The 72089-nt window shown below is 34.3% G+C and overlaps 3 protein-coding genes across 4 annotated transcripts; 1 reads left to right on the forward strand and 2 right to left on the reverse strand.

The window, feature by feature from the left end:
- On the forward strand, positions 12778 to 14791 carry LOC109357638. Its single transcript, XM_019601614.1, has 2 exons — positions 12778 to 13203; positions 13998 to 14791. The coding sequence occupies exons 1-2, from the start codon at positions 12959 to 12961 to the stop codon at positions 14509 to 14511; spliced, it is 759 nt and encodes a 252-aa protein (XP_019457159.1). The 5' UTR covers positions 12778 to 12958; the 3' UTR covers positions 14512 to 14791.
- On the reverse strand, positions 15777 to 44279 carry LOC109358462 (myosin-15-like). 2 transcript variants are annotated; one of them, XM_019602694.1, is made up of 38 exons: positions 44008 to 44279; positions 43755 to 43901; positions 42500 to 42645; positions 42215 to 42374; positions 42032 to 42090; positions 41258 to 41414; positions 40946 to 41095; positions 40699 to 40835; positions 39975 to 40121; positions 39755 to 39856; positions 39387 to 39444; positions 39155 to 39256; positions 38571 to 38608; positions 38369 to 38495; positions 38101 to 38274; positions 37801 to 37932; positions 37109 to 37218; positions 30617 to 30677; positions 30326 to 30503; positions 29731 to 29936; positions 29219 to 29338; positions 29030 to 29128; positions 28016 to 28237; positions 26365 to 26504; positions 26060 to 26171; positions 25821 to 25868; positions 25616 to 25705; positions 21022 to 21192; positions 20741 to 20893; positions 20383 to 20559; positions 19056 to 19193; positions 18208 to 18278; positions 17986 to 18085; positions 17852 to 17908; positions 17699 to 17755; positions 17065 to 17145; positions 16906 to 16988; positions 15777 to 16355 (listed from the first exon to the last, which is right to left on the reverse strand). In XM_019602694.1, the coding sequence occupies exons 1-38, from the start codon at positions 44128 to 44130 to the stop codon at positions 16232 to 16234; spliced, it is 4557 nt and encodes a 1518-aa protein (XP_019458239.1). In that variant the 5' UTR covers positions 44131 to 44279; the 3' UTR covers positions 15777 to 16231. The 2 variants fall into 2 exon arrangements, with proteins under 2 accessions (XP_019458239.1, XP_019458240.1); XM_019602695.1 differs by lacking the exons at positions 43755 to 43901; positions 44008 to 44279 and having other exon boundaries at positions 42215 to 42357; positions 42500 to 42665.
- On the reverse strand, positions 65470 to 66967 carry LOC109358946 (LRR receptor-like serine/threonine-protein kinase ERECTA). The gene is made up of 2 exons (XM_019603457.1): positions 66554 to 66967; positions 65470 to 66078 (listed from the first exon to the last, which is right to left on the reverse strand). The coding sequence occupies exons 1-2, from the start codon at positions 66950 to 66952 to the stop codon at positions 65704 to 65706; spliced, it is 774 nt and encodes a 257-aa protein (XP_019459002.1). The 5' UTR covers positions 66953 to 66967; the 3' UTR covers positions 65470 to 65703.

Here is a 72089-nt window from a genome sequence, read left to right on the forward strand (position 1 = left end):
TTTCAAAAAATGTTTGGCCTGCTTGCACAGAGAAATTAAGTTCGGAAGTCGGTTACAGATGATGAAGGTATTAGGCACATCATATCGCCCGTTATAAAAACGGTACCTAGATCAATTATGTGGATCTTTATTAAAAATATTAATTTTATCATCACATTATTAAACAAAATAAAGAAAGACAAAAACATTTTTTTATTTTTTGTGGTTGATAAGGAAATACTTGCTCCTACGTATCTCTAGCTGCAATAGAGAAATCAAGACCACGTAGTTCTTTTAGAAAATAATTGATTGATGAACATAAGGTAACGCGACAAGGTACTAGGCCTATAATGGGTTACCTCCTATTGCTTTTAAAAATTAATTGAAAAATATTACAACATAAGGTAACACGACAAGACACTAGGCCTATAGTGGGTCACCTCCTATTGCTTTGAAAAATTGATTGAACATATATTACAACATAAGGTAACGCGACAAGACACTAGGCCTATAGTGAGTTATATCATATTGTTTTTAAAAATTATTTAAAAAGAAATTACAACAAGGTAACGCGACAAAGCAAACACTATACCTAGAGTGAGTCACCTCATATTGCTTTAAAATTTATTTGATAAAAAATTACAAAAGGTAACTCAACAAGGCACTATGCATATAATGAGTTACCTCACATTGCTTTTACAGCATAAAGTAACACACCAAAACATTAAGCCTATAATAGGTTACCTCACATTGTTTTTTCAAAAATTGTCGTTCTTTTGCTACATTTTACATATATATACACACATTCTTATTTCAATAAACAAATAATAACTATTATAAAACAAAATAATAAATAAAATAAATAAAGAAATAAAAAGTCACAACAGTAACAAAACGAAAAAAACATTAACTTAATAAATATATAATAATCAAAAGGAAAGGATACAAAATGAGGATTTAGGGGGTAAGGTTTGAAATTAATTTAGGTCTAAATTAATTTGGGGGAAATATAAATTAATTTGGGGTAAGGGTTTTAAAATCAAATTGGGGTTTATGATTAAATCAATTTGGGGCTAAGGGTTTTAAAATTAAATGGGGTTTAGGGTTAAATTAAACTGAGAATTAGATTTCAAAATCAATTTGGGAATTAGGGTAAATATAAAATTAAATTGGGGGATAGGGTTAACGGTAATGTGAGATGTTCAACAATGAAATTAGTTTCAAAACACAAGTACTTACGCGCATTATAATAACAAAAAGGGAGTAAAACAAATGAGAAGAGAAGTACCTCTTTAAGCTTATGGAAAATGAAGCTGATAAAGAAGATGATACCTTTATTTTAGTTTCTCCATTCTCTTCTTATCAAATGTTTTTCTTTCTTTTTAAGAGTGTCTCTTTCCTCCTCTTTTTTTGAATCTGCCTCTCCATTGTAAAAACTAGGATTCCCTCATTGGTATTATGGTTGCCTCCTCCCTCTTTTATTTTTTTCTAAAATCTGAATCTCCCCTCTTAATTGCTAACTTTAGGTTTATAAAGGGAGTGTGATTAGGGTTTCCAATCCTAATCTGGCTGGGCCAAAGATGCCCAACTTCTTTTCAAAATTTTCTCACATTTCCACTTAATTCAAAATTTACTCATAAATTCAATTTATTTTAAAGCCAAATTTTTACCCAAGTCAAAATTAGGTGTTTATAGTTGCTCCTCTTTACTTGCTTTTCATTAGATAAAAGGAGCGACGAATGTTGCTAAAGTTATCATGGTGAGAAGGAAGTAAATATAAAAAAGACCAAATTTTGACTGGGGAATAACATATGGAGGAAAAAGCCTCAAGCTCAAGCACACAACATGAGCTCGAGGTTAGTGGGTACAGAGCTCACAAGTCCAAAGGTTGATCAAAAGGGACTACTGAAGGGTCAAATCACAATCATGTGACCGATGGGGGGTCGTGGTGCAAAAGGTTGAGGACACCACTAAGGGGTCGGAGCACAATCACACGACCACTGAGCGGTCGAGATGCAAAAGAATAAAAGAGACCACTGAGGGGCCGAAACACAATCACGCAACCGCTGAGGGGTCTAGGTGAAAAATGATTAAAGAGACCACTGAGGGGTCGATGCACAATCACGCGATCGCTGAGGGGTCGGGGGTGCAAAAGGATAAAAGAGACCACTGAGGAGTCGAAGCATAATCACACGACTGCTGAAGGGTCGGGGTGCCAAAGGATAAAAGAGACCACTGAGGGGTCGAAGCACAATCACGCGACCGCTGAGGGGTCGGGGTGCAAAAGGATAAAAGAGACGAGTGAGGGGTCGAAGCACAATCGCGCGACCGCTGAGGGGTCGGAGTGCAAAAGGATAAAAGAGACCACTAAGGGGTCGAAGCACAATCACGTGACCGCTGAGGGGTCGAGATGCAAAATGATAAACGAGACCATTGAGGGGTCGAAGCACAATTACGTGACCGCTGAGGGGTCGAGGTGCAAAATGATTAAAGAGACCACTGAGGGGTCGATGCACAATCATGCGACCGTTGAGGGGTCGAGGTGAAAATGGGTAAAAGAGACCACTGAGGGGTCAAAGCACAATCACGCGACCGATGAACGGTTAGGGCGCAAAGGGGAGACCACGGGAACACACAACCGATGAGGAACTATGGGTCAAAAATGAAAGAACACTCGGTGTCAAGACTTTCGGCTGTGCATGCATATGATAGTGCTAATGCAAATGTTGTTTGAGTAATGCAAAAATGTTTGTAATGATACATGCATGATGGGTTACACATATGTGAATGACTTGATTATCATTATGAAGTTTGATTGATATGAAACCATAACGCTTCCCCGATAAACAACAACTTATCGAGTCGATATCGACCTCATTCTCTCTATTTTTTTCTTTTTTTCTTTTTTTCTTTTCATTCTTGGAATCCACTAGGGTCTGTCTTCCTTCTTTACGAAAAAATATATTTGATGTTCCTCGTCGATATACGCCTCGAGACTTAGTTCCAATGAGTTTTGTTCGCCTTATAAAAAAGACCAAATTTTGACTGGGGAATAACATATGGAGGAAAAAGCCTCAAGCTCAAGCACACAACATGAGCTCGAGGTTAGTGGGTACAGAGCTCACAAGTCCAAAGGTTGATCAAAAGGGACTACTGAAGGGTCAAATCACAATCATGTGACCGATGGGGGGTCGTGGTGCAAAAGGTTGAGGACACCACTAAGGGGTCGGAGCACAATCACACGACCACTGAGCGGTCGAGATGCAAAAGAATAAAAGAGACCACTGAGGGGCCGAAACACAATCACGCAACCGCTGAGGGGTCTAGGTGAAAAATGATTAAAGAGACCACTGAGGGGTCGATGCACAATCATGCGACCGTTGAGGGGTCGAGGTGAAAATGGGTAAAAGAGACCACTGAGGGGTCAAAGCACAATCACGCGACCGATGAACGGTTAGGGCGCAAAGGGGAGACCACGGGAACACACAACCGATGAGGAACTATGGGTCAAAAATGAAAGAACACTCGGTGTCAAGACTTTCGGCTGTGCATGCATATGATAGTGCTAATGCAAATGTTGTTTGAGTAATGCAAAAATGTTTGTAATGATACATGCATGATGGGTTGACCGCTGAGGGGTCGAGATGCAAAATGATAAACGAGACCATTGAGGGGTCGAAGCACAATTACGTGACCGCTGAGGGGTCGAGGTGCAAAATGATTAAAGAGACCACTGAGGGGTCGATGCACAATCATGCGACCGTTGAGGGGTCGAGGTGAAAATGGGTAAAAGAGACCACTGAGGGGTCAAAGCACAATCACGCGACCGATGAACGGTTAGGGCGCAAAGGGGAGACCACGGGAACACACAACCGATGAGGAACTATGGGTCAAAAATGAAAGAACACTCGGTGTCAAGACTTTCGGCTGTGCATGCATATGATAGTGCTAATGCAAATGTTGTTTGAGTAATGCAAAAATGTTTGTAATGATACATGCATGATGGGTTACACATATGTGAATGACTTGATTATCATTATGAAGTTTGATTGATATGAAACCATAACGCTTCCCCGATAAACAACAACTTATCGAGTCGATATCGACCTCATTCTCTCTATTTTTTTCTTTTTTTCTTTTTTTCTTTTCATTCTTGGAATCCACTAGGGTCTGTCTTCCTTCTTTACGAAAAAATATATTTGATGTTCCTCGTCGATATACGCCTCGAGACTTAGTTCCAATGAGTTTTGTTCGCCTCGATCACTAGCAAAAGACAATATCATAAGAGTTACATGATTATGCAGTTCGAACATCATATTTATATTATTTCAGACTTATCTAAGTGAACATACACACATAATGTATAGTAGGAAGATGAATACATTTTCTTCTATTGATATTCAATGAGTTTTAACAGGAATATCTAATGATATATGTGTTACGATAGGTATTACAAGTTAGAAAGTTTTGCCCCAATATAAGGTATTTGCTCGTTTATTAATTGACCTTCTGAGGTGGCCGGATAACTGGACCATCGTGCTAGCCTTGTTTGGTACTCCCAAGAATTTCATATTTCATATCATAATGCCAGAAACTTCTTCAATTCCAACTTGATTTGCAGACACATGGAGGATTATGGCTTACCCATATAGTAATAAACTTTCAAGATAATCACCTTTTCATTGCCCTAATTTTTGCTTAGGTTGCCCTTTCAGGTTTTCAATCTAACGAGCTTTTTCATTTTTACTCCAACTTTTGCTTAGGTTTCCTTTTTGGGTTTTCAACCTAACGCGCTTTTTCATTTTTACCCCAACTTTTTCTTAGGTTGCCCTTTCGGGTTTTCAACCTAACATGTTTCTCATTCATACGCTAATTTTTGCTTAGGCTGACCATTTTGGTTTTCAACCTAACTGGCTTTTCTTTTATTTCAAGTTTCTATTTTTAGGCATAGACACTCTTGATTGCGTCAGTATTCATATGTTTGGGTAAAACATTTTCATCCATGTCTTGTAAGACTAGAACAAGTTACAAAATTTTGCAAATTGTTTGCCCAGTATAAGGTAATTGTTCACGTATCAATTATTCTTTTGAGATAGCAGAATAACTGGACCATCGTCCTAACATTGTTTGATTCTTCCCAAAACTTCTTACACATTTCCACATTGCTCAAAACTTTTATGATTCCCACTTGCTACACAAATGTGAGGATGATCTTGATTCGCCCATAGCATGATGGACCCGTAAGAAAAAAATGCATTTTTATTGAGTTAACTTTTGCCTAGGTCGCCCTTTCGGGTTTTCAACCTACCACACTTTTATTGATACCCTAATTCTTGATTAGGTTGCTCTTTAGAATTTTCAACCTAACGGGTTTTTTTCTCCTTTCTCTCTTCTTATCTTCTTTTTTTTTCTCTTTTTGTTTTAGGCATATAACCTCTTAATCGCGTCTATGTTCACAAGTCTGAGTAAAACGTTCTCATCCATGTCTTGCAGGATCAGAGTCACCCTTGAGAGTGCATTCTTGAAAATCTAAGGACCTTCATGGTTTGGGGTCTATTTTCCACGAGAATCTTCTTGATTTTGGAGGATTTTTTTAAGCACGAAGTCCCCAACTTCGAATTCTCTGGGACTAACCTTCTTATCAAAAGCTCTCGTCACTCTACATTGGTATAATTGACCATGGTGGCAAAAGGCCGCCAACCTTTTCTCTTCAATCATGAGCAATTGCTTATACTTGAGGTTAACTCATACCGACTCTTCTTGCTCTTCTTCCATCAAGACTCTTAATAATGGAATCTCTGCTTCTATAGGTGAAAAAACTTCCAACTCGTACACCATTATTGTCTATGATGCCCCACATATTCTTCCATTAGGGATAACTTATGACTCATGGTCGCACCATTGACTAAAACATCAACGTGAGGATGAGGATATCATCTTTCAGACTTGCTTTCTCAATTTCTCTCCTTTTTTGGGTTCCAATACAACATTAGCCACTCATTCTATATATCGAGGCTTTTCTATGAAACATGATTGCCATTGTTTCATTATTTCTTCCTTTACTCCTCGACCATCTTCTCCATCACCAAACTCAATAGGATGATTATTAGGTACCGTAAAAGAATCAATTGATAAATGTTCAAGTACCATATAACTGGACAAAATCTCTACAAAATTGTGATACATGTGTTGATTTGTGAAACGTCATGGAAGAAATGGGACACAAAATATGGATGTTCACAAAGGTATGAAAGAAGGGTAAATATATGAGAGTGAAGATGATAAAAATGGATGAATGGGGAGGAATCCTTAGATAGTCATGCAAATTTACTAAGATATTGTCTCAAGTAACATAAATATAAGTCCAAAGAAAATTCAAAGCGTATGAATTACAACATAATCAAGTAATTATTATGCAACTATGTTAATCATTGGCTCAGATCCTTGTCTTCGTCAGGAAGGATGACATGATTTACGAACGGTTTGTCTTTCAGCACTATTGGAGAGTTGGAAATAAGATTCAATGACAGAACCCTTCTCCTCGTCCCGTCATCTATGGTGACACTTAGATTCCTCCATTTTATGAATTGTTAGCCTTCATTGTTATTCCAGCTCTGGTGTTGGAAATATGACTTTGATTAAAGTTGTTTTTCCAAGGTCGCACAATGATTCCAATTTTAAATTTGTGACTCGCAATGAGTTTGTTAAAAAATTATTTTTGAATTATTGAAACTATTTCCATTATTGAATTGGTGGACATATTTTATTTTTTATTATAAAGTTAGCAAAGTAAGATAACGCGATAAGGCACAAGGCCTACAGTGTGCTAAACATGAATAATCATGACATCTTCATACATAAACATAACCTAACATAATTCGGCATAAGAAATATTGATGTACTTAATCCAAACAAAACAGACAATTGATTAAGTACAAACTTTCTTAATACCCAAGACAACTCCAACCTTGTGAGGGAGTTTGGAGGTCCTGAAGCATATTCAGACACCACTATGTCACGATATTTTCTCCCTTGCCTGAGTGTGTCATGCAGATTGTTTCATCGATTCTAGGTGAGCTTAATTCGTCGGGTCTCTTCTCGAACTCTTCATCACGCCAAAATCAAAATAACGCTAATTATGTCATTTTGATAATTATTATTCTTACGAAATAACATTTTACACGAAAATAAAATTTCCGATCTAAAATGAACTTAATCACTTTCTTCCATCCAATTCAAGGTTAGGTATTTCTTGAATCATCATTTATCATTGAAAGTCTTACAACACAACGACACTTTCTAAAGTAAAGTTTTAACAATTATAACAGAATTATGTCATAATCTGTGGATATACACCAGGTTAGTTCTCAGGAAAGAGAGGTGAGTCGTAAAGACACACTTAAATAACAAGACTTTTTGCTTAGACAGAACTTTTCTAGACATGTATTTCCACTTCATATTTTTCCGGTAATGATAATTATTCATAAAACTTATTTTTTGAAAGTAAAATATTTTTATTAAGATTAACCTTTTTAAGTAAGATTATTAAGCTAGACTTACCATTTTAAAGTAAGTTCACTTAAAGAAAATCAATACTTTTAAATCAAGAATTTTTAAGTCAATCTTACCACTTTAAAGTAAGCTAACTTAACCAAGACCAACACTTTTAAATTATTCTTCTATCTAAGACTACATAACACTTAAGGTTTATAAAGTCAAGACTTTTTAGGTCAATCTCCTCATTTAAAGTATGCTACTAATGGAAACGCAACTAATTTCATGATCATCTCATGACCTCCAAATTTTAGGATAACCTCAAGGGTTAATAGGTGTTGATTTTTACTACTTTACTATCCAAAACTTCATAACACTTTAAGTTTATGAAGTCAAGACTTTAATACATCATCTTTTATCCCAAATCATTAATTTAACTTGGAAATCAAAGAATAACATATGCTAAACAACCTTTTACACATAATACCTTTTAAAAATGATTTTTTTATAACAAAAACTCATAAACATTTTAAACTTTCAAGAATAGACATAAACTTTTCTTAAACACAATAAATGTTCCTTTAATGTACAAATCATCACATTCAAACACATTCAAATACTAACAATAAATTTCAATATTTCTAAAGCAAATAAACTCATCTAACCTTGTCCAAAGATATAGTTTTTCCATCTAAGAACAAGGAAGAAATTTTAAGTTTTACATAAGTCAAAAACTACACAAAGGTTCATATGATTTCCTTATCCTCCCCTTTAGTCACGACTTACAAAATATTTAAGGAAAAAAAGCTTAAACTCAACTTCATGAATAACATACTAAGAGATCATGATTTTCTCATGGTGTATATGGAGAAAAATGGAGAAGAGAAAAAGAGAAAGAATATCTTAACTTTTTAAAAAGGATTAGTGTAAAAATGAGAGGATGAGGTGGGGTATTTATAGGAGAGCCTCACTCCTCTCAAATCTGAAAATAAATGAGAGACAATCTAGCTTTAGGCTAGCTTAGGTGATGTGTCTAATGGTGGTGGAGTGAGGAGATTTGGTGAGTGATTTAGGAGTTTATGGAAGCTTTGACTTTGCTTGTTTGACAAGCTATTGACCCATGATGTGATTAATGCTCTAACTTGATTGATGCGACGTGATTTCACAATTGAAGTCGTGCCCAAGTATTAGCGGGTAACTTCGTCTGGAAATATACGATCTACCGATTTAGGTTTTTTGCCTTAAATGCCGAAACTTGAACTTCAAGGTGAAAAATACCTAAAGATGAGATACGGACAAACTTAGTGTCTATTTTGACTAGAAATAATATTTCGAAGCCAACGAAGAAATCAGAATTCGATTTGAAGTTATGGAACTCAAAAACTGAGCGAAAACTCGATAAAACGACCCGAAATCGTCTCATAAACTTTTATTCTCAAAAAATCTTGAAAAAATAGGGAAAGCAAGAATATTATAATGCAAGACTAAAACTCAACTGACGTTTAGCCTAAAACATTACTGATTAATTTCTATAATTAATTCATTAACAACTAATTACTTAATTAAATGTGCTCGGAAAAACACAATGTTATAGAACCCAACTTAAATTTAGTGGGAAAAACCTGATGTGATTGAGTTCAGGTTTTACTCGAATTTAACTTTCGGGTTCGAGTTCAGTACAGTTGATACTCTGCCTCGAACTCGTTTCGAACCCGATTAATATATGTAAAATTATAAAATTATGTATAAATACATATATAAAACCTATATATAGATAGAAATTTGACATATATAGAACCTATATATATAAATATTAATACATGTTTCAGGTGGGTTCACATCGGGTTCGGGTTGCTAGAAACCCGATGAGTTCAAGATGGTATCATTGTTTTTAACTCTGCTTGATTTAGGTTTGGGTTTTGGATTTTGGGTTCGAGGTTGAGTAAACACAATCCTGATACTAATCCACCTCACTGCCATTTCTAATCAAATTTATGTTTTTTTGTAATTTAGAAAATTAAGATTGGTTAAAGGGTAATACATTAGATATTTAGATGTTTTAATAGCAGGCTTAGCAAGACCCGACTCTATCCTACCTGCTCATCCAATTTGGCCCGATCATGATCATATCCAAATTGGGTGGGGTCTCATCGGTCTAGGACCATAGTCAAGTTAAAAAATTAGACACAATCAATATTTATGGTAATGTAGGAGACAATCACAACCCGACCCAACTCGTCACATGGTCACTCACTCATCATGTTTATATGTGTCTCTATATTCAATTGTACACGTAATAGTAATGATATCTCTTTGGTCCAAAGTATTATCCTTTTTCTAATTTTTCATCAAATAAATTAATAAGATATATATATATATATATCGGTCAATATTTAGGGTCAGGTAGGGGACAAGCATAACCCGGTCCGGACATGTCTCATGGTTACTCATTCATCATGTTTGTATGTGCCTCTAGTCAATTATGTATAGATTAATGACATCTTTTTAGTCAAAAGTATCATTGATTATATTCTTTATTTCACCATTTATACATGATTAACAATTATATATATATATATATATATATATATATATATCATTTCATATGTGAAATTAGATATCCATATTAAAAAATAAAATATTGAGAAGACTTTATCTAATAGATGAATATGTTATATTTAACCAGGTCTAGAATCAGGTTCGAGTTCAAAGGCCAACCTAGTCGACATTTGGGGTCGAGTTAGCTTCAGATCTAAAGACGAGTTCAAAAAATAATTATTCCAACATTTAGGGCGAGGTAAAGGATTAGCCTTACCTGGCCCAATTCGACCTATGCTCACCTCCTGGCCTATGCTCATCTTGAGTTAATAGTTTTACCTTAATTTTTATTAATAGTTTATTTTATGGTTTCTTCAATATCTCGATCTTATTGTCAAGGCAAAACTAGTTCCCTGAGTTTAGCAACTTGCTCTCTCTACTAGTTTTTTCTCCAAAAATTGAATAGTGGTTCTTCTTTAGAATTGTAGTATGTCTCTACCACTACGAGAATACATTTGTGGATTGTTAATTATTTATTGATAAGATATAATGACAGTTTACGTATTAATTTTTTTTGTAACTTATTTAAAATAAAGTGTTATCTATACTTAATTGAATTGGTTAAGCTCCATAATGTGAAATGTGAATATACGTGTTCAAACATGTAAAAATATGCTTCTACCATTTCTTATAAGTTTTATGGTTTTGTTTACTTCATTGCAGAAATTGTTTTGTGAATTGTTGTAGCATATATGGAGGTGCTTTTTATTCGCACATGAATATGTAACGTTGAAATTAATGCGTAACTATATATGTAGCGGCCATTTACACATGTTTGGATATTGTGTCAATCTAGGTAGTTTGTGTTTATGTAACATGATGTTTGCATTGAGGTGATGAATTCTTGTAAAATTGGTGTATCTCTGACTAATACCCTTTTCAATAGAAATGTATGAAAGAAGAGAATTACAACCTATCACTAGAGGTTGTATATGTAGAACCCAAATCTTCTATACCAAAAGTTTTTTATACTTATCAACTATACGTTAGTTTATTGGTGTAAGATCCTATTGGATCTTATTGTCAAAAGGTGGATTTTTGGGAGTGTCATTTGTTGGGAGAAACAGTCACAAACCCTGAAAGTGATTAGTTCTTTATCTAAAAAAGTGAAAGACTAGACTTAATAGTACTAAAAAAAGTTTTATATGTCTCTATACACAAGTACCAACTCAATGGGCTTTTGCCTAGTAATAAATAACACAACTTATTTAATTTCTTATTAATTATCATACTAACACATTTAAGTATTTGACAAAATATCACTAGGTTGATTAGATACTCTATGAATATTTGTATAGTACGTGAATAAATCCGAGAAGCTACATTTCTTAGAAACATTTGTAGGTATTAGTCAGTTTTGCATTGCTTCTGTTTCCACCTTCTTAGGATCCACATATATCCCCTTTTATTCCACGTGCCGAAGAAAAGTTGAAGCTCACACTTGAAAGAACTTCACGTACAACTTAAGGCTTAACTTTTAAGTACTACTACCACCCATAAATGTTGCTCATGCATAACTTTAAACTTTTAAGTACTATTTATTATATTTGTAGTAGTTGTTAGTGCATTGGATAAGCTAACAAACATCACCAAATATTCATAATCTCCATATCTAGTGCAAAATGCCCTCTTAGGCGTACAGAAATATATAGGGAAAAAACTATCTCCAGGTGAAGTTGTTAATTTTACACATGCATTAAAGGATAAAATTGTTATATCATTATATAAGGGAAGAAAATATCACACATTTCTATTTTTTTCATATTTTTTTAATGTATTTGTTTTTCCAAGATTAGAGAGTATATAAGTTTCCAATACCAAGTCAATGAAAACTCAATCCCCTTATAAGTTTCCTAACAAGTGACAATATTTCTAAATTAAAATTGAAAGTAATAAAAACTATGAACTTTATAGTAATAAACTTTTTGTATGTTCCAAAGACTCCCACGCAATATTTATTGAAAACAAAATAAATATATTATATATAAGGAAGATATCTACTTACTTCAAGAGTAAATTAAAAAATTACTACATATCTTAATCATTTATTTTATATAAATCTAATAGTTCAGATCTAATCACTAATTCAAAAATGGAGTTTAGGTTGTAGAGGCAGATTAAGAATTTTTTTACCTAGTCGTTGGTCGTTGCAATGCAGCACTAGATTACAGCTCATTTTTAATAACAGAAACTAAAAGTATTATATATGGATGAGGATAAGACCAGCCACCTATACCTAGTTCCACCCATTACTTTCCATATTAAAAAAATAGAACAAAAAGATACATTATCATGTTCTTAGATACTTTATCCATTACACAAAACAATTATCTATAAAAAACACACATTTATTTTCATACCTAATTGTTTTTCTTGCAATAATAGTGAACAAATTTGGTTCCATAAACCTAATCTCAAGCTTGCATTTTATAAATAGCAAAAAATAGACAAATCACCTAACTCAGCTTAAAATAATCAAGTCTAACATAACTTTTTAGATATAATAATATCAATATAATATATATGTACTAATAGTGTACAAATTTATACACATTCAATACATTATATATCATTCATTTATGACATTTATGATGATGGAAAATAAATGATGAATGATAAAATGACTGTATAAATAATTATACTATCAGTGCATACATATTTTCTCGGGCACTAAAAAATTTATTTTATGACAACAAATATAATGAAAAAATGGAAAGAAATAGTTGTATTTTATGTGTTGTGTTTGTGTCTATCCCATTACCACATTGTCACTTTTGTTTATTGTTCATCCAAATCTCTATCTCCTTCTAAAAACGCTTTTTATCCCTTTCTTTATATCTGTTTTTCTTTCAGTGTTGTGTTTTGTGTTACGTTTTGTTAATTGAATATGATGCTGGAAATGGCGGGGTTCACGCGCGCAGTTTCATCGCGTGAAAAAGATGATGATGTTGTGGTGAAGAAGGTGTTGGAGGAAGAGGAGCAGTGTAGTACGTCGTCGTTTTCATCTATTGGGAAGAATAGTGAGGAAGTATCAATGGGAGAAGATAGTGAAGAAAACGAGGTTGAAAGTTGTTACAAATACAATGGATCCTTGAATGCAATGGAAACCTTGGAAGAGGTTCTTCCTATTAGGTACTCATTATTTATGTGTTTTGTTTTGCATTTTCAACTTTATCTATGTAACGTGTTTTAGATCAAGATCATTTTATATTTTTATGAGATTAGATCTTTCACTTATAGGACTTCGATATTATTATTCTTACTTTTGTCCTTGGTTTAAATTAGATTCATGACTAGTATTATTGCTTCTATTTTGATTGTTTATGTAATTTTTGTTTGTTATTATATGATTAACTGGTTATCGAACTTGGGTGTCAACTGTTGAATGAATACATGATTTTTTTCTTCTTCTTTAAATAATACAATTTTGCCATTGATCACAGGCTACCCATAAGCCATAACCATCTTATTTGATGTGATATATTGCCTGTTGATTGTCGACCAGGATCTGCCGTCCCAAAGTATATCCCAAACCAATTACAATGAAGGAAAAACATAAAAAATAATGAATATTTAATTTTTTTAATTAATATAACATGTTTTCATTGGTTCAGGACATACTTTAGGACAATATATTCTTATCCTTGATTGTCTCCTTGTGTTTGAGAATTTCAGTTATATAATGATCATATAAGATTTTGCCAAAAATAGAATGACATATTTTATGTGTGTATAACTTCTATGTATATTTTTTGTGATGGTTTTAGCAATGATATGATTATGCATGATAGAAATCTCATGAATTTGCTAAAGTTAGTAGCAACATTTTTTCATTTTGTTTTAATTTATGAGTGAAATGTATACTTTCTACTTTTTCCATTTATGGTTTATGTGATGGTTTTTTGTCATATGATATGATTATGCAGGAGAAGCATCTCAAACTTCTACAATGGCAAATCCAAGTCCTTCACAAGCCTAGCTGATGCTGCATTATCTACACAGGTCAGAGACATTGCAAAACCGGAGAACGCTTATACCCGGAGGCGTAGGAACTTGATGGCTTTCAATCATGGTTGGGATAAGAACAGAAATTCTTTCCCGTTTAGAAGCAGTAATGGTGGCATTACTAAAAGAACAGTAAGCACAAGTAGAAGCTCTCTGGCTCTTGCACTTGCAATGAACAACTCTGATAGCAGCAGTAGTTTCACAAGTGAGGATTCAACTTCCAGTCTGAATTCATTGTCACCCCTTCTTCCACCACTTCATCCGCGAAATAAAGTGTTATCTTTTGTTACAAGTCCATCCTCTCCTCTGCAGCAGAATTTCTCCGCTTGGCGATCGTTCTCCGTGGCAGATCTGCAGCAGCATTGTGCCATTGCTGCTGCAACAATAAAGATACCAAACTCTTCCCTTGGAAATGAAACTGCTCGTTCTTCATAGTAAACAAACTTGATGATTGGAAACTGGTTTTAAACTAATAACTCAATTAAACTAATATCTCGCTCTGGTGCTATTTGGTTTAGCAGGCAAGAGGTTGCATAAGAAAATATAGACTCTCCTTGCATCTGATCTAATCAGATTTAACTATAGCAGAAGAATATGTTATGCCCAGCTTTTGGAGGACTCTCCTCTCTTTTCAGTTTCCATTGTCACATTTAGACATTATAATTTATAAGTGTAAATCAAGTTCCATATATAGTTAATGTTAAATTGTTGGTCATCATCTGAAATTTGCTTAGCAATGTGATAACACGTTCAACCCATTATTGCATGTTTTTGGAAGGTGAAGGAAAATACTTGAGAGCCATGAAATATATTTGTTGTGACTCTAAAGTCTTCATTTGAGAGTCATGAAATATACTTGTTGTGACTTGAAGTCTTCCTTTGAGAGTTATCAAATATACTTGTAACCTGAAGTCTTACTTTTCTCTCCAAAACTTAACTCACAAATGAATCTTTAGTGTTTTTTTAACTTTGAAAGAGACTAGACTTGGTCTCCAACTATAGTTGGGAAAAACATTCAACATATATAAGACCCTCAGAGATCACATGCATTGGCAGAGGAACCCACTTAATAGACAAATGTTTCTATGAATAGATCACTCTTTATAAATGGGCATCGACTAGTAAGGACCTTTGCTATTACCAACACCAACTTTGCCTCCAATTTTGAGTCTCCACTTCCACGAACCTCAATTTTGCTAATGACAAACTTAGCCTCGAACCATAAGTTCCTTTACCCTTCATCATTTCTGCAGCTATCAGGCACTCAGTCAATTGCCAGAAGTTTAGTTGCACCTGCTGCAAATTCTAACCAGAATCAAGATACGCCACCACAGGGATGGGTTTTTTCTTTACATTCTTCATAATATAGTACTACAAAAAAAGTTTGCTTTTAGCTCTATAATCAGGAAACTTTGCTTTTAGTCCCTATAAAAGTAAATTTTAATTTCATATAAACTTTATCTACAACTGAATTCTAGAAGATTAGTACTCGCATTGAAGTTACAACGTTAACGGTCACGTTGAATTTAGAACCGTAAAAAACTAAGCTCAATCACCACATCCAATTAGAAATTCCATGAGCAACTAAAGGAAAGAAAATACTTTTACTATCACATTTATATCATGGATTGTCATCTCATGAACTTTTTAAACACGGTCACCAACACATTGCTTAAACTAATGATTTGGAACTCGAAATAGTAAAATTTCAACAATACTGGTATATACATTAATGAATGAAGTCAAAGCCAAGGTTTGGTTACAATTTCATACCTACACAAAATAAATCGCTAAAGACCACTGATTAATTAATATACCTAAGGCTAAGAGGATGGGCTGCATAAAAATAGAAGCAGCATACCAAGTTTACACTGTCATCTACCCTAGTATAGTTACAAGTTGAAGGCTGCACAACGTAATAATAGGCGGAATTACAAATCAACCAATGAAAAATCAATCTTCCAATTTGATTGACATATAAACCGTGCACCAAGTGATTGTACCAATAAATCTGATGAGAACCAAGATTTTCTGTCCAACTGAACAGAAACTTGTGTTTCCAAAGTCATTGCCAACTAAATCCAGGGATGAAAATTTGAAGCAAAATTTAGAGAATGCTGGGCATATATCCAACGATCATGAGATTGCAGATCAATCACTTTTGATTTGATATGAGAAACTGGGCACAAGGATATTCAGATAAAAATTCTGGAAGATCAACATCATCAGGATCTATGGCAGGAAGTGCTATATCTATGTCTTCAGCAGAGAAAGGAATGCTGCATTGAGAATTGAAGGTTAAGACAAAATCTAACAAATAGCACACTCTGCATAATGCTTCAAAAAGATAAAATTACAAGTCAGCATTTTATGACAGTAATACAAAAACTAGGAACAAATAGGACCGAAATCAATAATTACAGAAACAAAAACTACAGTTACTAAGAAAATAAAGCGAATACACTAGCTCTTGAAGGGGTAGCCTCCTCCCAAATCTCACCCTTCGTCAATTTGATTTATGTCATTTGTTTTAACTTCATTTCATAATTAAATAAGATGAAATACACAATTAAAAGTAGGGGGAAAGCAAACTTATATCCACCTTGCTTTTAGGTATGATAATTAGAATTCTAAGAATTAGGAACAGAATCAGAACTCTAATATAAAGTAAAAGCTAGCCAGAAAAGACCAGTAATTGCCATAAGCAAGCAAGGATAACCATTAATATTAATTCATCCAGGGATATTTTTTTTGTTCTTGAAGGGGTGAAATCATATGTTAAAACTCCAAGGAAGTAAAAAACAATTTGGTTAGGAAAAAGCAGTATACCTCAGATCATCATCCAACAAGAAAGAATTTGAGGCCAGATTTTGATTGTCCTTGCTGACAAGTTCCCTCATTTCACTAACTACCTGCTCACCACATATAGTTCAGAACTCTAAAGAAACTACCGTAATTAAATTATTTTCAGATAAAAGCACAACTTGCCTCATTGGACACACTCTGGGTTCCGTACTTGTCATCCCAGTACATGGTACTGATACGATAGATTTGTCTCACTGTTAATGCCTGTCAAAAAGTGTACTTAGCCTTCTACCCAATTCACATGACTTGCAAAATCAAAATAATATTGCACATATAATGCCATGCCTACAAATACAGAAGGGTAAGACTATTCTAGATGTCTCCTCATGTTTTAATTTTACAATAGCCAACACATATTTTAAGAAGTGTGAGAAACATCACATCACATATAAGAGTGAGGTGGCATGTTCTCAAATTGATTTCTTTCTTATAAGGAAATCAGATATAAAGTCAGCAAAGTCATACTTGAAGAGAGCTTGGCGACCTAACATAGATTTTGTTATAGATGTAAGGGTCAAAAGTAGGATAGATAGAAAAGAACAAAGTAGAGCTACACAAATACACTAAAATACTAAAAATATGAGTAATTTATACTCTGGGCAAAAGGAGGCGTAATAGATGTATAAAACAATTTCATGTGCCTTCACCTAACAACTTAAGCTGTTAGGTGAGTTGGTTCATGCCAAGAAAGATAATCTGTTCAATATGTGATAGAAATGACATGCAGGATTGCAACCCGTTAATATGGTAATCATACCGGACAAAGATCCTGTCGAATCTCTTTCAACGATTTCCTCCTCTTCTGATGTATTACCTGTATGATTCAAACAAGAGAAAGAGAATAAATACGAGATAGCAGTTCCATTTAACAACAATAGCAGTACAACTAAAATAAGGAAATGCTTTATACCAAGAACCCAACAGCTTGTCTGATATAATTCAGCTCGTGCCAGGATGTTCCTGCATACTACATTTCACAAGCACTTAGTCATAACATAAAATGAATGTCTCAGTTATATTAGCAAGCTGTCGAGCTCAATCTACCTCCTCCTTAGCATTGACTATCCATTTCTCAAGTTCTGCAAGACCAGACTTTACATATTCACCATTCGAAAATGTGCAACATTCACGCCGCAGGAGAAGACTACAAAAAAATGTGGAAAGATCAAAATAAAATAACAATAGAAACTAAACTAAAAAATAAACTAACAAAGCAAGAAGTGATTTGAGGTTGCACAACCATTTCGTGTAGTTATTAGTTTTTACCTGTTAAAGAGTGTAATATTGATGAATGAAAAAACTTGCGTAACTAGCTTACGGATGAAGAATGATGGCACCTGAAAATAGGTAAGATGGGAAAAAACAAAATATCACAGTGAATGGTCAAAAGTTGTTAACACAAGCAGCTAACACATAATTAACATCATTTATTTGCTCTCCAAAGAAATGTACTTTTCATTCTTCTTCTCTGGTGGAAGTCATTGACTTTGAGCACAGTTTTGTCTCTTAAAAACTTCTCAGTAAACAGATGTGTGAAAATGACGAGTGACTACTTTAAGTGCATAGGGTGGAAAATGGGCAGTCAAATGTGGAATTGGGCAAGAAAATCCAGAAAGCAACATAAGGAAAAATAAAAGTACGGATAAGCAGTAGAAAAAGTACATATCTGTAACAATACAAGGAGAACGGAGAAAATAAATTACAAATATGGCTGAAAATTTATATATCTGCAATTATGCTTCCGTATTACAACTGATTGATTCCAGTTGTTCATATTCCAAGGAGAACGGAGAAAGCATTCAATATATGCATGTAAATATCGCACAAGGAGAGTGATGGCACACAAGTTTTACCAGTCCAAAGAACATCATAAAATATATCCGGTACAAAAGTAAATATCGATATAGATTGGGTTTTATTATACTACAATTTATGGTGTTACATAACAGAACAAAGAAAAAGTGGAAAGCAATGTTTCAAGACAACAAATATAAGTGAAAAAACACCATGTGTATGGATGTAGAACATAAAATTACAATGAAAAGGGACCTAAACATATGATGAACAGACCAAACTCAATAACAAAGAAAGTATTGAGAAAAAAAAGAACATACATGATTTTCACGTAGTTGCTTCATGAGTGAATCCAAAAAGTTGACAATGTTGTCCCACTGGCCACCAGGTGATTGTTGAGGAAGCCCACCAGGAGATCTAGACGATTTTCCACCATGCACTCTTCCTGTTTTGGGTGCCTGTCCAGTGTCCCATACAAGAGTAAAATGTAAATTAAAATAATAATGACTAATAATACAGACCTTCAAACATAATTTTTCACTAGTCAAATGTAAACAAATAAGTTATCTACAGGTGCAAGATATTTAATATTATATAAGTAACAGAAGAGCATGAGTTCTTAAATTGTAGTGGAAAACACATGGCAGCCAAGAGAGAACAGAATCTCAAGAGCAGGAGCAACTGAATGTCTCTATTACTATTGTCACTAAAGAAATAAGTGAACTGGGTTCCAAAATGGAGAGAGGAAAATCTCAACTCCAGTATCCATACAGGCCTTCTCCCTTCCCTCACAACATCCCCTGGTTTTTTATCCTATAGAAACTATCTCTATCACTTTTCTGACCTTTCCCAGTTCCCACCATCACACACACACAAAAACCATCAAAATCAGGCTTCTAGGTTCGTAGTACAAACTACAAAGCATAGACAAACATGGACACATAACACAACACGGACAGGGAAAATGGACCCCTTAAATTCTAAAAACTGTAAAACACAAACACAACAAATATATGTATATAAAATTTAAAATTTAAGAAAACAATATTCATTACAGATAATATTGTAGCCCTATTAGAGCTGAAAAGTCATTTTTAAATTGCACACCTGTTGTGTGGGTACAAATGCTGGTGTCCAACAAACAACACTGGTATATCCGTGCATTATAGTGTACAGACAACTAAAAGAACTTTTCAACCATGGACATAACTGTTTCTTTCAATTTCTTAACAAACTCTAATCCTTAGCAGACACCTCATGATGAAATAGAGCTAAGATCATGTAACAAAATCAAGTTGAACAACCAAATACAATGGTGTTAAATGGACTAAATTGATTGAAAGAAAGTGGGACCTTCACTGGTCCTACTAAAATACATGAAGCAAAAAATACAGTGATGAAAACTGATTCAGGATACAATATACTTGCTCTGTTTCATTAACCCCCTCCCTAGCACCAACAAAGAAAAGTGTTTACAAACATCATTTAACACACTGATTCATTTAAGGAAAGATCTTCCCTAAGCATTAAATATAATCCCAAGATTATACTGGAATCAAGAACAGAGGCACAATGATTAGAAACTGATATGTTATCTTAGTCACAAATAACATCTGCAAAATATCAGCCAAGAGAAAGAAATGTTACCTGAATACATAATCCCAGAAGTGGAGAAAGTTCCTTTTTCAAATTGTCACGTATAAGGCCAAAAATTTTCTCTACACAAGCAGTTAGTTGTTGCTTAAAAAGTATAGCTGGGTATCTTGCCTCCACATGTGACATACCATCATCATATCCATGAGACTTCAGTGGGGATTTTAGTCCCTGGAAATACCATCAAAAGTTCAATCAAGAAGGAGGAAGACACAACACATGAGGCAAAGGAACCTATGACTCTATAACAATCAGAGCGTGAGATGAAAATTATTTTAAAATAAAAAGTAAAAACAACCATAGCATAAATAAGTAAAAAGCTATAGTTTCAGTGTTGAACTTGATAACTTACATGCCCTGTCCAGATGGTCAAGCCAGGAGATCCAGCATGACGTTGAGTAGCAGTAGTCAAAAAGCCATTTGAACGTATGTTCCTCTGTAAAAGGCATAGAAGTGCAGAGGTATTGGACAGCCAATATGGCAAGACAAAGCCATCATCTCTAACCTGAAGCAGATCACACTCCGACGAAATATTAAAATTCAAATCCAAAGTTGTCAACTCAAATCTAAATACAAGACAAGCAAGCAACAAGAATAAAAAGGAATTTAAAAAAATCATAGCATATCATTTACCTTTAGAGCCTCATTTATGCCTTCAATTATGTAATCAAAAATGGTTGTGCGCTCAAATTCAAAAGCATGCCATTGAAGAAGACTTTTGTATATGATACGAGCTGCAAGAGGTTTGCCATTTTTAAATCCCAAGTTTTCTTTGATACACCTAGCGAGGAATTCATAGTTATCCTGCAAAATATATGGGATCTATTAGTCCACAGTGCCCAATTATGAGTCAAAATTAAAAGATTCACCCAATCCTGATTAATAAATTTACTTAATTACAATCTGAAGTTAATAAAGACTTTTCATCCTTCAAAGTGAGGGTAAAATTGCAAAAGTAAGGAATCATAAATTTGAAAATTAAAACCTTAATCCCATTAAGAAAGAAAACAGCACCCACTGGGAAAGAAAAACCCTAAGCTAGTTGAAAGCTTATAAGTTAAGAGCTGAATTCTGAAATTGATTAGCTAGCTGACTGATTTGGATCTTTTTTGTAAGATTAACATATATGCTAGCTCACAGGTGTGGACATGACTCACTCTCTGTATGTGTGTGTGTGCACGCTTGGTGTGTGTGTGCACGCTTGGTGTGTATATATTTGAAATAATAATTTAAAATATATGGTAAGCCAAAACCCCTCGTTGGTCCCGTAAGTTATTTTTAGGTTAGTATCAGGCCCGCTAAGTTATTTTTGATTCGGAATTTCGGATAAGTCCCTTAAGTTATGGACGTCAAACAATTAAATGATTATGATGATTCAATTAAATGATTATGATGTCCATCTTGTTCCTCGGTTACCTTCCCCACCGCCTTCACCATGACTATCATCGTCCAAGCCTGTGGCCTCCACCATGGCCATCGTTTTAAACAAAAACCTCCACCGTGGTTGTCATTCCTTCACATGAAACACACTTCTGCTTATTTTGCTTTGTTTCTCGCTGGACATGGTAAAAGCCTAGAAAATGGAGGCGGTCCACGATGGGTTTTGACTAGAAACAGAGTGGAGAGTTTCATTTGCCATTTCAATGCTTCATATGCCACTGTTGTGTTTATCACCGCCGGAGAAGAAGAGTAAAAGGAGGCGGATGCCAAGGAAGAAAACGATGAACTATGTTTTCTAACGCCATTGATGGAAAATATTAATTTGTTGGATGTTAAAAACTTAAGGGACTTATATGACACCAAAAAACAACTATAGACCAGATACTAACCTAAAAATAACTTAAGGGACTGGAAGAGGGACATCATAAAATAATAATATATTATATATATGAATCACATTTTTCTATTTATTCATGTTTTATATTAATGAAATACGTCAAGTGAAATCCATTTAGTTTTTTTCACACAACTATATTCATGTAGTTTAAATATTGAAAAAACATGAAAACAAGGTATAGAGATCAAAGGTTTCTTTTTCTAAAAAATGACGAGTAGGGGGGAATCATGCATCACCTAGATTATAAGCTATAAGTTACTTCATCTATCGTATCAAATACGAGCTTATATGCTAGAAGCATATTGATATAAGTTCCTTTACCAAACACCATTAGGTAGCTTATTTTGGTCAAATAAGCTAGTTGACTAGATTGTAAGGTGTTTGCCGGTCTTGCCAAACACACTCTAAATCTCTTTGATGTTGCAGCCACTATGTGCCTTGATTCAAGCTATGAAAGTGCCCACAATAGCCGTTATGAGAAAATGCAACACTACTGCTTCGCATGGCGTAACTCAACACAATAGCAACACTCCTGGCTGCGTTGAATACACCTAGTCTAACACATTCTCATATAAAAAAATCAGTTTTCTATTGTAAGACATCATGTGATTAAAGAGGTACCATACACTGACATATTTATGTTTCCATTTGTATACTCTCCTATATCATTCCTGAATCTTGGTTTTTCTTTGTCCTATTTTATCAGTATGAAACTTCTGCCATTGGAGGGATAAGAATGACAGAAACCTTGTATGCCATAGGAGGGAGATTCATATTTTGGTTTTTCTTCATTCCTTGTGGTTGTATGTCCATGATCTGCTTGTAGTTTGGTTGATTGGTGTGGACCTATGTTGAAGGCTCATGTTCTGCAAACTCTCTTAATCTATTAGTAAATTTTGTTTTGGTTGGTGGTCATTCCTACGAATCCAGTTCGTCTTACTGGATACCCATTCTACATTTCTCCTCTTCTATGCCACGGAAGAGGAGGCTGGTTTGGCTCTTAGAGCAATGGGCACTACTGCCACATCTGCACTCACCCTGGCCATGATAGACTCAGCTGTTACTAGAGGTCAGACCCACAATTTTGTTCATTGATAGCATACAGTAGCTATGGTGGACCTCCCAGCTGCTGTTTGGGTGCCGATATGAGCTTATGGTGGCCCGTATCCTCAACATGGATCCATAAAACCTTACCCTAGGGTCCCCCTACCCCTCCCAGTATAATCCCTGACGGCCTCCTCTCATCCACCTAGTTTCAACCTTCAGCCCCGATCAACTCACAATCCACACTACAATCGTGGCACCCACCTCACTAATCCAAGCAATAACATCCACCATCTCCCAATGCATGACCTAACCCCAATGGACCTCTAGCCATGATTGCCTCCTCTGTTGAGGACACTGCAAACCCTCAATCATGCAACCCACACATCATCATCTCACTGAAGATCCTGCTAACTTCAGCCTGAGGGCAGATTTGTATGGGTAATGGCCATGGCCAACATATGCAACCCACCAGTTCCACCTCCCTTAGATCATTCAATTAGTTTCTTTTTAAAAAAATCACTTAATTGTTCCACACCGTAACTAAGCATACACGCCTACTACATCTAGTTCCAAGCTACTATACAACTCTAACATGGTGGTTTGGTGTTTCTTCTCTTTGATATGTTGATTTCCTCTTCGCTTATCGAGTTTCACTGAGGAGAAAGGTTGCGAACACTAGAAACAGTCTCCTTTGATTGGTACATGTTAAGATGAAGAAATGAGCTATCTGCCAAGGACATCGCCAATATTTTATTATTCAAGAGGAGTATTGGTTTCCTACGTTTTTATTGAGGTTATTAGTGTTGGAAAGTAAGTCTCACATTGCCTATCTCATTGTCTCGGGAATGATCTAAATACCTGTTGAGATACTCCTCTTATTGCCAATTGGTTTTGAGATGGAACCTTAACATGGTATTAGAGCCAGAACCCAACTTCTTTCCAGTTTCATGGGCCAAAAGATGCCCTTTAGTTATGGGTCAAAGCTAAGCCTTCGCCTAGTCCGACAGGTTTATATGGAGGGGACATATTGGAAAATAAGTCTCACATTGCCTATCTCATTGTCTCGGGAATGATTCAAGTACCTGTTGGACTACTCCTCTCATTGCCAATTGGTTTTGAGATAGAACCTTAATAATTAGTTGTGCAGTTGGGGGCTTATACTAGTAATACTACTAGTACATGACCTAATTAGCAGTACAGTAGGATCATTATGTTATAGTATTAGTCTCACACATTCTCATGTCAATATTTTTTATTCTTAGGTGTCATTCTCTTTTTTTTATTTTCCTTCTCTAAGTCCTATTCAACATTTATTGGTCCAGCCTTGCTATCAGATTACTTTGTTAAAAGGATGGCAGGTTGTGTGAAACTTACTTCCCAACACGTTTTCTTCATAGAAGTCTGCCGGACCAGGCGAATGGATACCTTTGACCCATGACTAAAGGACATTTTTTAGCCTACGAAAACCGGAGAGAAGTTGGGCTCTGACTCTGATACCATGTTAAGTTCCATCCCAAAATCCAATTGACAATGGGAGGATTAGTCCAACAAGTATTAAACCATGTCTAGGAGAATGAGGCAGACAATGTTGGACTTCCTCCCTAACAATCACAACCACACATGAAATCCTAAGTTCTGATTTCAAATTGTTTCACTACTGGCTGCAATTGGAAACTGCCTTACCTTACCTCTAAAATTTCTAAGTCTAGAATACTTTTTCCCTCCCCTTTCCCTCATAGAGTAGAATTATTTTTGCACAGCATCAGCAACATTCTCTCACCACTCTTAATGTTTTCTCACTATTACAGTGTTGTGGATCAGCACAGCTGGAACAGCAAAGTAGGCCCAACACATATAAAACCAAAGGGTTTATGCTACGTCAATAAACAGTGACTCACATTGAGCATGAAAAAAGGCAGTCTAGCGCACAAGGCTCTCACTTAGTCGGGTCCAAGGAGGATAGTTGTATGCAGGTTACCACTCAAGCAACGAGGCTATTTCCAGGATTTGAACTCATGACCTCATGGTCACTAAGCAACAACCGTATCGTTGCGCCAAGCTTACCCTCTCGAGCATAGTATTGTTAAATGTGTTGCTTAGAGTCTTAGACTTCCTATTCTTTGATCATGATGATACTTTCCCTTGCTATTTATTTCCTTCACATTACCCATTCAAAACCTATAGAAACACAAATATCTAGCTGTAGAAAAAGTTGATGACTAAATAAAAGAAGATTTTTGTTATCCTAATAAATAACAGCCATCTGAACATGGCAATGTGCCATGCCAAAACAAGAGTTGTAGTTATATAGGATTTAAGATAGAAATGAAACAAGAGATCGACCTGGTTCCTCTCTGTGGTTAACCTAGATCGATGAGAGTCTGACATGGCTAGTGCAAAAGGGGTAATATGTTTTGTAGGTGTAGGAGACTCCTGCATAAAGTCAGAGCACAAAAAAAATGTCAAAGCACAAAAAGTAAAGATAACAAAAATTGTTAAATACAATAATTTTCCATATAGGAAGACAACAATGTACTATATAGCTTACAAATAGGGGTTTTCGCTCAGTGCGAGAGGCTATTGAACTTGAGTGTTTCTGTTGTACAAAGGAAAGTGAGTTAACAAACAATGTCACTATAACACAATTCTCAACGCATCCAAGACATAGCTATTAAAGATGTTTTCTGTCTTATAACTGGGAATATTTGAATTACTAAATGAGCAAAGCATACCAGAGTATGTATAAACATATATTCTTGTGAATGTATATATGAAATGCGAGCTTACTTCTGAAAATGACTTAGCAAGACCTGGACGAATGCTCTTAGGAGGAGCACTAATGGCTTTCTGACGAAGCACATGATTTTCATCCTCTAAACTCAACACCTTTTCCTCAAGGCTACAACCCAACGAAAAAAGAGAAATTCCAAAAACAAAAAACATTAGCCTTTTTATGTAAAGCACCAAACAAGTCACCAAATTTTATAACAGAGTACGAATAAGAAACAGCATAGTAAGAGGAATACATGTAACGTCATTGAGTAACTAAATCAATTGGAAGGAGGAGAGAACAGTAGGAAAAGAAAAGGCACCTTTTCACATTTCGCTCAAGTTGAGAACACTTCTGCTCAAACTCCCTTAATTTTTCAACGGTCTCATTGCAGCTTTTCTGAGCATTCATAAGCTCAAGCTCCAAAGCTGCATGCTTCTTTTCAAAGGCATCCAAAGAACCCTACAAAAGGAAGACAAGGAAGGAGTACAAAGAAACTATATTCAGAAGAGAAAAAAGCAAACAGGAAATAACATAGTGAAAGATGACACTTCTCCATACATTCACTTTCTCCATATTCTATATGGACCAGTTTCAAAACACATCAAAATATGCTCTTGGAGTAGAACAGTTTATATATTCTCTAATCACTTATAACAACAGCTGATGGTTTCCATGCGGTGTCCTAAGCAATCTGTTTCCCAAGGTATAAATTCACTAGTTCGTGATAAAACCTGCATTGTATTACGTATTTGTCTATGCATCAACCAAACCTTATTCTCACTAGGTGGGGTCAGCTACATAGATCAATCAATGTCATAATACTCTATCATAAATAATGTATTGACAAAGTAGTTATCTCCAAGTCATTCCAAATCAGTTCACCTATGCTTTTTCTTCACCTCCTTCTGCCTCTATAAATTAGACTAACTTTCATTTGATCTACTTCTACCAGTCTCTACCATCTTTTATACAATAGGAGCTACTCCTACCTGCTCTCTAATATATCCTTTTTGTCTAAAGTCGCAAATTTTACTCCATCTGTCACATAATCCCCCTTAAAAAAATGTTGTCAATTCCACCATCAATAGCAATTCCTCTCCCGGTAACCCCATCTTTCTCCCCCACTTCAAACCAAAAGGCCATAATTTGATTATCCTTACCTACAAATCAATACAACTAGCCAATCACAAGAAAAATAAAAGGAAAATGATAATAGGGGAAGAGGGGAAAAACAGGAATGGCTAAAAAAGCATGTAAAGGATTAAGTAAAAGAAAGTAGATACCTCCTAAACCATCGAAAGGTCACTATGCTTAAAAAAGATTAATAGCACCGAGCGAGTACTATGCTACTAACATTCTCCTAATATTTGAATAAAATACGTAATAGTCAAGGAATCCTAATAATCTTATCCAAAGCGATACAACATCCTTAAAAATGAAGTGGAAGGTTTCAAATCAACAAGCCTGTCTCATGCCACCTTTTCTCAATCCAACAAGAAAAACCCAAACATTTGCACCCTGTATGCCTGTAATCCATCCACATCCAATGTTCTACCATTTTCTTGAATCTTGAAAATACCAAGATATCTAGCAAGCTGTCTTATGAGTTTCATTGTTCTTATAGACATTTAAATCCAGCATTCCAATAGGCTCCATCAATAATGTTATCCACAACTTAGTATGAACCTTACTCCTAGCAGTATGTTACAAGCTTCATTGATCTATCCTATATCTCATAACCAACCATGTTAATGGTCTGTGAATTATAACCTGACTAAATGAATCATAAAAAATTAGATGGATAAAACCATAAACATAAATTTGAAATTGCTTGTACAGTAATTCAATCTCGACTCTATACTCTATAACACAATGGCAATATCTAAAATCCAGCCAAGTGACTGTAGTCAAATAACTGAAATTTATCAGTCATCACAATGAAACAGAATCACTAAACATTAATGAAGTACCTTTAGCAAAGCATTTTCCTTTCGAACTTCCTCCATTGCAAATAGCTCTCTTTCTAAAGTGGGTTTTTCCTTCACTGATAATTTCAATTGGTTCTGTAGAACTTCATTCTTGTTGCACTCATTGATTGTTGCCAATTTAGCCACATCTAATTCCAGATTCAAAGCTTCTATCACCTTTTGAAGTCTAGAAATCTCTGCTTGCTTAGCCTCTTCATTAGAAACCTGTATAAAAATGAAGAGTACATGATAGAATGTGCTATAAATCTCACCAGCATTTATAAAAATAAAACAAATACACACTCTTTTCTTTAATAAAATCATGGTCATAATGTGTTAAAAAGGCTTCCACCCAGATATTAAAATGGACAGATCGGACTTACGGTTCGAATTTCAGAGCAAATTAATTAGGTAATGAATAACTTGGAAAATGAAACCAACAGTAAGTAACTAAAAAACATTGTAATTGTTCGTATATGAAACAGAAGGATTTGTTACAAAAAATAACTTCTCATGAATCTCTCTCAAAAGTTTTAAGCCGTTAGGTGAAGGCATATGAATGGTTTTATATAACTAACACACCCGTTCATGCAAAATCTCTTTGGGCTTGAAGCATGAACAATGCACCAGACCACCTTACCTTGTGCAGAAAGTGAACATTAATTAGTAGGAAGAGAAGCAACAAGGATAGTACTCTAAACCACTTTAGTCATAGAGGCATTTATCATGTCATTAACCATCTCTACCAAAAGCTTAGGTTGTTAGGTGAAGGTAATATGGTTTTATATATTAGAAAAACCTCAAATCACCAGTTATTTAAATCATGAGTTCCAAAATAAAAATAAATAAATAAACTATCAGCACGGCAGGAGATAAGTCTATAAGATAATAAGTGAAGCAGAAACAAAAGGTTATGTATCAAAACACATTTGATGCACAAAGAATGATTCCATATACAAGGATTCAAATACACCAGTATACACATATCCATAACATCAATTTTCCAGGAAGCAATACCCTTATTTTCTTTTCAAGATGCAAACGCCAGGTGAGCTCTTCCAATTGCTTCTCAAGTTTACTCTTGGCAAGACGGAGAGCACCAGATTCATTAGCCTCCTGATAAAGGTAAATAAATAAAAGTTAAGACAGTAAGAACAAATTTTGCTATATTGGATCCTCCCCCTCCTCTAAAGGAAAAAACCTTACTTGTTTAAGTCTACGAAGCTCTTTTCTTGCTTGCCTACACCGCCAAAGGCATTGTACTGCCAAAATTGAAGCTTGATGTTGCTTGAAGGCTGACCTAACCTTGGACATCCTCCAACAGGCCTATAATATAATGTTACATATGACTAATAAAATAATATAACAGATTCCATCTTGCACAAGTAACTAGAATCGAAACGCAAGCAATCAAAGGCAAATGCAGCAACAAATGAAACAAAAGCAAATAATGCATTGTTCCATGCCTTATAAACAAGTCTAGAAGAGATGAAACTTTAAAATCAGATAAGACTACTATGTTGTTTAATACAATCAATCAACATTATGTACATATGCAAAAGGATTCGGAATTTTTGGCACAATAAATATTATTTAATAATTAGGATGGCAAATATAGAATAAAATCAACTTTATAAAAATGGTGAAGACAAAGGATATGTGGTTTTGACATTTTAAAAGTCCAGGTGCGGATAAAACCCATCACTTGGTAAAATTACCTGAATAAATGTAGCAGCTTTATGCTCTCTTCCATGCAATATTCTTTGGCGAGTCGCGAAACCACGGACATGGGATTGTATAATAATAGCAGAAGAATATAATTTCAGGTAAGCCTGACTCATTAGCCACATACGAATATATTTCTGAATGGAGATAACCGCTGCTTTCTCCCGTATAGCAGCATACATATTTTGGGCAATGCACCCTACAATTACAAAAATTGATGAGGACCATGATAATGTAATTATAGAGCTGTCAGCTGGTGATCCCTATATACAATGAGCTTAGAATACAAGTTTGAATGAGTTAACTAGGTTCTAAACAGGTAGCCAACCAATGAAGCACAAATCCATCAAGAGTTAGCAAGAATAAAGTTAAGGATTGGCATGAATCTACTCTTATCATTATGGAAACTAGACAGTTCAGCTTAACCCAATCCTATATTAATTGAAGCTAAATTCTGAACTATGTTCCACCAGTTTGTATCTTTGAGTTATATGTGAGAGTTCAACATTTTACTAAAGTGATAGTATATCAAACTATTTCTCCAAGAGCAGTTCATATGTGACAGAAGAAAAAGGGGAAGAAAACTACCCCTACAGCACGCCTGGAGAGAAACTGCTGCTGCTCTAACTGAGATGAAATGCTTGTGTGCAACAAATGTCCTCAGCCGGCGCTGAATACACTTCGCAGCATTGTCCAAAACTTCAGCACGCTTGGAGTCTAAAATGCCAATTTGACCAGCCCTGAGAAATACTTTGGTCCTACCCAACTGAGTAAGAAAAGGCAAACCCAGAAATACAACCATTATAAAGACATGTATGCTTTTATATCCGAATCTTGCTTATGAACAAACACTGCATGCACAGTTGCTAAGAAACATACCTGAAAATTCTCAAGCTTGAGCATTCGCAAAATTTTCTCAGTTGCAACTTTATCATCATAACTATTAAATAAATAAATCGATGAGTAGTAAGAACCCAGCACTTTTTGATTAAATAAGAACTCGTAATGTTACACAAGTATTCATTTAAAATAAATAATATACAACAAAAAATAATGATGTCTATAAGATAATGCACAAATGACTTTTCCAATGCTGAATGATGATAAATAATAATGTCGAAATAGGTAGCAGATGTACAACCCACTAGCTTTTTCTTTCTCTTTTCGTTCAGCTAACTGTGACCACCAACAGAGTTTCATTTATCATGAAAATGTTTTATAACAGGAATGAATTGTTAGGTTAAATTATATTTGATAGAAACAGAAAGGTACTAGATCATATTCCACCGCAAAATTGGAGCTGGGCTCCTTACAACAGAAGAAGTTCCTAGGTTAACCCCAAAGCTGGAAAAAAACAATCAATAAAACAGAAAATTATGCATAAAACTAGAGACCCAACCCATTGTAATACAGAAAGAAAAAAAATTAACACGAGAGCTTATGAACCATCCTCCCAAGGCCAAGGCCTCGGCCTACTTCAAACAAATTTTCAGATGCCCGCTTCATGTTCCAGCTCTCCCCTTTTATTATTCCCACATTATTCCTCTCATGATTGCCCAATACCCTGCCTTCAATTGATAGGATGCCGGAGAGACCACCCATCACAAGGGTGTATCAGAGGAGGCCACGTGGCAGCCAGTAGTCCACGTGGCAGCTTGAGAATAAACCCCTGGAGCAGTTTTGGTAACTGTCGTGGGTAGGGGAAACCGTAGGTTATAAATAGGAGCTAGGGGGTTATTGTAGTTAGTTTTGAAGTATTGTGTAGAAAGGGAATTGATTCAGGAAATCAACCTTGTAACGTGGAATTGATTCAGAGAATCAATTAGGGTCCATCATTGTATTCTTCTCCAATTCTTGCATTGATTTTGTACGGTTCCTTCTCATTTTTTTGTGCATTCTTTTACTAATGTTATCACTGGTATCAGAGCATGATTCTGGTGCCCTGAACAACCGCTGCAATTTCGCCGTTAATTCATGAAGACGCAAAGCATGCCACGATCCAGAGAAGAGTGGGAACAAGAACGCGAAGAGATGCGAATGAGGATGGAATTTGCGGAAGCTGTGGTCAAGAGACACGAAGAGCAAATGGTCGAGATAATGGTGAAGCTGGAGCATTGTCGTGTCGTCGATGACACTGCTCACGGCGACGACGCCGGTAGTGCAGCTTACGGCAGCAGAACGAACCGTGGAGGAGAGGAATTTTGTGGCGATGAATTCCGACGCGGAGGAGGTGTTCATGGTGGAGATGAGTTTTGAGGAGATGATAACCAATTTCAGCGGGAAAAGTGGAAAAAATTGACAATTCCAATCTTCTTCGACGACGATGCGTTTGGTTGGACTCATCGATTGGAAAGGTATTTCCAATTGAAGGAGCTTTCGGAAGGGGAGAAAATGCAAGCCACGGTTATGGCACTTGAAGGGAAGGCTTTGAGTTGGTACTATTAGTGGGAAAAGTGTAACCCTAGGCCGAGTTGGGAAAGTTTCAAAATTGCAATGGTCCGAAGATTCCAGCCATCTATGATTCAGAATCCGTTTGAGCAATTACTGGCACTCAAGCAAACCGGCTCCGTGGAAGATTTGTAGAGGAGTTTGAGAAGTATGTTGGCGCTTTGAGAACCATTGATCAAGAGTTTGCAAGAGGCATTTTTCTGAACGGATTGAAAGAAGAGCTTCGGGCCGAGGTAAAATTGTATGAATTACATTCCTTGTTGGAAATTATACAAAAGGTGCTATTGATTGAACAAAAAAATGTAATATTGAGTAAGAAGGGCTCGTATAGTTATGCAAGCCGAAGTGGAGATAGTCAGAGAAGCAATCCTTACTCTAGAACTGTAACCGTAGAGTTAAAAATAGCCGGAGAGGGAAAACAGGACAGTTTTGGGGATGTAACACGGTTGGAAATTACGGACCGAAATCAGTTAGTGAAGGTGTTTGGCCAAGAGGAGGAGAATTACAGCATTTAACAAGGTGACTACACCCAACAAATTTCATATTCATGTTATTGAGGAATTGTTGGATGAGATTGAAGGGGCCACCATCTTCACCAAATTGGACTTAAAGTAGGGATATCATCAGATTCAGATGTGGAGCGAAGATATTGAAAAGACAGCTTTCCAAACCCATGAAGGTCATTATGAGTTTGTTGTTATGCCTTTTGGCTTCACTAATGCACCTTCAACTTTTCAGGCCCTTATGAATGAGGTATTATGGCCCTATCTGCGACGGTTTGCGTTGGTCTTCTTTGATGATATACTAGTATACAATCAGGATGAGAAATCTCATGAAAAGCAGTTAAAGGAGGTATTGACCGCCTTACACGCGAATTCATTGAAGGTTAACAAGAAATGCAGTTTTGCTAAGCCGAGTTTAGAATATTTGGGCCACATTATCTCTGACTCAAGAGGGGCAGCCGATGAATCTAAAGTGACTACTATGAATTCTTGGCCTATGCCCCGCGATTTAAAGAGTTTAAGGGGATTTCTGGGTCTCATAGGTTACTACCGTAGGTTTGTGCAAGGGCATGGAAGATTTGTCAAGCCTCTCACGGATTTATTGAAAAAATATAACTTTGTGTGGACCGAATACGCTACTATTGCTTTTCAGACTCTAAAGGCAACCATGGTCAGTTTACCCATGTTGGTCATACCAGACTTTTCGAAGACATTTGTTTGAGAAACCGATGCTTCCAGTAAGGGGATTGAGGCGGTTTTGATGCAGGAGGGTCGCCCTTTAGCTTTTGGGAGTAAAGGGTTATCAACTAGATCCCAATTGAAGTCGGTATATGAACGAGAATTGATGGCGTTGGTTCAAGCCGTGCAAAAGTGGAAGCATTATCTAATGGGCCGCCACTTTGTCATTAAAACGGACCAAAGGAGTTTGACATTCCTTACAGATCAGAGGCTTTTCAATGAGGAACAGTTTAAATGGACAGAAAGCTTATTGGTTTGGATTTTGAGATTCAGTTCAAACCAGGGAGGAAAATTCTGTGGCCGATGCAGTATCAAGGAATAGGGGTGGCAATGTGGGCTGGGCCGGCCCGGCCCAGCCCGCCTTTGGCCCGCCAAAATAAGGGTTGGCCCGGCCCGGCCTTTATTTTTAAAAGGGCTCAAAATGCCAGCCCGGCCCATATTTTGCAGGGCTGGCAGGCTGACGGGCTGGCCTGTTTCCTGCTCCAAAATTTACATAATTAAAACTTTTAGACAAAAAATAATCAACAAACTTGATAAATGTCTTTTAAAACAAAAAATCACAAACATAAGTCTACAATATTACAATAACAACATAACATCTTAGCTTAAAACTTGTAAATTCTAAAGAAGAAACCAGTTGTCATGCACCACGCACAACACATTGTCATACACTTTAGTTTTTCTATTTTTTAACAATGGCCCGTCGGGCCAGCCCAGCCCGTCTTGGCCCGTCTAAAAAACGGGCTACTAAAACGGGCTGAATATGGGTTTTTGGGCTAAAATCCTCAGCCCGGCCCACTAAAATAGCTATCCGAACGGGTTGGCCCGTCAGGCCAAGCCCATATTGCCACCCCTATCAAGGAAGGTCTATTTTTCGGCAATCTCGGTGATTAATGTAGGAGATGTCGAGGGTTAGTTCCAAGAGGTTCAGCGAGAACCGAAGTGGAGGAGGGTGATTCTGGATTTGGCAGAAAATCCAGCCTCTAATCCGGGTTTCCAGTTTCAGGCAGGGCAATTGTTGTATAAGGGGAGATTGATGTTGCCCAAGACGTCTGATAAGTTGTCTCTGATTTTAGCGAAGTGCCATGATAGTGTAGCTGGGAGGGCACTCGGGGTTCTTCCACACCTACAAGCAGGTTTCTAGTTTCTTTTATTCGGACGGCATGCGTGGTTATGTGAAGCAGTATGTCGAGGCGTGTGATGTTTATCAACGACAAAAGTATTCCACATTGGCACCTGGAGGCATTTTGCAGCCGCTACCTACTCCTACTCAAGTATGGCAAGATATTTCTATGGATTTCATATCTGGATTGTCGTGATCTAGTGGCAAGGATACCATTTTTGTGGTGGTTGACCGGCTCATAAAATATACCCACTTTTATCCCCTTGGACATCCCTATTCTACTAAGGATGTAGCTATTGTGTTTGTGAAGGAGGTGGTAAGGTTGCATGGGTTTCCGTCATCGATAGTTTTTTATCGTGATCAGGTCTTTCTGAGCCACTTCTGGCAGGAGCTATTTCGATTGGAAGGTACTCGTTTAAAGTACAGCACAACTTACCATCCTCAGACTGATGGGCAAACCGAGGTGGTGAATCGCAGTTTGGAAACGTATCTCCGATGTTTTGTGAGACCCAAGCCGAAGAAATGGGTAGAATGGCTTTCGTGGGCTGATTTTGGTTTAACACTACGTACAACGTTTCTGCAGGGATGACATCTTTCAAAGCTTTATATGGAAGGGATCCTCCGATTTTGATTAAGGGGTATACGTTTACGTCGAAGGTAGAGGAAGGATCCCTTCCATATAAAGCTTTGAAAAGGGTGTATATTTATTCAAGAGTTGAGGCAAAATCTGTTATGTGCCCAAGATTTGATGAAGGCTCAAGCAGATAAATATAGACGTGAGGTTGAGTTTGAGGTGGGAGATTGGGTGTTCTTGAAACTTCAACCGTATAGGTTGAAAACTCTAGCTTCAAGACCTTCGGCCAAGTTGTCGGCTAAGTTCTATGGGATGTATCGAATTTTGGAGCGCATTGGGCCGATAGCTTATCGGTTGGCATTGCCTAATCATACACGAGTTCATCTCGTGTTCCATGTTTCTTTGTTGAAAAAGGCTTTCAAACTGACTCAACAATCTCAACCCCTTCCATTGATGTTGTTAGAGGAGTTAGAGTTGAAGGTACAACTGGCGGAAATCTTACGACACCGTGTCGATCATAGTGGAAATGTTGAGGTGTCGGTGCAGTGGGAGGGTTCGCCGGAGTGAGAGAATGTGTGGGAGTCGGCGGCGCAAATGCAAAAAGCTTTTCCTCAATTTGCCCTTGAGGACAAGTTGGTTCTTCTGGGATGGGGTATTGATAGGATGCAGAAGAGACCACCCATCACAAGGGTGTATCAGAGGAGGCCACGTAGCAGCCGCTAGTCCACGTGGCAGCGTGAGAATAAACCCTTGGAGCAGTTTTGGTAACTGCCGTGGGTAGGGGAAACCATAGGTTATTGTAGTTAGTTTTGAAGTATTATGTAGAAAGGGGAATTGATTCAGGGAATCAACCTTGTAACGTGGAATTGATTCAGGGAATCAATTAGGGTCCATCATTGTATTCTTCTCCAATTCTTGCATTCAATAAAAGAGGTATTAGTATTCGGAATTGAATTGATTCCAAATCGATTTTATACGATTCCTTCTCATTTTTTGTGCATTCTTTTACCGGTGTTATCACTCCCCTCATGCCAGATTCTGATTGTTACTCATTTCCTTCTCTCAGCCAAATAACTCCCCCGCACCTCCTTCATGTACAACATTTCCCACCTTATCCTTCTATCTTTTCTCCTACTCATACAAATGGGCCAGTGGCCTATCAATATTACAGGGAAGTCAACCCATGATCCGGTACAGTAGTTTTTTTGAAAAATGCGATCTGGTAAAGTAATTATTAATAACTATTTTTTGTAAAATAGTTAACTAACTAGCTACACCACCCACATAGGACTAATTGACTAAACCAGAAAACCACTGCATTACGAAAGTGGTTTAAAGACTCCCATTTCTTTTCCTCAAAATTGAGCACAAGGGCAGTGGGGATACTGAATATTTCAAGTTCAAAGACTACTATATTCCCCCGGAAATCAGGAACTGCCCACGAACAGTTCTACATTGTCTGCCTCATTGACTTGGGTATACACGTTAGACTATTGTTACTGGGTTTCGAGATGCAAGCTTAAGAGCCTCTTACTACATGCAAACACATGGTTAACACAACTTATTTAAGGATTGAAGTTCAGTAAGATAGGACCTAAGAAGGTCAATTGTCATAATCAAGAAAGACTGCACATTGCTTTCAATTCAACATATAGAGGTTGGTCGCCATTTTGTCTGTGAAAAAAATGTTTTTGAGAGATAACTATAACTTTTCTGAACTCCACTAATCAGTTAGAAGACACCTACTCAGTCTCTTTGATGTCCTCAATGTCATTATATTTATAACAAGCTTAGAGCATTTGATCTTTACACTCCACTCGAGCTTGAGAGAGAATGTTTGAAATGCCAATCTTGGGATCATTAGAATTAATATATAGCTTAGGGACCCTTTGGCAATTTGATTTTTAGAACATTAAAACCAACAAAATAGATCTTTTCCAAAGCTATACCTAAACACTTCAGCCAAGCAAGAACAGTAAACTCACCTTCCATCCATATATTCCAGGGCTATTACCCCGTAGCGATCTACAAACTCTGAGTAAGTCCTTCGAGTAGGATAACCTGCCAGACTTATCCGAACAGCCTCAAGGACACCCTGAATATAATAGAAATATGTCAAAAATATGCTTCATAAATTAGAATCTACTAGGAGGTAAGCCAAAAAGACAAGACAAACATGTGGATAATGGTCAACTTGTGTGCATGAATATTTGAATCAACCCCAAGTGACACTTTGTGTGTGCATGTAAATATGTAGTTGGAAGTCATATCATTTATCTATTCAGAGGAAAAGAATTACTAATAGACAACATAAAGATAGAGGAAAAGAAAATCTATAGGGTATATTAAAAGAATAAAGCTCTTTCAAACTCAATTCATTTAGGAAAACAGAGCATAACAAAGCCACAGCAAAAAGACAGCCGTATTGAACAAAATGTTTAAGAACATGAACAAAGAACTCTCCATGAAATATGAGCATTCTTAAGTATATAAACAAATATGTTGAAAACACCAAACAAATATTGCCATTACATTTTCCACAACATCTAAACCCCCGTTTTGATTCTATAACTTTAACAAATCTATAACAGCTCCAATATTAATTGACATGCCAGAAACCTGTCTCATGTTATAACAGCTCCAGTTAAAGGGTTTAACAAATATCTAAACTACTGACCCCACAGCGCAATTGGTGTCTGACGCTTGCATTCTCAAACATTTGTGGTCGATTCAAAGAATTTGGCTTCACACATCGTACGTAATGAGGTTCTGTTGACTTGAGGGTCTCCATGAGTGCTTGAAGTTGTTGCTGAGATTCCCATCCAGCGAATACAGACAAGTCCCCCAAAAAAATAGATAAGCAACATAAAATTGACATTCAAATGCATTAGTAACCTGTACAATATGGTCATAAAGTTGATGTTCAAATACTTTAGCAACATAATGTCAAATATGAAAAGGATGTAGATCTTCACACCTTAAATCTAGAAGCCACAGAAGAAAACTTGTACGATGATCTTGAAGGTTCCTCTGCTAACAGAGGAAAAAGACCAGACACGAAGGGGCATTTTGAAAGAGATAATAGATTACAATGTTCTACAACAACATAATCACGGTTTTTGTCTAAGAATGTATCTGTATGATAAGTAACCTGCATAAAAGCAGCCGGCCTCTTTGAAATCTGTAACATTACATAACAAGATTTCGTGTCCAAAACATGAGAAAGTACGAGAACACAGAATCACCTTTCCAGCATAATGAGACATGGTAAAATCTGTCTGTGAGAACTTTTCCTTTTCCAACCTAGGATGAGAGTTACAATGATGAAATAACTTTGTTGAGAATGTTTCATGTGTCGATCTTGGAAACATGCTGCAAGGACAACAAACTAAGGGTTGAGGATAAATTTGATATTGCATCAATGCATAGTAAAGAACTCAAACATACCAGGCTTCATCCAACAGAGCAATAATACCAATGGGTTTCTGCACAAGAATGCAATAATAAGTCCAAAAGAAACTGAAATTACAGCCACACATAAATTAAACCCAGTCAAAGCAAATGACTAACAAGCACATCAGTAAGATGCATATCTTAGTGGTGCACTTCCTAATCAAATTATATTACTTTGTTGTGGATAGATTATGATTATGTGAATCCTAATTTCCATATAGGCAAGTCTTAACAATTATTCAATAAAAGATATATTTGTAAGCATCCAAACATAAGACCTATAGTGTAGAATCAGACAAAAGAAGTTTCTATATATCACCGACTACTGACTAGCTGCCTTCCTACCATGGGACCTCATGCAGTTTTAGTATATCTAACAGTCTAACCTGCTGTAATAATATTGACAAAAACATAGGTTCTTCACAACTAATCAGCCACCACTATTTTAGACCTATACGCCCCCCCCCCACTATGCATGAAACAATCAATAATATATGAAGATGTATAATACTTCATGTGAATGTAAATTCATAAAAATTATAAAACTCCCAGCTAAAGAGAAAACAATATCTAAAAACCTTTTCAATCAAATCTAAAACATCTTGGTTGTCTACAAACTCAATGTAACTCCAGTTAATTTCTTCTTTACTGTACTCCTCCTGCTCCATCTTGAATACATGCTGGAAGAAATTACATGAAAGAGAAGACATAAGAAAAGAAGGAAGAGAAAATGACATCAGCAACTCCAAATTAAAACACCAAGGCATTAACTTAGTGGATACATATAAACATACAATAACACATCCATACCTCATTAAAATGTTGCTGGAGCTTTTCATTCGCAAAATTGATGCAGAATTGCTCAAAACTGTAGTAAGTGAATGGCATTGCATTGTATAACACAACCATAATGAAAAATTACCAATTCAAATAAACTACATAAGTGAAAGAATTAAAATCTAACAATGGAAATACAAAGAAAAAATCAAGGGATGATACTAAACAAAAGCTTGAGCATAATTTACTACAATAGTGGTTAATCCCAGATAGTGGCCAACTACAAATATGCTATAATGGTATCGCAAATAGTGAGATGGCCGCAACATTGAAAATGTCATATATAACAAAAACACAACTTCAGAAATTGTAAAACACTAATGCAATTGACAGCAACTTACCTATTGTCCTTAAAGCATTCAAAACCATAAATATCCAAAACTCCAATTTGCATCTGGGAATTAGTATCTTGCCCAACAGACCTATTTATCTTATCAACAAGCCTGGTATGACACAAACAGGATGGCAGTTACCCAAAATGATAAAAAATAAAAATGTCACCATAAACTATACAAAATAAAAAGGATATGTTTTTTTTATTTTGCATGACCATAAGTATACCAATCAAATAAACGAGCATAAACAGTTTTTGCCAAAACATCCCGACCAGCAACAGCAGCATTGCAATCAAGGGCTTTGACAATAGATCCTTCTCGGGTTTGTATCGAACGAGTACACAATGTTGCTAGTAGTAAGTCTACATCACACCTAGTGAAGTAAAAAATTTAGTCATTCAGTTCAGCGAAGGACAAAAAAACTATGACCAGCCATTACATCTTCAAATACAAACAACCAATAATCCAACTCAGTGTGTATCACTGTCATTTCAACAATATTAGAAATAAAAAAAATAGGCACCGCATGATCACAGAGAAACCCAATTTCCCACTGGACTAGGAGCCAAATTCTACTTTTTCTTTTCTCCGGGGGTGCATGGGCTCTTGTTCGGATATATCTAATAATTTAATTGTTTAGATTTATCTTTGCAATGTCCACATTTGTTTCCAGACAAAGCACTTCTTAGGCAATGCTGCTGTACATAGAAATTTTACCATTTCCACTTTTTCCTGCAATATTTTAGGTAGATACACTGTCCAATGTCCATGTACTCTACATGGCCTTAGCCTTACTAACAGAAACTAATGGAGCAGAATCATAAATGAATGCAAAATATTTTCAACAAAAAAATGTATTTGCTTTTTGAATTGCCAACTAGAGTAAAAAAATATAGCTAAGCTATAATTCATTTCAAGAACATAATATTTCAATCAGAACAACCACGTACATGAAAAGATTAGCCGCCATCTGCATATGAAATCTTGATTTTTCATCTTTTATCACTGATGAATCATGCTCTTTTCCAGGAGAAAATTCAATGTTTCCCAGATGTAAAATTGCAGCTAAAACACGAAATATGGCTTCCTAACAATAGGAACAAATGATATCAATAATTAAAGAGAGGGCTATGGATATAATTATCTCTGAACGCAAGAAATAAAGCAAAAGATAAAATAATGGAAACGTTATCCCACCTGGTCCTCATTACTTATGCCAACAACATCCATTGCCCTCCTCGTATTCACATATTCTTCAGCATTTCTTACACCGTCTAGTTCATAGACTTTACTTTGATTTAAATAGTGGAAGTGGCTAGGATGTGCTAACTTATACTTCTCTGCATCCTAAAATGAGGCAGCCCAATTATAAGTATAACGATTAATACTTTGACCATGACATTATGAGAACCATAACCTGCACATGCACAATGCAAAATATTGCATTATGCTGGCAATACTAACCCCAAAATACAAACTAAATAAATGGTTTCAAAAGAAATTCATTACCCTTTCAGATGCACACAACTGATAAAAGCAGTGATAATTTCTTTCGGGATCCGTTATCTGAACTACTCGTGATCTTTCCAGTAAGTAAGTTCGAATTGCAGCACCAGATATTCTTCCATTTGAATCAAACTGAATTTCAACAAACTTCCCAAAACGACTGCAACCAAAATAATAACAATATGAGGCAATGAGCAAAACTAATTTCAGTGAAAGAGTATTTGGAAGCTGGCATTACTACACTATAAATGCAATAGTATTGGACACTGATACACCGTAAATGTTTGCACAAAAACATAAAGCATTGTGGAATCACCAGAAAACACAGATAGCGTGATTGTCCATCAAATAAGCTCATATTGAAAAACCTTCATCTTCTTGTAAACCAGGACAAATTTAAGTAATATTTTTTCACCCACATAAGTCTTATTCTTTCAGATTTAAATCTCTCAAACTTCAACACTCCACCATTCCTAACTTGATTGCTACTGAATCTAAATTCCCTAATATACAAGAACCAGTTATTATTAAAAATACCATAATTTTTTTCTACCCAAAGTGGACTGACATTCCATACAAATATCAAATATTACTGGTTTCATTAAAAATTTCCAACTAAACATGCTTTGGATAGTCACATATATTGGACATGATCATAAGACAACTCATATCTTATTTGTTAAGTTTTACAGGGGATAGCAAATAACTTAAAAAATCACAAACGACAAGAAAGTTAACGTAAATGGCAAGCAGTAAAGTAGAAATAAATAATGTCACCTTGAATTATCATTCCTGACAGTCCTTGCATTACCAAATGCCTCTAAAAGCGGATTTGACTGGACCAAGCAAAAGTGAAATTAGTATCCCATATTGATGCCTAAATAAGACTTGGAATTTGGACGTAGTTAATTGTCAAACTCGTGATTTTGATTGGAATCACCAGATTCAAGAATAGCTTACTTCAAGAACTTGTTGTTCAACTGTTCTATCATCACCACCAGCAGCACGTCCACCAACATAGGTAAGATACTGCATAATCAATTTTGTTGTCTCAGTTTTTCCAGCGCCACTTTCACCACTGACCAAGATAGATTGGCTTTTACCTTCATTCATCATTGCTCTAAATCATCATGACCAACAAAAGCTCACTAATTCGTAACATAAAATGGCAAACTGCAAATATATTTTCAAAATATAAAATAATAAATTATGAAATAAAAAAACTGATACGATATGCGTACTAACCTATAAGATGCATCAGCGACAGCAAAAACATGAGGGCTAAGCTCACCAAGTGGCGCTCCCTTATATTGCTCCATCATATGGGTCTCATACAAATGAGGAAGGTTCGTGAAGGGATTAACAGCTATTAAAATGCTCCCTGTATATGTCTAATGAAGACAAACAAATCAGGCCAAAGGAATAAATGACAGTTCACATACAAACGAAAAATGTTTTTAATTAATATTAGTAGGTAGTAACAACCATGAGTTAAAAACAAGTATACTGATTGAAATCCCCAAAAAAGAAAGTGAAGTTATAAAAGCATAGTGCATACATAAAAGTCCTCATAAATGTAAGCAGTATTTAAAATATCATGCGGAAAGTGCTAACTACCAAGAAAGCATATATCAGATGTCATATGATTCATAGACATACTTGTGAAATCCAAAGCTGCTAAGAATAATAATTATACAATGAACACTATTTTTCAATGGCAACATGAGTTACATGATAATCCCTAACTAACAGAGAACATACAATTCACTAATGCGGCAACCCCTAATGCACAAGTTCCCAACTCATCTCACCAAACACCATTTATCCATTTCTAAATTACTAAAGTCATAAATGAACTAACCTTAATTAACCATATTGAAACTAATGAATTTCAATCAATTTTTGTAAACATGGTGACTATGTAGCACATGTACTCCAAATTGGTTGTGTATTGGTCCATATCTTATCGAAACTTTGATACACTTCATATACTTTTCGTTTATATATCATTCAATTATTTTATGATTTTTTTCCATATCAACGTATTTCTGTTGTATTGTATTTGTGACCCATATCCAAATTCATGCTTCTTAGTATGTGATCTCTAATGCTCGCCTCATCTTAGCAAAAATCATCTATCTCAGTCCAAATTTAAAACCATATTTCAATTTTCTTGGTACCCACATGTTTGACAGTAAAAGACTAAGGTAATAAATAAACTAATATTCAAATTAAACTGACCATCTAGAAAGTAGAAAATAAACTGATAAATTGCATGCAATCAACATTCACATTGAGAGTAAAGAGTCTAGAGTAATAATTAATAAATACACTCATATCCAACCTGAATTGACCATCTAAAAATTAGAAACTGATAATTTGCATTCATTTAACACACAAATTTAACCGCAACACTCTAAACTCATAAATAAGCTCATTCTTAACTTCAATTGACCATATAAAAAGTAGAAACATTAAATTAACACCACAGAACACTCACATAGATATCATTGAGCACATATCTTCTACGAAGATTGTACAACACTCCTGGCTCATTCAAATAAGCCAGCCTAGTCATATCTTCAACTCCACCATGCTCATCTTCATCGGCGTCCCTCGGCAACAATTTCTCCGGTGAAGAAACAACCTGCACATCACAAATTATCACCAACATCAAAACACAAATAGCACACACACACACACAAGCAATACAGTAAACTCGTGACTCGTAACACGCTGACTCAGTTACTAACCGTCTTGCCGGAAACGGTTACGAGGTGGATGGTGCCGTTACTAGAAGAATCGAGAACTTCAGCATCCACCCAAACGAAATCCTTGTCCTGAACCCAAACCTTTGAGCCCTTGTGAAAAATCATAGTTACTTGGTTCAAGTTGCGAAGATGAAATTTGAAATTTGAAATTTGAAACCCTAAGAGAGAAAGAAGAGTGAGACAAAAAGAGAGGTATGAAGAAAATGGGGGTTTCGGGTTCCCGCTATTAAGAGAGACACACAGTTATTATGACAAAATCAAAATTGACGGAGCTATTAAGATTTAAGAGTGATGAGTATTTTATTAGAGACCGTGATGTATACAACACGTCACCCACCACCTTTATTAAGGTTATTGCAAGTGAATCACTGAATTGTTCATACTTAAGAAATTATATATTATTTACCACTTTTTCTCTTTTACAATCTTCCCACGTCACATGCAAAATAGTTAGGAGACATAAATAAATAAAAAAAGTGCCGTGTATTTGTCCTATAATTTTTTTATTTCTTGCCATAAATCAATTAAATTTTTATGAAATAATATTAAAATATTAATTTCTATTTTTATCATTTTTCTTTTTAAATAAATGAATTTTTCTTATTAGTATGAGATATCAAATAAAACATGTGATCTTCATCTCTGATATTAGGGGAGATAGTGATATGTGACTTTACAAAAATTAAGAAGGTAAATTTTAAATTAATTTTAAATAAAAAATTAGTGATCATAAAACTAATATGTACCTCACATTCTAATATTCATCCTCACTAAAATCATCCCATCCAAAAATAATATGATGACTCGTCTTAATTGATGTGAAATTGTCTTGTTTTTTTTATAGCTTCACGGGTTTTCATAAAATAAAAATACTTGTTTGCTGGAATGTAAGGATTTTCAACTTTATGTGAATAAGTGCTTTTATACTGAATTAGGATATGTAAATCTATTACTATTAGTGGTAATGATGTAAAAGGTTCTAATAATAAGTGTGAAGTGTAATATGTATATAAATTCGGAGGACTAATTATTAATTTGTTGATAAACTTAATTAGTTTTGGTTTAATAATATTTTGACATAGGATGTTTCTAAGACACAATACATAACAGCATCCACAAAAACAAACAAATTCTATATTCTTATTTGAGTATCATGTATTATTTTATAATTTATTATAACTCCTTATGAAATAAAAACAACATCTATTTTTTCACAATGATAAATATTATTTTTATTCTTATTTGGATCTCATAACATCTACTTTTTCCCCAAAACATTTACCTCTCACAACATCTACTTTTTCCCCAAAACATTTACCTCTCTCCTCATTTTCTATTGGCCAAGAACAAACAATAATTATTCTTATTTAAAAACTAAAAACAGAGAAAATAAGAATGACATAGTGGAGAACAGAGTAAGAATGTTCTTATTCCATTAAGAACAACCTTAACAACAATCAAACAATCATTGTGGTTGCTCTAATATTACATTGGTAGGGTTCTCATTGTTCAGATTCCATCTCAAAACCAATTGGCAATGAGAGGAGTAGTCTAACATGTATTTAAACCATTACTGAGATAATGAGGTAGGTAATGTGAGACTTACTTTTCAACATGCCCCCTCCACATAAGTCTACTAGATCAGGCGAATGGTTACATTTGACCCATAACTAAAGGATATATTTTGCCTCATGACAACCGGAAAGAAGTTGGGCTCTGGCTCTGATACCATGTTAAGGTTTCATCTCAAAACCAATTGGTAATAAGAGGAGTAACTCAACAGGTATCTAAGTCATTACCGAGACAATGAGGTAGGCAACGTAGGACTTACTTTCCAACACTCGTCACCTTTGTTCACGGTGTCATATTTATCCTCCTTTTTTCAAGCGGTTGAGATAAGTTTTAAATCCTCTTCTTCTTGATCTCTTTATAAACCAAGACAAAGATTCATGTATTTGTAGTATTTTTCTCTTACATAAATTTCATATGGAAAAATACATTGATGAGTGGGTTTTAAGTTTATTTAGATAGCACATAACATTATAAAAGGTATAATAAGTACAAGAAAGAGTAAGCCTTTTCAAAAACTTACAATTTGTAGTGGTTATGTGGTATAAAAATTCTATAATAGCACTCTAAAATAAGTATTTATTAAAAATTGTTTAAATATTCTCTTCTTCAAAAATATATTTACTAAAATAAAAGGTATAAAAACACCTGTCAAAAGTATATCCAAATCAGCCATGCAATACTAAGAATAGAACAAAAACCATAATTAAATAAATATTTCCAAAAAAAGTTATAGAGGGAGCTTTTGACATGAAAAGAGAAAATAGAAATTGTGTAATCCTACTTGATCTAGATATTAACAGTTTATATCTCGTCAATAGGTTTTTACAATAAATTAATTTTACTCTAGATATTATAAAAAAGCTATAGAGTTATTTGATTAATTTGGTTAAGAAATTGGAGAACAGGGTTAGAAATGGTGTTGTCACTAGCTCAAATGTGTACGTCAATATCTTATCAATTACAATGATCTTATGAATTAAGAATCTGGTTGAGATTTCTATATTAGCTTCATACAAGCATCTATAATAAAAAATTATTGATTATGTTAGAGAGTTGGCTCCTAGTATCTATTGCAAATTTGCAACTACCTTTTTTCATAACACGCCCTCATTCAATGTGTAAATCCGTTGATTATTTTTTATGAGTAATCATTGGACCGGAATATGATTCTCAAACATAGTTATGTGCTGTGAGGGTGTTTTAAAATTTAGAATAAAATTATATAATCTTAAAAATGTAAATTACCTCAGATTTTATATTTTAAATAAATCAAGAGAATATTAATTTAATAATAATAATAAGATTCCTAGATTTGAATATCTTCTAGTAAGAGATTAACCATAAATATATAAGGGGTGTTTAAGTTGAACTTTCTTTATAATTGGGTCTAAAAGCAAAAAAACATTAACAATGTAATATTTATGTATTAATAGTATAAATATGAGTTAATTACACTGATACCCCATGAGTTTTAGTGAAATTACACAAATCACCCCTCACTTTTCTACACCTATACAAACCTCCCATAGTTTTTATACTTTCATTACACTGACCACCCCTGCATGAGAAATAAGTGTAACCTTTTGAATAAAAAATGTGATAAATGCAATTAAGTTAAACAAAACATGGTATATTGTGAGGAAAAATCCAAATAATATACAAATTAATGTATATTTATTATTTTTTGTTACAAAATGCATCAACAATTCTAAAAAGATATTGTTTAAATCGCTTTTATACTATATCATAACGAATCAAAAATAATAAAGAGGTATCGACTCATATATTATTTGGACTTGTCTCCACAATATATCATGTTTTGTTTAACTTAATTGCATTTATCACATTTTTTGTTCACAAAATTACACTTATTTCTAATGTAGGGGTGGTTAGTGTAACGAGAGTATAAAAATGAGGGGGGTTTGTGTAGGTGTAGAAAAGTGAGGGGTGGTTTGTGTAATTTCACTAAAACTCAGGGGGTGTCAGTGTAATTTACTCTATAAATATTTATATATAATCAGTGATTTATCCTTTATTTGTATTATTATTTATTTTTAAAGTCAACGATTAAATATGAATGGTATAGTAACAATATAAAAATCTCATACAATCACTATATACATGTATTTCTAAAAAAGTTAAAGCACAATAGCAAAACAATGATGAGTGGAAGTGCAAATCATCATAAGTGAGGAAATGGTAGATGTAGCATCTATTTACGACTTAAATTTTGACAGGGAAAGAACAAAAATAGAAGGTTTTATCGCTATGAAATACACTTTTAATATGACTTTTAAGTATTTTCTTTCTATTTATCCCCCTCCAAAACTAAACTCGTGAACGGAGCCTTAGAATCCATCTCAACCTCAAATGATGAATGTTTGTTTGTGAGTTGAGTTTTAGAGAAAAAATGAGGTAAAAACTCCAAAGTAAGCCATGAAATATACTTGTAAAATTACTCTAAAATCTTCTATTTCCATTTCTTGTCCTGCAAAACTAACTTAGAAACAAATTGTAAAGAAAGCTTAGACCTCAATCTATTAATAATAGTCCCTAATGAGACATTTACAAGTAGCAAAGTTTAACATCCAAATAAAATATCCATCATTATTTGTTGTTACGAAATAATTCTTACTGACTAAGTCACGACTAGATCACTCTATTTAAGACTTTACGTGGTACTGCTAAAATTGTGCAAGCAGACTATCAACCACGTCGTCCATAGGATAAAACAAATCAATTCTCTGTTATACGATGTCTTACTGCATTGTAAGAATCACTCTCGAATACACCAATAATATAGCTACTAGTGTCAATTCTTGAATTCACACAGTATGACTACCCATGCCAATTATTTTTCTACAATACTGACTACTAGTGTCAGTTCTCAAAATTCTGACTTTGGTTGCCTGTGTCAATTCTCAAGTGTCACGGAAAGAAAGGCGGGAAGGTTGCCGAAAATGCGTCGATGAAATATAAGGGGGAGAAAAAAAGTTGAGAGGTAAACGCCTTCAATTTGGTGCGAATTATAACGAGGGGAAGATGCCTCTATTTATAGCTTGAGGCCTCCAACGCCCCCATCCGACAGTGCAAAAATAAAACAACTATATGATCCGATAGTGTAAAAATTTTACCACCCAACCATGTTACATGCGTGTGTTGGCTTGGTCAACACACAGTTCAAGCCCAAAAGGCCCAAAAAACATTTATTTAAAAATATTGTTGGGCTCAAGCCCGCCCCAACCCGACAAGATGGTGGCGGAGGAGGTGCTGGTGGTGCTCGTGTGTGGAGGAGTTTTGTTTGTGTGAGTTCTCACCTACTCACAAAACCCATTGTACCCCTTGTGGCACACTGATGAGTAATATATTACACACTTTTCATAACCTTAATTTAGCATGATTGATTATTCTTGGTGCCTAATTGACTTTGTTTCACATGGTTTAGTGTTTTAGACTTTATTGGACTAATATTTCTAAAATGAGTTAATTTGGGATTATTTGAACTGATTAAATATATTATCATTTTTAGATCACATTTGGCACCAATCGCATTTCAGACATTATGAAAGTCGAGAATATGTGCTAAAGTGAAGAGTGTATTTTTATTTTAGGAGTTGTTTTTATTGTAATTTAGCTTTGGGCCCATTGTTTACGCCCAATTCGGTTTTATGTGTGTTAGAGGGGTTAAATTCGGATTCCTCACTCCAAACACAAACACTTACTTTTCCTCACTTTGAAACATAAACACATTTTCCTTTTCCCTCTTTTTGCTCTGCTAGGGTTTCACTCCTTCTTCATTTTTCATTTTCGGTTTGTTCTTCCATTTCCATTGAAGGCTAAATTTATGGACTAAGTTCATTTGTTAATGTATCACAACTCTTGAGGTTTTGTTATTAATGCATTTTCGGTTTCTTTATTGTTGATTTCTTCTATCTTATTTCTGAATATGGTTTGCTTAATTCCATTGCTTAGAAATTGGTTGGTTGACTTTATCTTCACTTAGTTGATTTACTCTCTCTAGTGCATGAATGCTTAGTTCGTATGAATTTGTTAATCGTTTCATGCTTATACTGATTTCGCCTAGTTAGAGGTTTAGGTTCTGGAACTTTGAATTGATTATCGCTTAGTTAATTGATCCTCAACAAATTCAGAAGTTAATGGTTGGAATCTGAAAATAATCTTTTGAAACCAAGGATTGAGTTGTGAACAAACGAACCAAAGGGAATTAGCCATTTTATTACATTGCTTAACTACTTTTTTTTTTTAATTTGATTTATTTTCATACTATCCAACAACAAAAACCCCCTTGTGTGATGTTTGAAGTTTTGCTTGAAAGATAATCCATGGGAAACGACCTAGGAGTCACTTCCTAGTACTACAGTTTTAATTGTTATATTATTTGTATCGGGTAGGGCCTCGATCACACACCCCAAGGTAATGAGACCCATGACTTTAAGACCCATTGTTGAATGAGTCTGGGTCCAGGCAATTAGATACCCAGCCCATGGGTATCCGGACCTGCTATTCCTACACACACACATATATGAGAGGATCTACTTACTCCACATCTTAGCTATCAATTCTAGGAAAATCCAATGGTTTGAATTAGTGAGTAAATCTATACCATTAGATTTCCCTAGAATTGATGATTAACATGTGGAATATGTGGATCCATATATATGTATATATATATTGTTAATACGTAATGTTATATTGTTAATTCGTAAATATAATTGATATGTTGTTAAACAATGATGTTACATTGTTAAATAGTGATGTAATGTTATGTTGTTAATTCATATGTGTAATATAATATTATGTTGATTGAACAATTCTTATTTAATCAATTTTATGTCATAATGTTGAAATGATCAATTTAAACTATGTTTAAAACTTTAAATTATTTTTTATAATTTTTTCTCTTGTTGATTATCTAAATAACATATAAGATTATAGTAAACAAATACACAATTACATAAATTACTAGAAATTATTTTTCATGTTTTTTAATTTGTGGGTACCCGCAGACCAGCTAGGTACCCAGTGACCCGTGGGTAGCAGACTCAATAGATATCAGCATGGGTCTAGGTCCAAAAATGAAGCAATGAGGCAGGTCTGGGTCAGGTCTAGTCCAAAAATGAAGCAACAGGGCGGGTCCGGGTAATGCACTACCTGGACCCAACCAGACCCATTGTCATCTATAGTTTAACTCATCCTTGCATATGTTGCAAGAATCATGCATAATTTTATAGCATGTTCATTCTCATATCACTTCACAACTTGTTATTACCCATTGAACCTATTTCTTAGGATCTTCAATAAATAGGCCAGATTATCATCATGAGTGATCCTCGTTCTAAGGGCAATAATGGTGATGTGCTTACAACAAATTTGTCGTTTCTTACCGTTATAAAAACAGTTCTAAATTTTTGCAATAGTCGCGGTACTATCACAATGAATAGACACAGCTAGGATCGATTTTTCCCATATAGGAATTTCTGTAAGCAAGCTTCTCAGCCAACTTGCTTCTTCACTAGTTGTTGTTAGTGCTATCATTTCAGCTTCCATAGTGGATTGAGCCAAAACAATTTGTTTCTTTGACTTCCAAGAAATAGCTCCACTAGTTATGCTAAATATATAGCCACTGGTTGCTTTGGAATCATCTGAAAGAGTGTTCCATTCAACATCACTGAATCTTTCTAGGACAACTGAAAACTTTTGGTAATGTAATCCAGGTTTATCGTTTTCTTAAGGTATCTTATTACCCTTTCTATAGCATGTCAATGCTCCATACTAGGTCTGCTAGTAAACCTGCATAATAATCCCACAATATAGGCAATGTTTGGTCTAGTGTAATCAGTAGCATACCGAAGGCCGCCAATGATGCTAACACATTCAGCTTGTCTTACACCTTCACGAGTGTTCCTAAAAAGTTTTACACTTGGATCATATGGTGTGCTAACAGGTTTACAGTCAAAGTATTTATATTTCTTTAAGATCTTTTCCACATAGTGAGATTGATCCAAAGAAATTCCTTCTTTTAACCTAGTAATTTTTATATAAAGATTACACATGTCTCTCCAAGGTCATTCATATCAAAGTTGTTACACAACAATGATTTCACATTATTTACAACATGAATGATGGAATCAAATATGAGTAGATCGTCTACATAGAGACATATGATAGTGCAAATGTCATTTTCTAATTTGTAATAAACGCATTTATCACTTTCATTCACCTTAAACTCATTCGAGACCATAAGTCATAAACTTTTCATGCCATTGTTTAGATGTTTGCTTAAGACCATACAACGACTTATCTAACTTGCAAACCTTATTTTCTTGACTATGTATTACAAAACCTTCAGGTTGTTCCATATAGATTTCTTCTTCCAAATTATCATTTAAAAAAGCAGTCTTCACATTCATTTGATGACTTAATAAATTATGTATCACAGCAAGCGATATTAGTACTAAAATAGATGTTATTCTAGTAACAGGTGAAAATGTGTCAAAGAAATCTACATTCTCCTTTTGCTTGAAACCTTCAGGTACAAGGCGAGCCTTGTATCTATCCATTGTGCCATCAGGTTTTAGTTTCTTTTTTAATACTCACTTACAACCAATACGTTTGTAACCAGGAGACAAGTCGGCTAAATGTCAAGTCTTGTTAGACTCGAGAGAATTTATCTAATCATTTATCGCCTCTTACCATAAATCAACATCCAAAAAAGTCAAAGCTTCTTGGAGCATTGATGGATCCCGTTCCAATCTATAGACCATATAATCAAGTTCAGACTCTCTAGCAGTCATTGCTCTCTTACTTCTTCTAGGTTTTATTTCTAATTCGTTGTTATTATCGGTATTGCTAATCACATGTATGTGACTAGTTTGTGTGCCCCACTATTCCTCAATTTAAAAGGGCATTTTATTCCATTGAAGTCTGCATCGTTAGACTCAATGATCACTTTCGTGTTAAGGTCATAAAACATGTATAACATACCCGATGAATACACATTCATAGGCTCTACTTGTGAGTTTAACTCTCTTGGGGTCTGGTATCCGAACATAAGCTAGACAGCCCCAAGTTCTCGAATAAGATAAGTTTAGTTGTCTATTCTTAATAATTTCATATGAGGAAACTTTGCTTTTAGCCTTGTGGACTCTATTTAGTACACAACATATAGTTAATAAAATTTCACCCCACCAAGAGGGTGCTGCATCAGAACTTAACATAATAGCTACAACTAATTCAGTTAAATTTCTATTCTTTCTTTCCGAAATACTCAGTGCATCTATCACTTCTGAGTTTCTTTATTTTTTTGTTGAGTTGATTTTCAGTTTTTGTTACATATAACTTAAACATGTCAGTGCTTCACTTTTATTTTTCTTAAGATATACAGAGGTAAAATCAGAGCAATCATCAATAAAAGTGATAAAATAACGTTTACCATTTCTAGTTAACGTTCCATCTAATTCACATATATATGAGTGCATTAAACCTAAAACATCATATTCTCGCATTACTGATTTATGAGGTTTTTTTGAAATTTTCGCTTGACTGTATAGTTCACAAATTTCAAAATCATTTTTAGATAACTTTGGAATTAAACATAAGCTACTCAAATTTGAAATTGCATGTTTATTAATATGACAAAGTCTAGAATCCCAAATATTAAAATCACACAACATGTAAACATAATCGGAAAATTTATTAATAGAAACCTCAACATTTAATTTAAACATGTCATCGATGACATACCCTTTCCCAACAAATACTTCATTCTTAGTAAGAGTGTATAAGTCTGTCCATATGGTATGAGTAAAACCAGCCTTATTAAGAAGAAAACCAGAAACCAGATTCTTCTTCATCTCTGGAGTGTGCATCACATCTTTGAGAATCAGAGGCTTCCCAGATGTAAACTTCAGTTCCACATCACCAGTTCCAGCAACAATAGTGATGTGGGAGTCACCCAACAACACCTTCTTGTCATCAACATTCATATATGTTTTGAACATAACACGACCATAATAGACATGGTGAGATGCAGCAGTATCTACACACCACCCATCAGTTCCAACAACCATAGTGACCTCAGATAACACATCCATAAATGATTCATCAACCATGTTAGCCTCTAGAGGACGATCCGTTGGTTTACTTCTGCACTTGCGTGCCATATGACTTGTGTAACACCCCGAAAATCATTTCATAATTACTATATTTAATCTCTTGGAAAAATGGGTAAAAAAAAATTTATGTAACATATAATTTACAAATCATTTTTTCCATTTTATCTATTCTCTTTCAAGACGTCACATTTTCAAACCTTTGCGGAAATAATTTCTTAATACTTAAAATGTAATTGAACGAAACACAATTCTTTTATGAATACTTCTCATTAATCAATTCTTCAATTTGTAATACGTATATCATGGTTTACAAAATACAAGGCGAACTTTATTCTTCGCCCATAACAAAGACTAAAAATACAAATAAAATAATGTCCGGGGCATTGGCATTACAAAAGTACCCTACACAGGTTCCCTATCAAAAGAAAGAAAGAAGCTCCTAGACTGATGGTGCACTTGAAACCTCTCTCGATTTTTTTGATCTCCGAGTCTGAAGAGATCTCTATTACCTCCATTGAATCCTTTATGCAAATTAACTCTACACAGTCATCGTCTTCTTCCTCCACCACCTCATCGTTGCCCAATCCACCGAATGGTCCAGGGTGTACCCCCTAGGCCCCGATGAAGTGGCCATGCCTGCTCCTTCCGTCTCTCTTGGCGTTGAGTCAGTAGATGAGAATCTCGGTTGGGACCAGGTCCTGACAACCTCTAATCTGCCTCATGCCTCAGCTGGTGCGGATGGACTGGCAGGAACAGACCTTCATTCTAGTAGGATGAATGGTGCTTCCCGAACTGCGTAATATTGTAGGAGATGCAACACAGAGCCATCACATACGAGATCCAATTCCAGGTTATAGGGACCAGTGTAGGTGTATCTTTCTATTTCAACGTTCCATGCCCCCTCGTGGGACATGGTAAAGCGGTAGCCCCTGATCATCGTCGATCTATCCATCTAAACATGGATGTATACGAGTATACCAGAAAGAAAGAGGGGGAGTAAAACATCTAATGAAAAACTTCTTATTGACGTCGTGAAATTACACAGAATATCACCCCAAGACAAAGAATAAGTACAAATATATCATATGATCATACACACATGTATTAATGATGAATGAAGTATAAAACTATTCATATGTCCACCATTCTTACACCGTTATCCTCCCAATAACTATTAGGAAATAACCGAGAGTATATGTCTCAGAGCAAACCGATTTGATCGCACCAAAACTTATTCCTTGCAAGGATATATATATATATATGATCAATATGTTCCAACGGAACTATCCATTTGAGGATAGTGTCGTATCAAACACTTTCTGGGCATCCCTCTCATCGATCTTGATTGCAAAAAGGGATTGTCAGAGATTGTCTAGTTTGCATTGTGAGCACTGTCCGATTTAATAGAATACCTCATCCAGGAATACACGGGACTCGTCTCACCTAGACTCTCCCTCAAGATTTTGCTGACGAATCACCACTATCGCCATCCCTCTCAACATCTCGGGGCTCATTCGTCTCCCGTAAATTTCCTCTCCACTACTTCATTATTCACAATGAATATGTATACTAATTGAAATTAGCAAATTAAATCTTTTAATCCATCTTTTATAACGATTTGTCCATCCGAAGACATCTCCATTGGGAACGCTTCTAGTGGCACCCGATCTTAACATTTAAACCACAAAGAATAAACCTCAGCACCATTATGAACCATCGCTAAATCAACTCGAATGGCTCTCAAACTAAGCCTCTTACGGTCAGACGATCTCGCTGCATGGGCATAATATAACACTTGTGGGCCTCGTCCTTAACCATGCAATTCTTTACATACATCATTTTAGATATGGCAACTCTTCTTTGTATCATTTCCAAGAATTTCATATAATTATTCATTTTTACAATATTTACTTATTGAAAGAACATTATCTCCAATAAACGTGTTTTAGGTTTTATTGAATAGGATTGGAAGTGAATAAATTCTTGATCGCAAAAATGACATTAGCCTCTCGCACATGGGAGAGTTATCGTTCAGACGACTTAAGAAGTCTTGTCTGTATGCAGCCTTCTTACTCAAGCGATAACTGTCTTGCTCAAGCGAGGGAATACCATTTTTATAAGGCACTTGTGGCTTAAGTGAGAGCTGTCTCGCTTAAGCAAGAAAACGAATAGTTTTCTTTGTGCATATTTCAGCTCAGGCGAGAGCTGTCTCGCCCAAACGAGAAAACCTGTTTTCTCTGGACACTTCTCGCTCAAGCGAGAGCTGTCTTGCTCAAGCAAGAAAAGCGTGAAGCTTAGTTAAATTTCTTTTCACAATGAAAAGTTTTCTTATTTATAACACATGTTTTTAAGCCTTGAATTTAACAATTATCACAAACATATAATTCTTAGAACAATTATTCGAGCAATATTAAACAGGAATAATCATGGCATCTTCATACATAAACATAACCTAACATAATTCGGCATAAGAAATATTGTTATACTTAGTCCAAACAACATAGATAATTGATTAAGTACAAGCTTTCTTAATACCCAAGACAACTCCAAACTTGTGAGGGAGTTTGGAGGTCCTGAAGCATATTCGGACACCACTGTGTCACAATGTTTTCTCCCTTACCTAAGTGTGTCACGTAGATTGTTTCCTCAATTTCAGGTGAGCTTAATTTGTTGGGTCTCTTCTCGAACTCTTCATTACACCAAAATCAAAATAACGTTAATTAAGGCAATTTGATAATTATTATTCTTACGAAATAACATTTTACGTGAAAATAAAACTTCCGATCTAAAATGAACTTAATCGCTTTCATCCATCCGATTCAAGGTTGGTAATTCTTGAATCATCATTTATCATTGAAAGTCTTACAACATAATGACACTTTCTAAAGTAAAGTTTTAACAAAACTTATAACGGAATTGTGTCATAATCTATGGATATACACCACGTTAGTTCTCATGAAAGAGAGGTGGGTCATAAAGATACACTTAAATATCAAGTCTTTCCTTAGATAGAACTTTTCTAGACATGTATTTTCACTTCGTTACATTTTTCCGGTAATGATAACTATTCATAAACCTTATCTTTTGCAAGTAAAACATTTTTATTAAGATTAACCTTTTTAAGTCAGATTATTAAGCTAGACTTACCATTTTAAAGTAAGCCAACTTAAACAAAGAAAATCAATACTTTTAAATCAAAACTTTTTTAGTCAATATTACCACTTTAAAGTAAGCTAACTTAACCAAGATCAACACTTTTAAATCATTTTTCTATCTAAGACTTCATAACAATTTAGGTTTATAAAGTCAAGACTTTTTAGGTCAATCTCCTCATTTAAAGTATGCTACTAAAGAAAACACAACTAACTTCGTGATCATCTCAACGCCTCCAAATTTTAGGATAACCTCAAGGGTTAATAGGTGTTGATTTCATAGTCATGAACTATAAATCATAAATTAACACTTTTACTACTTTACTATCCAAAACATCATAACACTTTAAGTTTATGAAGTCAAGACTTTAATAAATCATCTTTTATCCTCAATCATTACTTTAACTTGGAAATCAAATAATAACATATGTTAAACAACCTTTTACACATAATACCTTTTAAAAATGAAATTTTTTCAACAAAACTCATAAACATTTTGAACTTTCAAGAATAGACATAAACTTTTCTTAAAAACAATAAATGTTCCTTAGATGTTCAAATCATCACATTTAAACACATTCAAATACTAACAATAATTTCCAATATTTCTAAAGAAAATAAACTCATCTAACATTGTCCAAAGATATAGATTTTCCATCTAAGAACAAGGAAGAAATTTTAAGTTTTACATAAGTCAAAAAATACACAAAGGTTCATATGATTTCATTATTATCCCATTTAGTCATGACTTACAAAATATTTAAAGAAAACAAACATAGCTCAACTCCATGAATAACATATTAAGAGATCATGATTTTCTTATGGTGTATGTGGAGAAAAATGGACTTCATGAATAACATTCTAAGAGATCATGATTTTTTTATGGTGTATATGGAGAAAAATGGATAAGAGAAAAAAAGAAAGAATATCTTAACTTTCTTTAGGAGAATTAGTGTAAAATGAGAGAATGGGGTGAGGTATTTATAGGAGAGTCTCGCTCTCTCTCAAATCTGAAAATTAATGAGAGGCAATCTAGCTTTAGGCTAGCATAGGTGATGTGTCTAATGGTGGTGGAGTGAGGAGATTTGGTGAGTGATTTAGGGGATTATTGAAGCTTTGATTTTGTTTGTTTGATAAGCCATTGACCCATGATGTGATTAATACTCCGACTTGATTGATGCGACATGATTTTTCAATTAAAGTCGTGTCCGAGTATTACTGGGTAACTTCGTTCGGAAGTATACGGTATACCGATTTAGGTTTTTTTCCCGAAACGTCGAAACTTGAATTTCGAGGTGAAAATACCTAGAGATAAGATACGAACAAACTTGGTGTCTATTTTGACTAGAAATAATATTTTGAAGTCAACAGAAAAATCGGAACCCGATTCCGAATTACGGAACTCAAAAACTGGGCGAAAACTCGATAAAACGACCCGAAATCGTCTCGGAAACTTATATTTTCCAAAAATCTTGAAAAATAGGGCAAGCAAGAATATTATAATACAAGACTAAAACTAATATTATAATAAAAGACTAAAACTCAACTGAGGTTTAGCCTAAAACATTACTGATTAATTTCTATAATTAATTCATTAACAACTAATTACTTAATTAAACGTGCTCGGTAAAACACAATCTTACATGTTGACTTCCCACACTTGAAGCAGGTAAATAGGTTATGAGAGTCATTATTAGTAGGATGTTTAGCATATTGCACCTTTTGAGGGTTCCAATTCTTGTTGTGACTGGTGTTCTTAGCCTTATTTCCATTGTGGTTTTGATTCTTGAAGTTAGTGTCAAAAGGTTTCAGAACCGCATATGAGAATTTCTTCTCAGTGCTATTATTGGACAATCAACACCTCTTCTCTCTGATCTTTCTTACGAGCCTCTTCTTCAAAACGAAGACGGGTGATTAGAGATTCCAAAGAGATTTCTTTGGTCTTATGTCTCAGAAGGTTTTTGAAGTCCTTCCAGCTAGGAGGTAGTGTGTCAATTATGACAACCACTTGGAATTGCTCATCTAGGGACATACCCTAAAAAATGATCTCATGAGAAATTTTATGTATCTCATGGGATTGAGACTCTACTGATTTATCACTAGTCATTTGATACTTGAGGTAACGGCTAACAACATATTTTTTTAGTCTCAGCTTCCTCGGTATCATATTTCTTTTCAAGTGCATACCAAATTAATTTGGTAGACTTGTATGAGCTGTAGTAATCAAAGATATCATCACATAACTCATTCAGAATGAAGTTCTTACATACGTAATCACTTTCATTTTATAGAGTTATTTCAATAGTCAGTTTATCCCTTTTCTATTTTTCAACCTCATCCGACAATACTAGGATGTTGGTTTTCGGAACATGGGCAACCTTTCTCATAATTAGGAAAAATTCCTTCTTATGTTGCCAAAGTTTGAAATTTGTCATGTCAAACTGAAATGGTTTATTCAAGTCATAGTTGTTCGGTCTAGTAATATTATCTACGAATGTCATTGCATTAGAAACATCTTAAAATCGTTGTTACTGCAGCTCACAACAGTTCTGAATGACACAAAATAGTCCTTATTGGCTGAGTCACAACCAGGTCACTTTCTTTAAGACGTTTTGAGGTACTGCTAAAATTGTGCAAGCATATTATCAATCACGTCGTCCTGAAGATAAAACAATACAGTTCTCTATTATATGATGTCTTACTTAAGAATCGCTCTCGAATACACCCACAATATGGCTACTAGTGTCAATTCTCAAATTCACACAGTATGTCTACCCATGCAAATTCTTTTCCCACAATATTGACTACCAGTGTCAGTTCTCGAAATTCTCACTTTGGCTGCCTGTGTCAATTCTCAAGTGTCATGAAAAGAATGGGGAGAAGGTTGTCGGAAATGCTTCAGCGAAATATAATGAGGGAGAAAGAAAAGTTGAAAGGTAAATGCCTTGAACTTGGTGCGAATTATAATGAGGGGAGGAGACCTCTATTTATAGCATGAGGCTTCCAACAGCTCCCTCATCTAAAGGTGCAAAAAATTAAACGGCTATATGAGGTGACAATCCAAAATTTTACCACTCAACGACTCTATTATAATGGTTGAGATCTTTCCTCCAGCGGTTCTATCACCACTCAACCATGTTACATGCGTGTGTTGACTTGGTCAACACATGGTTCAAGCCCAAAGGACCCAAAAAACATTTATTTAGAAAGAATGTTGGGCTCAAGCCCAAAGGACCCCAAAAACATTTATTTAGAAAGAATGTTGGGCTCAAGCCCAAAGGACCCCAAAAACATTTATTTAGAAAGAATGTTGGGCTCAAGCCCGACCCAAACACGAGTTGGCCGGACGGTAGTGGAGAAGGTGGTGCGTGCATGTGTGTATGGAGGGGTTTTGTTTGTGTGAGTCATCACCCCCTCACAAAACCCATTGTACCCCTTGGGACACACCCCAATGTTGCAACTTAAGACTTATAAACCCTTTCAACTTCCCTCCTACAAGAAATATGGAACTTGAAGAGTTTTTTCATTTCACATCCCCAAGAATCCCCATTAGTAGTCACTTTATATGCATTTAAACCACATTAGAACTCATCATTTTTTTAAACAAATTCTAACATTATTGAACTTGTAAGAACCAACAGTTGGGTAAGAGTTGCAAATTAAACTTCAATTATAATGATTGGTTAGACATTGGAGAGATTGTTGAAGAGGCAAGGATGAAATGGTATATGATGTTGTTGAAATGAGTTAAGTCGTAAGGGTGAAAATGATGAGGTATTATGAGGAATATCTTGTACAAATAGATAATTATAAGAAGTAGGGGTGACAATTGGATGAGTTTGGATGGATTTGGATTTGGATCCTAATGGATTGATAGAAAACTATCCATCAATCCATATAAATTCATTACATCACATTATTAAATTATCCAATCCATCCATATCCAATGGATTCAAATCCATCCCTTCTATCCATGTATCCATTTTAATGGATTGGGTGGATAGATATCCAACCCATTTTTTTTTTTAATTTGAACAAAACAATTTTAATAAAGCAATTTGAAGAAAAAATTCTTTTAAAAATTATTAAATCATTTTTAAATATCAATTTTTAAAAAAATTAAAAAGTGTTTTTTTAAAAAATTATTCTTAAAAAGTGATTTTTTTTAAAAACACATTTTAAAAAATAATTTTATTAAAAAACACTTTTAAAATTTACTTTTTTGATAAGCACTTTTAAAAAAAATGTGAATTTGTGAATTGTTTTTATAAGCACTCTTATTGGCAAGAATCTCTAGTGCAACATAATTGACAGGGATGTAAAAGTTTGGTTCGGTTCTACACGATTAACCTCAAATTTTATTTAGGCATCGAACTGAACTGTTCATTAACGATTCGGTTTTTTAACTTATTTAAAGAAAATCCTTTAAGAAATAGATGAACAAAATTTGCAAGGTACAAAGTCAACTAAATGAATATTAAACACATCAATATTAAAGTATTTAATAATCTTTCTAGTAAAATAATAATAATTCAACTTCTCAACGCACTATAAACTTAAAATTTTAGTTCATAAAATCTTCGACAATGTCCAACAAAATTTAAGAATGACAAACTTGGTATCAATATTTTAGTCCAACAGTAACACCTAATACTCCACATCATTAGTAATGTCCTCAAGTTCTTCCTTTATTTTCTTTTAGTTTCTTAATTTCTTTATTTAATTAATTCCATATCTGAATATTGACAAAATGTATACTAGTTTTTTAGTTTTCTTTCTATCTTCTCAATGGATAATATAGATAATAGATATTTAGGTTTGTTTACTAATTAATTTTTTCTATTTGCATCTTATTTATAGCTTATATGTATTAATAATTCTAAATTCTTAATCATATTTTATCTTCTAACTTTAAAGTTTAACCATTCAAATATAAAATAAAATTATTTTTTAATATGCGGTTCGGTTCTAATGGTTCCAAAATTTATAAAACCGTGAACCGAATCAAATTTAAATGGTTCTAAATAAAAAAACTGAACCGAACCGCGGAGCTGAACCGAACCGCATTTTATGGTTCGGTTTTATCAGTTTCAGGTTTAAACTGGAATCGCTTCCACTCCTAATAATTGGGACTTCCATAAGTTATACGCAACAGTCCATCATCCTGAAATATTTCATTTTGTTATTATATTATCACATTAGTCAATAACAAAAATGATATATTTATACTTTGCATTAAGATGTTGGGGTAAAGCACTAAGGCTGAAATCGTTTATACTTTTTTTATAAACACTTTTTAAAATAACAATTATAATTTTCAACTTTTGTAAAATGTGTGGAATTGTGCTTAGAAATGTGAGAGATATTTTTTTATATTAATATTGAATTAATTGGAAAAAAAATTGTTTTAATTTGTATTTGTTTGGATGGATTGGGTATCCATCCAAATGGATATACTCATGAATATTCATTGGATATAATGGATGTATTTGAATCCCTCCATTATCAACACTATCCATTTGATTATATCCATTCAAGTCCATTAATTCTAACAGATGGATTTGAATAAATTTAATTTGGATGAATTTGGATGGATTTTGGATTATGGATAATTTTATCACCCCTAATAAGAAGCATCTTCAATTGGTGAATGAGCTTGAGGAGAATTGTGCATAATAGTTTACAAATTTGTGGAATAATCCAAAAAAATGATCATGCGGTTGGTAAAGGTAGGTCATATAGTTGAGAAATGAGTTTAGATGAATAACAAAAAGGGAAAGTGTGTTTGTAGAAGCTAACATTCCTTTATATAAAGGTTTTCTTGGGTTCTAAATCAAATAGAATATACCCTTTGTGTCAAGTTTAAAATCAATGAATACTCACTTTCTAGCTCTAGAATCCATTTCTTTTTGCTATGAAGCAAAATATAGACAATAAAAGACTTTCAGATAAAAAAGATTTGGATATTGTTTAAATAGAAGTTAACATGGTGTCTTATAGGTAAGATAAGTAGTAGGTTGTCCATTAATGAGAAATACAACAAACAGAGATCATATTTCCATGTTTTTATCCAATAAAATTAAATCAAATAATATAAAATATTATTTTACATTTTCATAACTTTTAATTGGTCTGGGGCACCATTAGAGACATCGAAAGAGATAACAGATCTTCGTTCAAATACAATATGACTGACTGCAAAGTTCTGAAAACACATTTGCAAAGAGAATTGAAACATTAAGGCTCTAATAGTACTTAATATGTATGGATGTTTTCTTTTAACAATGTTATTTTGTTGAAGTATATTAATGTGTGTTGGTTGATGGATAATTCCTTTTGAATCATTAAAATTTTATAGCTTGAACTCAAGACCATTATCAGATCTTCTTCACTTCAGTTTAGAATCACACTCATCTTATATGAGACGAATGATTATAAGAGTTGCAGGCTTCGACCTTGTTTTCATGAAGAAAGTCTAAGTATCTTGACTAATCATTTATAATAGTAAAAAAAAAAAAATCTGTCTTAAAGTGGAAGGAATAGAAATAGGAACCAAATTTTCGATATGCATTACATCAAAAACATGATTGGCTCAGTAATACTAGGTGAAAAGGATGATTTCTTTTCTTTAGCAAAATAATAAATTTCACAAAAATCATGAATAATATTACAATGAATGAAAGCAAATTTGGTACTCATTTCACTAAGTTTGTCGTGTGAAAGGTGAGCAAGCCTTTTATGCCAAATGTCATTGGCATATGTGGTGAAATGGTTTGTACAACAGGGTACTTTAGTATATAAACTTGCATAGTTCATTGCATATAGATAATGAATCAAATTCTCTTACATATGTAGATGTTGGTATTACTTAAAATATTAAGATTTCATAATGATTTTACGCTTATAAAAGAAATTATGAGGGTCACAACTTGACTTTCTATAAATCATTTATTTAATATTGATAATATATGTATTTTGTGCAAAAATTATACCCTATGAACTTTAATAAGCAAGATAAAATTTCAACTTTTTATTGTTGACAATCGTAGTCATTCATACTTGAAAATTTATCAACCATCTCAGAATTAAATACAACTTTAACAATATGGAGAAAATAAATGTATATTGTTTACTTGATTGAGATGTCTCTCCTATCTTAACTGTTGTGGTTTAACTACTCCAAAATTTTAAGAAACAAAAAAATCAAACAAAATTATATAGTAAAATATAAGATTAATTTCTTGTAGGCAACATTATAATTTATATTGAAAAAGAAATAACTAAGTTTTTACCTCTAATTCAATAGTAAATGAATTTAAGACATTTTAAATAAATGTACATTTTTTTTGACATGATTACTGTTATTTAAAATTAATATATTATTTTGAAACTTTGAAACAATTATATATATACATTTCTTTACATTTTTTGTTACAACTTAATCTTAATTATAAATTATAATTAAATATTGTTGTTCTTCCCAAAATTTTAAATCAAGAAAAGTCACCCGTAGTATGTTGATGTTGTGAAATAGAATGCTGGAACTTTGTGAGGATACATTAGCGCAAACTTTTAATTTCTAATTATTTCGAACAGATTTCAGTTTGTTCATATTAGTCATATACCATTGCAGTTGTATGGTCCAACATTTGCAATAAGTAATAATTTGAAATACAGTATGTTACCCTAAGTGCAATTTCGAGACCAAATCCTAGTTATCGAGAGGTTTGAAGAAATTCAAGCAAGCCAAAAAAAAACAACACTGAAATTTTAGTCTTAATAAGTCGTATTCGTCAGGGAGATCAAACGACGGCATAATACTGTGTGAATTACAGGGATTTGGAATTTCTGACCCTATTTCTTAACATCTTGGACAATGGCTATGGTAATTGTTCAGTTGCTACTAAGGTCATCCGGTAAATAGTGAATACTTGTTAACAGAAAAATAGGCACTTGCTAAACAATTAATTATTATAATTTAGGCAATAATAATACAGTGAAATGTAAATTATATGGCTACTCTTGAAGGATCTATATTAGTTTGTATGAGATTATAGATTTAAAACCTCATTATCAATGTTTTCGTGTGATCGAGTGCAGGAGGCTTCCATTTTAGTGGGTTCGGGAAAGATAGATGTAGTATGCAGCATGTGAAGAGAATTGTTTGAATATCTAACAAAGCACTTAGAAAAATCTTACATTATCTTGCATTTTGAAATCTTAAATGCCCACCAAACTCAACAGCCAGAATGATCATATTTCACATTTTGAGGCAACAAGGTAGGGGACCCAAACACCCAATGGCCTACTTTGAATTCATTTATGGGTACCCAGTGACCCTAAATTTCATGATATAATAACTACATAGCATTGCATTTTTACATATCAAATAACATCAAGCAGTAAAATAATGCAATAGTTACTCCACTGAGAACACTTGAAGCATTCAGACAAATTTCTGGTTCAGGCCAGCTAAGAGAATCAGTGCATTATTGATGTTCATACATTATGCACTGCTTCTTCCCTTAGCATTAAAAGGTAGCTACCCCACCCTGAACCATTGGCCCCAGACCCTTAACTTTCACTACTGCAACCTTGTTAGCTACCAAACAATTAAGTACAAGAATTGAGTTACTGCACCTTTCAAATTGTATTAAAGTGACATATCTTGTTACAAACATCACTAAAACTAAATACTAAATATTAAAATTCTTATACACATTTTTGTTCCATTTAAACCTTACCCTCCCATTTTTTTTTACTTTCTAAGATCAAATATACATGATTCTTAATATGATTATTTCAATATCCTCATTAACTCACTCACTGTTCTGAGAGATTACCTCTCCAAACTTAAGGAAGAGCTGTGCATCAGAGGTGCTCATAGAAGGACAGTTCACCAAGTGTGGAGTTTTGAGATTTGCATACTCATCCTTGTAGCATGGCACTTTGGTAGATTGGTGTGAAGCAAGTGGTATTGGAGCCGATTGTTTCGGTGGTGGGGTGGTAGATGGGACCAGACTTCCTAGCACTCTAGTCACTTCATGCATTGTGGGCCTATCCGCTGGTTGCCTCTTTGTGCATAATAGAGCAAGCTGATAAACTTTCTTCACTGCTGCCATGTCCTTGCAAGTGGCAGTAATATCCGGATCGACAGTCTCCATTACAGCATTACTTGCTGTCTTCGACAAAATCTACACAAATAAAAAAAAGTACATGAGTTTGTAATTATATGAGGTAGATGTGAAACAATGTAAATAAGCTTGCAATTTTAAAGCCTCGTGCAAATTCAAAAATTAAAACAACTAATGGATGAAGTATTAACAAGAAGTTTAGACTGATATAGATGCAAATCAGAGTTGGAGTGTTTAAGTCATGAGCCAACCAAATATTAAATCCAAACAATGAAATATTTGAAGTTTGAAGAGAAGGTAAAGAGACTATACGGCTTCACCAAAATCTCCACACACCTAGCCCATGCAAGACCAAAGTTGTACAACCAAAAATATAGACCCCGACAATCCACATAAAGCTTATGATCTTTATAAATCAGGAGTTCTGGATGATGAATGTATTGAAAATGGGTAGAAAATTGACCCTAACTCAACGCTTATGATATTATTTATAAATCAGTCAAATGAAATGTATTAAGACTGCTAGAAAACTGACCAGATGATGGAGGTTGGATTCATTGTCAACAGCTTTCCTCCCTGTTAGCAACTCAAGTAGCACGACACCATAGCTGTACACATCAGACTTCTCGGTGAGCCGGGAAGTTCTAGCGTACTCAGGGTCTATATAACCAATTGTGCCCATTATGAAAGTTGAAGTATGGGACTTTGAAGGGCAAAGACTTTTGGCAATGCCAAAATCAGTGAGATGAGGCTCAAAGTCTGCGCCTAATAAAATATTTGATGATTTAACATCCCTGTGGATAATACGAGGACAACAATCATGGTGTAGATAAGCAAGCCCTTGGGCGGCTCCGAGTGCTATTTGTAGACGCAGATCCCAGTCAAGCTTTTTCTTCTTTGTAGCTCCTGGAAAAAAAACATAACAATCATACATAATAAAATCATTGCTTGGCTTTGAACTGTTTTCTGAATGACTATTATACAATAAGATATCATCACATAACTCATTCAGAATGAAGTTCTTACATACGTAATCACTTTCATTTTATAGAGTTATTTCAATAGTCAGTTTATCCCTTTTCTATTTTTCAACCTCATCCGACAATACTAGGATGTTGGTTTTCGGAACATGGGCAACCTTTCTCATAATTAGGAAAAATTCCTTCTTATGTTGCCAAAGTTTGAAATTTGTCATGTCAAACTGAAATGGTTTATTCAAGTCATAGTTGTTCGGTCTAGTAATATTATCTACGAATGTCATTGCATTAGAAACATCTTAAAATCGTTGTTACTGCAGCTCACAACAGTTCTGAATGACACAAAATAGTCCTTATTGGCTGAGTCACAACCAGGTCACTTTCTTTAAGACGTTTTGAGGTACTGCTAAAATTGTGCAAGCATATTATCAATCACGTCGTCCTGAAGATAAAACAATACAGTTCTCTATTATATGATGTCTTACTTAAGAATCGCTCTCGAATACACCCACAATATGGCTACTAGTGTCAATTCTCAAATTCACACAGTATGTCTACCCATGCAAATTCTTTTCCCACAATATTGACTACCAGTGTCAGTTCTCGAAATTCTCACTTTGGCTGCCTGTGTCAATTCTCAAGTGTCATGAAAAGAATGGGGAGAAGGTTGTCGGAAATGCTTCAGCGAAATATAATGAGGGAGAAAGAAAAGTTGAAAGGTAAATGCCTTGAACTTGGTGCGAATTATAATGAGGGGAGGAGACCTCTATTTATAGCATGAGGCTTCCAACAGCTCCCTCATCTAAAGGTGCAAAAAATTAAACGGCTATATGAGGTGACAATCCAAAATTTTACCACTCAACGACTCTATTATAATGGTTGAGATCTTTCCTCCAGCGGTTCTATCACCACTCAACCATGTTACATGCGTGTGTTGACTTGGTCAACACATGGTTCAAGCCCAAAGGACCCAAAAAACATTTATTTAGAAAGAATGTTGGGCTCAAGCCCAAAGGACCCCAAAAACATTTATTTAGAAAGAATGTTGGGCTCAAGCCCGACCCAAACACGAGTTGGCCGGACGGTAGTGGAGAAGGTGGTGCGTGCATGTGTGTATGGAGGGGTTTTGTTTGTGTGAGTCATCACCCCCTCACAAAACCCATTGTACCCCTTGGGACACACCCCAATGTTGCAACTTAAGACTTATAAACCCTTTCAACTTCCCTCCTACAAGAAATATGGAACTTGAAGAGTTTTTTCATTTCACATCCCCAAGAATCCCCATTAGTAGTCACTTTATATGCATTTAAACCACATTAGAACTCATCATTTTTTTAAACAAATTCTAACATTATTGAACTTGTAAGAACCAACAGTTGGGTAAGAGTTGCAAATTAAACTTCAATTATAATGATTGGTTAGACATTGGAGAGATTGTTGAAGAGGCAAGGATGAAATGGTATATGATGTTGTTGAAATGAGTTAAGTCGTAAGGGTGAAAATGATGAGGTATTATGAGGAATATCTTGTACAAATAGATAATTATAAGAAGTAGGGGTGACAATTGGATGAGTTTGGATGGATTTGGATTTGGATCCTAATGGATTGATAGAAAACTATCCATCAATCCATATAAATTCATTACATCACATTATTAAATTATCCAATCCATCCATATCCAATGGATTCAAATCCATCCCTTCTATCCATGTATCCATTTTAATGGATTGGGTGGATAGATATCCAACCCATTTTTTTTTTTAATTTGAACAAAACAATTTTAATAAAGCAATTTGAAGAAAAAATTCTTTTAAAAATTATTAAATCATTTTTAAATATCAATTTTTAAAAAAATTAAAAAGTGTTTTTTTAAAAAATTATTCTTAAAAAGTGATTTTTTTTAAAAACACATTTTAAAAAATAATTTTATTAAAAAACACTTTTAAAATTTACTTTTTTGATAAGCACTTTTAAAAAAAATGTGAATTTGTGAATTGTTTTTATAAGCACTCTTATTGGCAAGAATCTCTAGTGCAACATAATTGACAGGGATGTAAAAGTTTGGTTCGGTTCTACACGATTAACCTCAAATTTTATTTAGGCATCGAACTGAACTGTTCATTAACGATTCGGTTTTTTAACTTATTTAAAGAAAATCCTTTAAGAAATAGATGAACAAAATTTGCAAGGTACAAAGTCAACTAAATGAATATTAAACACATCAATATTAAAGTATTTAATAATCTTTCTAGTAAAATAATAATAATTCAACTTCTCAACGCACTATAAACTTAAAATTTTAGTTCATAAAATCTTCGACAATGTCCAACAAAATTTAAGAATGACAAACTTGGTATCAATATTTTAGTCCAACAGTAACACCTAATACTCCACATCATTAGTAATGTCCTCAAGTTCTTCCTTTATTTTCTTTTAGTTTCTTAATTTCTTTATTTAATTAATTCCATATCTGAATATTGACAAAATGTATACTAGTTTTTTAGTTTTCTTTCTATCTTCTCAATGGATAATATAGATAATAGATATTTAGGTTTGTTTACTAATTAATTTTTTCTATTTGCGTTTTATTTATAGCCTATATGTATTAATAATTCTAAATTCTTAATCATATTCTATCTCCTAACTTTAAAGTTTAACCATTCAAATATAAAATAAAATTATTTTTTAATATGCGGTTCGGTTCTAATGGTTCCAAAATTTATAAAACCGTGAACCGAATCAAATTTAAATGGTTCTAAATAAAAAAACTGAACCGAACCGCGGAGCTGAACCGAACCGCATTTTATGGTTCGGTTTTATCAGTTTCAGGTTTAAACTGGAATCGCTTCCACTCCTAATAATTGGGACTTCCATAAGTTATACGCAACAGTCCATCATCCTGAAATATTTCATTTTGTTATTATATTATCACATTAGTCAATAACAAAAATGATATATTTATACTTTGCATTAAGATGTTGGGGTAAAGCACTAAGGCTGAAATCGTTTATACTTTTTTTATAAACACTTTTTAAAATAACAATTATAATTTTCAACTTTTGTAAAATGTGTGGAATTGTGCTTAGAAATGTGAGAGATATTTTTTTATATTAATATTGAATTAATTGGAAAAAAAATTGTTTTAATTTGTATTTGTTTGGATGGATTGGGTATCCATCCAAATGGATATACTCATGAATATTCATTGGATATAATGGATGTATTTGAATCCCTCCATTATCAACACTATCCATTTGATTATATCCATTCAAGTCCATTAATTCTAACAGATGGATTTGAATAAATTTAATTTGGATGAATTTGGATGGATTTTGGATTATGGATAATTTTATCACCCCTAATAAGAAGCATCTTCAATTGGTGAATGAGCTTGAGGAGAATTGTGCATAATAGTTTACAAATTTGTGGAATAATCCAAAAAAATGATCATGCGGTTGGTAAAGGTAGGTCATATAGTTGAGAAATGAGTTTAGATGAATAACAAAAAGGGAAAGTGTGTTTGTAGAAGCTAACATTCCTTTATATAAAGGTTTTCTTGGGTTCTAAATCAAATAGAATATACCCTTTGTGTCAAGTTTAAAATCAATGAATACTCACTTTCTAGCTCTAGAATCCATTTCTTTTTGCTATGAAGCAAAATATAGACAATAAAAGACTTTCAGATAAAAAAGATTTGGATATTGTTTAAATAGAAGTTAACATGGTGTCTTATAGGTAAGATAAGTAGTAGGTTGTCCATTAATGAGAAATACAACAAACAGAGATCATATTTCCATGTTTTTATCCAATAAAATTAAATCAAATAATATAAAATATTATTTTACATTTTCATAACTTTTAATTGGTCTGGGGCACCATTAGAGACATCGAAAGAGATAACAGATCTTCGTTCAAATACAATATGACTGACTGCAAAGTTCTGAAAACACATTTGCAAAGAGAATTGAAACATTAAGGCTCTAATAGTACTTAATATGTATGGATGTTTTCTTTTAACAATGTTATTTTGTTGAAGTATATTAATGTGTGTTGGTTGATGGATAATTCCTTTTGAATCATTAAAATTTTATAGCTTGAACTCAAGACCATTATCAGATCTTCTTCACTTCAGTTTAGAATCACACTCATCTTATATGAGACGAATGATTATAAGAGTTGCAGGCTTCGACCTTGTTTTCATGAAGAAAGTCTAAGTATCTTGACTAATCATTTATAATAGTAAAAAAAAAAAAATCTGTCTTAAAGTGGAAGGAATAGAAATAGGAACCAAATTTTCGATATGCATTACATCAAAAACATGATTGGCTCAGTAATACTAGGTGAAAAGGATGATTTCTTTTCTTTAGCAAAATAATAAATTTCACAAAAATCATGAATAATATTACAATGAATGAAAGCAAATTTGGTACTCATTTCACTAAGTTTGTCGTGTGAAAGGTGAGCAAGCCTTTTATGCCAAATGTCATTGGCATATGTGGTGAAATGGTTTGTACAACAGGGTACTTTAGTATATAAACTTGCATAGTTCATTGCATATAGATAATGAATCAAATTCTCTTACATATGTAGATGTTGGTATTACTTAAAATATTAAGATTTCATAATGATTTTACGCTTATAAAAGAAATTATGAGGGTCACAACTTGACTTTCTATAAATCATTTATTTAATATTGATAATATATGTATTTTGTGCAAAAATTATACCCTATGAACTTTAATAAGCAAGATAAAATTTCAACTTTTTATTGTTGACAATCGTAGTCATTCATACTTGAAAATTTATCAACCATCTCAGAATTAAATACAACTTTAACAATATGGAGAAAATAAATGTATATTGTTTACTTGATTGAGATGTCTCTCCTATCTTAACTGTTGTGGTTTAACTACTCCAAAATTTTAAGAAACAAAAAAATCAAACAAAATTATATAGTAAAATATAAGATTAATTTCTTGTAGGCAACATTATAATTTATATTGAAAAAGAAATAACTAAGTTTTTACCTCTAATTCAATAGTAAATGAATTTAAGACATTTTAAATAAATGTACATTTTTTTTGACATGATTAC

Source organism: Lupinus angustifolius, chromosome LG10, assembly GCF_001865875.1.
Source record: "Lupinus angustifolius cultivar Tanjil chromosome LG10, LupAngTanjil_v1.0, whole genome shotgun sequence".
NCBI lineage: Eukaryota > Viridiplantae > Streptophyta > Magnoliopsida > Fabales > Fabaceae > Lupinus > Lupinus angustifolius.

Excerpts from the sequence above, each read along its gene's own strand:
- LOC109357638 (XM_019601614.1), top strand. The coding sequence starts at position 12,959 with ATGATGCTGGAAATGGCGGGGTTCACGCGCGCAGTTTCATCGCGTGAA. Across the intron at positions 13,204-13,997 it reads GAAGAGGTTCTTCCTATTAG|GAGAAGCATCTCAAACTTCT; the intron begins GTACTCATTATT and ends ATGATTATGCAG.
- LOC109358462 (XM_019602694.1), bottom strand. The coding sequence starts at position 44,130 with ATGATTTTTCACAAGGGCTCAAAGGTTTGGGTTCAGGACAAGGATTTC. Across the intron at positions 21,193-25,615 it reads TAACCACAGAGAGGAACCAG|GATAACTATGAATTCCTCGC; the intron begins GTCGATCTCTTG and ends TATATTTTGCAG. Across the intron at positions 17,909-17,985 it reads TAGTCAATGCTAAGGAGGAG|TATGCAGGAACATCCTGGCA; the intron begins GTAGATTGAGCT and ends TGTGAAATGTAG.
- LOC109358946 (XM_019603457.1), bottom strand. The coding sequence starts at position 66,952 with ATGTATGATTGTTATGTTTTTTTTCCAGGAGCTACAAAGAAGAAAAAG. Across the intron at positions 66,079-66,553 it reads AATCCAACCTCCATCATCTG|ATTTTGTCGAAGACAGCAAG; the intron begins GTCAGTTTTCTA and ends TTATTTGTGTAG.